General features: G+C 40.3%; 1 long non-coding RNA gene across 1 annotated transcript; it reads right to left on the bottom strand.

The window, feature by feature from the left end:
• Positions 1-16,516: 16,516 nt before the first annotated feature.
• LOC142740385 (uncharacterized) lies at positions 16,517-67,357 on the bottom strand. The gene is made up of 5 exons (XR_012880635.1): positions 67,276-67,357; positions 56,733-56,780; positions 47,672-47,853; positions 41,410-41,691; positions 16,517-16,663 (listed from the first exon to the last, which is right to left on the bottom strand). It is a non-coding gene; the product is annotated as an uncharacterized LOC142740385 (long non-coding RNA).
• Between the last annotated feature and the right edge of the window lie 4,732 nt (positions 67,358-72,089).

The following is a 72,089-nucleotide window of genomic DNA, read 5'->3' as shown; positions in this document are numbered from 1 at the left end:
TAGTCATTTAGCACATTAACAATGTATAGAGTGTATTTCTGATTAATTTAATGTTATCTTCATTGAAAAAAACTGTGCTTTTCTTGCAAAAATAAGGAAATTTCTAAGTGACCCTAACTTTTGAACGGTAGTGTATATATATATATATATATATATATATATATATATATATATATATATATGAATGTCTATCAGTGTGTTTGGTGCAACTTTTTAATTCGTTTTAATTAAAAATAATTTGTACTTTTTGAGATACAGTTGCTTTGTATCGTGTATACAGAGCAGCTGTATCTTGCGCTGATACCTGTATCCGTCAGGTTAGCGGGACTGACGGTTTCAGTATCAGCGGGTCCTGCATGTCTCTGACAGCTCATAACTTATATGTGATAGATTACAGGTGGATCGCAGGAGCCGCTGTCACTGAACCCGTCAGTCCCGCTTACCTGATGGATACAGGTCTCAGTGCAAGATACAGCTGCTCTGTATACAGGATACAAAGCACATGTATCTCAAAAAGTAAAAATTATTTTTAATAAAAACTAATTAGAAAGTTGCACCAAACACACTGATAGACATGTAAATATATTTCAAAGGTGTACATAGCATGCTGTTCCAGGGCAACGCCTGGCATCAGAGAAAGCGATCAGGATGCAACAAGCCAGAGGATGAAATGGAATCGTAGTCAGGAGTCGAGACCAGGAGAACCAAAAGGGGCGACAAATCCAAAGGGCGAGACAGGAGCGTAATCCGGGATTAAGATCGAGGTCAAGGGCAGGGTCAGGAGTTAAAAAAGCAAAAGGAAGAAAAGCAAAACACAGGATCTACCTTGCTTTGCAGGCAAAAGGATCCATGGAAGTCTCTCATTTAAACAGGCCACTGGTGACGTCATCGGTGGTCGTCTGTCCCCAGGGTGCAGGAAGCAAAGGAGGAGGCGTCCGGTTGGGCCATCGGAAGGGGCAAACTAAAAATTGGCCTACAAGTAGGCTTGTCCTCTACTGAACCTCAAGGGCCCTGGTGTGTAGATCTCATTACTATGGCAGAACATGGTTCCATAGCAGGATCATCTGGACCTCTGGTGGGCCAGTCAGGAACATCTTAATGATCCTCATATCCCTATGTATCCATTATTTCATCCATACAACATCCATACAATTGTATATTACCTATAAAGTAAATGAAGGACAAGACATCAGCCTATAATGGGGCAGATGAGGACAACCTAAAAAACATTTATTCGATGTTTCCTCCACCTCTTCCCCCGCCCAAAAAAAAACTATACAATTGCCCATTTCAGGAAGGGCGAAGAATAAACAGGGTGTCGATAAAATGTAGAACTTCATCTACCCTCAATTAAACCGAAATGAAGACATCCGGAGCAGTCCCATGTTGTGTTTACGGGACCTCCTAATCTTCTTCAGATGTTCGAGGAGACTCAACACACGGAGCTCGTGCCGGGGTCAGAGGACACCTATAATACCTCAACTTATTGTATTAATTGCAGCTGAGGAATCCTCTGCACTTCCTGACACCCGAGAACTTTTTGGAGTGGAATAATTATCTAATGGAGATCAGAGGAAGCGGCTCATGATGTCCGCCGTGTAGTCATGGAGGGTCAATCAGCGTCATTAACTGCAATTAGCGTGTGTGTGTATACGAGGGAAACGTGTGTGTGTGTGTGTGTGTGTGTGTGTGTAACAGGTTCCCTATAGATGTTATACCTCTGGAATGGCGCTGGACGGACAACAACACGACGAAGGGAAGAGAAGTGATCGACATTGTATCAACCATACAACCCTCTTAAAGGGCCACAGTCGAATTACTATATTTTCCAAGGTTCTCCAACTTTGCTGTTGTAAAACTACTACTCCCAGCATACTCTTGTCTAGCATTCTCTAATGGATAGTTATGCCAAATTTCATTAATCCTGGTAGTTCGGAAGATCCCATAACCCAGCATGCATCAGAAATAGTCCCATGTAAGAATATGGGAAATTATTTTGATAGCCTGGAACTGATGAACAACAGGTCTCATGGGCTTTAGGACATAGAATAAACTATATACATACATTATATCTCTGTAGACCCCGTACTGGGCTTACGTTACTCTATAAGTGCATATGTGTGTACGCGATTTGACTGCACCGCGTGAATAGTATAATAACCGTGAATTCATATAATAACTGCACACAGATAAGACTTGTATAAGGTGCCAGTCACAGGGCTACGTGTAGTGCACCATGCCAGTTTACAGCCCAATAGTTACCCCAAACTATTAGAACAGGCGGTCAGCCCAGCGCCTTCTAAGTGTACCACACACAGGACTGACACCCCATTCTCCCCCAACATGGCAAGGCCAGACTGCACCCTGCAAAAATATACATGATAAACATGAGACATTCAGAGAGCCCTTCAACTCGTAATACTCCAGCAGCGGGTCGCGGCATACCAGACCCCTATATTAATATCAAAGCCCAGACCCCTAGCTTAATATCAAACCCCAGACCCCTTAAATATATTTAGAACCCCGGACCAGACCCCAGACCAGACCTCCGAAATATATGCAGACCTTTATATTGATATCAGTCCTCGGACCAGACCCCTAAATATATTCCCACTCCCTATATTATCAAACCCCAGGTCACCTATATTAATATAATATCCCAGAGCTTCTAAAGATATTCAGACCCCATATATTAACATCAGACCTCAAACCAGACCCCTAAATATATTCAGACTATATTAATATGAGACCCCCGACCAGACCCCTATATTAATATCAGAACCCCAATCAGACCCCTATATTAATATCAGACCACTGACCAGACCCCTATATTAATATCAGACCCCCGACCAGACCCCTATATTAATATCAGAACCCCAATCAGACCCCTATATTAATATCAGACCACTGACCAGACCCCTATATTAATATCAGACCCCCGACCAGACCCCTATATTAATATCAGAACCCCAACCAGACCCCTATATTAATATCAGAACCCCGACCAGACCCCTATATTAATATCAGAACCCCAACCAGACCCCTATATTAATATCAGAACCCCGACCAGACCCCTATATTAATATCAGAACCCCGACCAGACCCCTATATTAATATCAGACCCCCGAACAGACCCCTATATTAATATCAGAACACCGACCAGACCCCTATATTCATATCAGAACCCCTAAATATATTCAGAATCCAAACCAGACTATATACTTACCCTCCTCACCTAACCCGCTGGGAGCAAGGTGAGTATACGTACAATTTTTTATTATTTTCTGCCCCTGCGCCAATCTTCAGCCGCCCTCCCCGAGAACACTATATATCACTGGGTGACAAGGAGTGTGAGGCAAAAATTAGGGTGAGTCCTGGTAAAATCTGAAGAGTTGACATGTTTGGGTATTAGTTGATATTTGGGCCAAACTACACAGCTCGCACCGCGCATTGTGGTGTGGATTTTTGGCTGGAATTTCCACTGCGGTAAGCAGCGTAGAAATAAAATTAAAAACCACCCATACTTACCTAGGCCGTTTTCATGGTGATGCGTCCCTCCGTGGCTGTCGTAATCGCAGTAATTCCGGAAAAAAACAAACATACTTACCCAGAACTTCCTGAAGTCCGGCCTCTTGGGATGAAGTTTCATCCCATGCGACCACTGCAGCCAATCACAGGCTGCAGCAGTCACATGGGTTTTAGCGTCATCCAGGGAGACCGGACTTCAGGGAGTTCTGGGTAAGTATGTTTGTTTTTTTCCGGAATTGCTGCGATTGCGCCGCAAAAGTTGCAACACGTCTTTTTGTTGCGGCTTTTGCATCTCCATTGGATTTAATGGTGAAAACCCGCAAAAGAAAAACAAACAAAAACGCAGCATAAATTGACATTCTGCAGATTTAAATTGCGCAACGCGGGTCAGTTTATTAACGTATACGCTGAGGTTTTTTCCGCACAGAATTCCGTTGCGGAAATTCTGCAGCGTTTACACTAGGTGGGAAGCCGGCTTAATACTAAGCAGCCCTCCTCTGTTGAACCTGTGCCCCCTCCCCCATATATCCATGTTCATCAACTGATTGTATCTTTTATGCAAAAAATGATCGCTAGTCGGTAGCACATCTCCCAGTGGCGGCAGGATACCAGGGGGCGCCGCTTATCCCAGTGGACTCAATAAACATAAGGAGAAAAAAAGTTTGTCATCTCTTTTTGAAGAAATATCTGATGTCTCTGGTCATTTTAGGACTAGGCAGCCTGCAATGTCTCAGCAGATGACGAGCCGTCGGTGGTGAAGGAGAGATTTGATCGGATGATGACTGGTTCATGGCACTTTATTCTCTCATTTACAAACTATAAACATGAAATATACAAAAAAAGTTAAAAGCAGCAAAGAGTTTATAAAGAGGCTTTTCTATATACAAGCAGCTGATGTATCCAGTATAAACCATTGCGAGGGAATATTTCATAATACTTCATTAAGACTAATGCCGGGTAAACAATTCATGTTGTTCTTGGATTCTGATATCAGAAGTTTGTTCCAAATTGCAAATTAACCCTCCAGTTTGTTCTCAGAGGTGAAAGACCAGTCGGGTTCAAAGTAAAGTGAAACATCTGGCTCCACAAGAGAAACAAGAGAAATGGATCCTGATGCAGGACATTATAAGAGCGCTGACGTTCATACATATCGTATACCCGTCTTAAAATAAATTTCAACTTTTTATCATTATATCGTCTTTGGGTCGAACATTTTGTGCTGAATCATTTTCCAATTTATCCTTATATTATTTAGAGCTTAGTTTTTCGGATACAGAGCTCCAAATCCCCTGCAGAGACAAAGATTTAAAACAGTCACCACTAGAGGGAGCTTGCTGCAGACTGTCTTATTATTGAGCGCAAGGTACAGCAAGCTCCCTCTAGTGGTGACTGCAGGAAGTTTTAAATCTATTACATGTCTGTGCAGGAGATTTGGAGCTCTGTATCAGAAAAACGGAGCCCCGACCACTGTAAGAAAGAAATACTAAGGGTATGTACACACGGCTTATTTTTGGCTGTTTTTCGGGTCGTAAAAAACAGCCAAAAAATCGGAAGAACACCTCCAAACATCTGCCCATTGATTTCAATGGGAAAAACAGGGTTCTGTTCCGACGGGGCGTTTTTTTACGCCACCATTTTTAAAAAAACGGCACGTAAAAAGAAGTGCATGTCACTTTTTGAGACGTTTTTGGAGCCTTACACTATACTAAGAAATTAATGAGCACAGCATTTTTAATCTAAGGCTTTGTTCACATCTGGGATGCGGCATCCGTTTTAGCGGATCCATTGATATTTAAAAAGAACGGTTTCCGTCATTTTTGACAGAAGCAATAGCGCAGCAGATTACGGTATTGCTTCAGTCAAAAAGACAGAAACCTGACGGTAATTCACAGTTTTTTTGCGGGCAGATAATACTGCCTGGAAAAATCTGCTTCGTTTTTTTTTAAGTGGTTTTGCACCACAGATGTTTTTTGACACGTTTTTTTCAATAGAAGAAAACTAGACATAGTGGCAACAGAAGAAAATCCAACATAGTGCCAAGAGAAGAAAACTAGACATAGTGCCAAGAGAAGAAAACTAGACATAGTGCCAATAGAAGAAAACTAGACATAGTGCCAATAGAAGAAAACTAGGCATAGTGCCAATAGAAGAAAACTAGACATAGTGCCAATAGAAGAAACCCAGACATAGTGCCAATAGAAGAAAACTAGACATAGTGCCAATAGTAGAAAACTAGACATGGTGCCAATAGAAGAAAACTAGACATGGTGCCAATAGAAGAAAACTAGACATGGTGCCAATAGAAGAAAACTAGACATAGTGCCAATAGTAGAAAACTAGACATGGTGCCAATAGAAGAAAACTAGACATAGTGCCAATAGAAGAAAACTAGACATAGTGCCAATAGAAGAAAACTAGACATGGTGCCAATAGAAGAAAACTAGACATAGTGCCAATAGAAGAAAACTAGACATGGTGCCAATAGAAGAAAACTAGACATAGTGCCAATAGAAGAAAACTAGACATGGTGACTGTCAAAAATATTTTAATTAATTATCTTTAGATGTGTGAACATATATTGCTTTTGTGAAGGTGATTAGAATATGTTTAAAAGATAACATTTTGCATGGACTCCATCTTGTATGGTAGGCATCCATTTTGGATCATTGGAATCCATCTTTTGACCTGAAGGAGCCATCTTGAGGTTAATAAGTAAAAAGTAAATATCAGCAGATGTCCTGAAGCAATTCTATGTTATGTGTTCTTGAATTGAATGTTTTATTACTCTTTTAAGGAGCAGATCAAATAACCTTGGTGAATGGACAATGACTGTTTACCATAAGTCAGCCTTGTATTCAGCCCTCTGCTTAATTAATTTAAACTTCTCTGCAGTCTCCATTCTCTAGTGAGATAAGAAGTAGAGACAAATTAACTTGTGTATCTGAAATGTGTGTCCTTCCCATGGGACAAGGTTTAGGCCACCTGGGGCTTGGAGGGTGAAGAATTATTATAATGCATTGATATAATTCTTATTGGCTGAATCAGAGTCATTATCATATTGTAGATGATTGGCTGAAACCAAAGCCTACACCCTTCCTGTCATTATACCATATGTGGAGTTTTGGGATATTACCATATATAGAATGTTTATGTTTGCAAGTATGAGGTTACCACCTACTCTCATTTTCCTATAAATAAAGATGGATCCGCCCCCTGTGGGCAGAGATCGTTTGAACACTGAAGCTGCGTGTCATGGTCTCTCTCCGTCCGGCCTCTCTCAGATCCACCATTGAGAGAGCATTCACTAATTTGGAGCTCATAGACAAATGCAGATAATGTCCAACGTTAACGGACATACTAAATTCTGCAGCGACATGACAATAGAAGAAAACTAGACATAGTGCCAATAGAAGAAAACTAGACATGGTGCCAATAGAAGAAAACTAGACATGGTGCCAATAGAAGAAAACGAGACATAGTGCCAATAGAAGAAAACCAAACATAGTGCCAATAGAAGAAAACTAGGCATAGTGCCAATAGAAGAAAACTAGACATGGTGCCAATAGAGGAAAACTAGACATATTGCCAATAGAAGAAAACTAGACATATTGCCAATAGAAGAAAACTAGACATGGTGCCAATAGAAGAAAATTAGACATAGTGCCAATAGAAGAAAACTAGACATAGTGCCAATAGAAGAAAACCAAACATAGTGCCAATAGAAGAAAACTAGGCATAGTGCCAATAGAAGAAAACTAGACATGGTGCCAATAGAAGAAAACTAGGAATAGTGCCAATAGAAGAAAACTAGACATGGTGCCAATAGAAGAAAATTAGACATAGTGCCAATAGAATAAAACTAGACATAGTGCCAATAGAAGAAAACTAGGCATAGTGCCAATAAAAGAAAACTAGGCATGGTGCCAATAGAAGAAAACTAGACATAGTGCCAATAGAATAAAACTAGACATAGTGCCAATAGAAGAAAACTAGGCATAGTGCCAATAGAAGAAAACGAGACATAGTGGCAACAGAAGAAAACTAGACATAGTGCCAATAAAAGAAAACTAGACATGGTGCCAATTGAAGAAAACTAGACATGGTGCCAATAGAAGAAAACGAGACATAGTGCCAATAGAAGAAAACCAAACATAGTGCCAATAGAAGAAAACTAGGCATAGTGCCAATAGAAGAAAACTAGACATGGTGCCAATAGAGGAAAACTAGACATATTGCCAATAGAAGAAAACTAGACATGGTGCCAATAGAAGAAAACTAGACATATTGCCAATAGAAGAAAACTAGACATGGTGCCAATAGAAGAAAATTAGACATAGTGCCAATAGAAGAAAACTAGACATAGTGCCAATAGAAGAAAACCAAACATAGTGCCAATAGAAGAAAACTAGGCATAGTGCCAATAGAAGAAAACTAGACATGGTGCCAATAGAAGAAAACTAGGAATAGTGCCAATAGAAGAAAACTAGACATGGTGCCAATAGAAGAAAACTAGACATATTGCCAATAGAAGAAAACTAGACATGGTGCCAATAGAAGAAAATTAGACATAGTGCCAATAGAAGAAAACTAGACATAGTGCCAATAGAAGAAAACCAAACATAGTGCCAATAGAAGAAAACTAGGCATAGTGCCAATAGAAGAAAACTAGACATGGTGCCAATAGAAGAAAACTAGGAATAGTGCCAATAGAAGAAAACTAGACATGGTGCCAATAGAAGAAAATTAGACATAGTGCCAATAGAATAAAACTAGACATAGTGCCAATAGAAGAAAACTAGGCATAGTGCCAATAAAATAAAACTAGGCATAGTGCCAATAGAAGAAAACCAAACATAGTGCCAATAGAAGAAAACTAGGCATAGTGCCAATAGAAGAAAACTAGACATGGTGCCAATAGAAGAAAACTAGGAATAGTGCCAATAGAAGAAAACTAGACATGGTGCCAATAGAAGAAAACTAGACATATTGCCAATAGAAGAAAACTAGACATGGTGCCAATAGAAGAAAATTAGACATAGTGCCAATAGAAGAAAACTAGACATAGTGCCAATAGAAGAAAACCAAACATAGTGCCAATAGAAGAAAACTAGGCATAGTGCCAATAGAAGAAAACTAGACATGGTGCCAATAGAAGAAAACTAGGAATAGTGCCAATAGAAGAAAACTAGACATGGTGCCAATAGAAGAAAATTAGACATAGTGCCAATAGAAGAAAACTAGACATAGTGCCAATAGAATAAAACTAGACATAGTGCCAATAGAAGAAAACTAGGCATAGTGCCAATAGAAGAAAACGAGACATAGTGGCAACAGAAGAAAACTAGACATAGTGCCAATAAAAGAAAACTAGACATGGTGCCAATAGAAGAAAACTAGACATGGTGCCAATAGAAGAAAACTAGACATAGTGCCAATAGAAGAAACTAGACATAGTGCCAATAGAAGAAAACCAAACATAGTGCCAATAGAAAAAAAATAGGCATAGTGCCAATAGAAGAAAACCAAACAGAGTACCAATACAAGAAAACTAGACATTAGTGACAATAGAAGAAAACTAGACATGGTGCCAATAGAAGAAAACTAGACATAGTGCCAATAGAATAGGACCAGACATTGCGCTAATAGAATAGGACCAGACATAGTGCCAATAGAATAGGACCACACATAGTGCCAATATAATTGGACAAGTCATAGTGCCAATAGAATAGGACGAGACATAGTGGCAATAGTATAGGACCAGACATAGTGCCAATAGAATAGTACCAGATATAGTGCCAATAGTATAGGACCAGACATAGTGCCAATAGAATAGGACCAGACATAGTGCTAATAGAATAGGACCACACAGAGTGCCAATAGAATAGGCCACACATAGTGCCAATAGAATAGTACCAGATATAGTGTCAATAGAATAGGACCAGACATAGTGCCAATAGAATAGTACCAGATATAGTGTCAATAGAATAGGACCAGACATAGTGCCAATAGAATAGGACCAGACATAGTGCCAATAGAATAGGACCAGACATAGTGCCAATAAAATAGGACCAGACATAGTGCCAATAGAATAGGACCAGACATAGTGCCAATAGAATAGGACCAGACATAAATGTTGACTTCTCAACCATATAGGATGGGGATCCACAGAGGAATTTCTCCTTAAAACATATTGAGGTGTTTACCCAAATTCTGGACTTCAGGGGTCCGATAAATATATCAGTTGAGCGATGGATTGATGATATATGGATTGCAGGATAATTCAGGAGTCCATAAGGGACACTGGAAGCAATTTATTGGTACTTTGTAGGGATGTAGTATGAGGCTGGAGCCATTAGTACAAGAGGGGCTCAGTCTTCATGCTGAGCAGGACAGGAGAAGCTGGCGCCACAAACACTCAGCTCCCAGCAGGGGCCACATATGTCGAGAAGAAGCCAAGTTGTCTGAAGGATCTCCAGAATTGTTCGCTTTGTAACCTGTAACCTCTTTAAAAAGAAAGGGAAAATTTTTTTCATAGATTATAACAGCCTGGCCCGTACCACGTCCATCCCCTACATGGTGGATACTCCAATAATTGTCCTTAAAGGGAACCCGTGAGCCGCACAGGACTCTAGGTATTTTTAGATTTCCTTTTGGTATAGAATGACTATCACTATTTGTATCATTAAACCCCCCTCCAACTTCTGATTAGGTCACCTCAATGTGTAACACCTGCTAGGAAGGGAAGTCCCTATAGCGGACATTCCCCTTTAAGCAGTCATTTTGGCTGGTCCAAGACTACGCAGAGGCTGCTACATTGCAAAGATAAGTTTGAGGGGGAGGGACAATTTTTTTTAATTTCATCTTCAGAGATAAAACCATCATTGACGGAAGACTAAATAAACTCTTGTGCAGTCCCTCTGTTATTCCTCCTGGAAATTATGTAATAAATTGACAACTGGGTGGAACTTTCCAACCCTGTCCAATCAGTGCTCACAGTGACAGTTTAGGAACACGTCCCTTTTACAAGGGGAATGGTAAAACCCAGTTTTCAATTTATTCATAGATTTCTAGGAGGAATAACAGAGGAACACATAATGCAAAGTTCTAAGAAAATATGCTCCAGAATTGTTATGTTATGTCTCTCTCGCAATGAGAACGGTGCAATACTTCATTCGCCCTGTGCAGGCGCTGCAGGGGAATTAACCACTTCAGGTCCTGACTATTTTGAGCCTTCAGGACCAGACACCATTTAGCAATCGTCAGTTTACAGCTATAACTTTTTTATTTGTTGTGCTAGTGACGTGATTTTTGTGCCATTTTTTTGGTGAACCGCGCAAGTTTCTTTTCCTATTGATTTTTATACACCAAAAGAGCTTTTTTTTTTAGACTTATAGTTCGAAAAAAATTGAAAAAACAAAAAAGCTTTTTTACTTTTTTTGCTATTTTTTTTCTGGTAATGATACATTGTTACTCTAAAGTTAACTCTTTATTAGTGTTTGCCATTGTCTCCCATACATTTTGATGTATTACATGTCCATTTTAAGGTAATTGGGTCTCGGCTAGCAGTACAACAGTGGATTAAAAAAACGCAGGTCAATTTCTGAGCATTTTATTCGCTCAGCATTTACGCAGCGTGTGGAGGAGATTTGTTCTATCTCATATACTCTGCTGCTACTGTATTATGCTGCCAATTTTCCACCACAAAATAAGTTGCGGAAAATCTGCAGTAGTTACGCTACGATTGAAATTACCCTAACTGAGTAGATCAGTCCTGTTATAGTGACTATTGTCTTGTTAGACCCAGCAGCAGCCTCCTAATACTGGCATCCCGGCGATCATGTGACAAAGTCACATGATCACCGGGACAATAAAGGCAGTGGCGCTGCAGCTGCCTTTAGGGCCTGTTCACATCAGCGTTGGCTTTCCGTTCCGGGGTTCCATCTGAGGTTTCCGTAGGGTGAACCCCCCGCGACGGAAAGTCAAACTGAAACCACATCTTCTGTTTCAGTCACCATTGATATCAATGGTGACGAAAACATTGCTAATGGTTTCCGTTCGTCACCATTCTGGCAGGTTTCCGTTTTTCCGACAGAATCAATAGCGCAGTCGACTGCATTATTGATTCTGTCGTTAATACGGAAACCTGCCGGAATGGTGACGAACGGACAACATTAGCAATGTTTCCGTCACCATTGATATCAATGGTGACTGAAAGGGAGGCTGTGGTTTCAGTTTGACTTTCCGTTGCGGGGTTCACCCGACGGAAACCTCAGACGGAACCCCGGAATGGAAAGCCAACGTTGATGTGAACAGACCCTTACTCGGCGCTGTTTTTGGAATAAATCAGCTTTTTATTTCTAATCCTATACAGCCCCTTTAATTTCCTCCTGATCCCTTCCATGCAGGACCGGCCTTAGGAGTGTGCGACCTGTGCTATTGCACAGGGCGCATCACTCCGGCAGGTGGAAGGGGGCACTGCGCTGACTTCCTTCCCCTGCTTGTTTCAGTAGCGCCCGAGCCCTGCGACTCAGCAGCTGACTTTTCGCCCAGGCGCTTCTTCTCTCAGTGGCGTGGCTACTGCTGTTGCGGCGACGCCGGGCATGAGTGCGCCCGTGCCACCTGCCGGGTCGGTTTTCTCCATGGCCGGCAGCACCGCTAGCTGCCGCTGTGACTGCTACAGCGGTAGCAACGCCACATTCAATAGTGTCTGCATCCTTAGAACGCAGGTACTATTGAACACTATAGCAGAGCAGGGAGGTATCTTCCTGATCTGCTAGCGCCAGTGTAGCTCCCAGAAGGACCGGAATCCCCCTGTGGCCGGGGATTCGGCTCCTGGATGGAGCGCTTGATGTCTCTGTCCATATATGGACAGTGACATTAGGGGCAACTCTTGAAGCGGAATCCCCGTCCACAGCGATGCTCCTTCAGGGAGCTACAGTGGCACTATCTACATTAAGGGGGCGGTGCTATCAACAAGGGGGCTGTGTGGCACTATCTACAGGGGAAATCTGTGTGCCACTATCTACAGCAGGAATCTGTGAGTGGCGGGATGATGGTCATTTTACTGTGAGTGGCGGGCTGATGGTCATTTTACTGTGAGTGGGGGGCTGATGGTCATTTTACTGTGAGTGGGGGGCTGATGCTCATTTTACTGTGGGTGGGGAGGCTGATGCTCATTTTACTGAGAGTGGGGGCTGATGCTCATTTTACTGTGAGTGGGGGGCTGATGCTCATTTTACTGTGGGTGGGCGGCTGATGCTCATTTTACTGTGAGTGGGGGGCTGATGCTCATTTTACTGTGAGTGGGGGGCTGATGCTCATTTTACTGTGAGTGGGGGGCTCATGCTCATTTTACTGTGAGTGGGGGGCTGATGCTCATTTTACTGTGAGTGGGGGGCTGATGCTCATTTTACTGTGGGTGGGCGGCTGATGCTCATTTTACTGTGAGTGGGGGGCTGATGCTCATTTTACTGTGAGTGGGGGGCTGATGCTCATTTTACTGTGAGTGGGGGGCTCATGCACATTTTACTGTGAGTGGGGGGCTGATGCTCATTTTACTGTGAGTGGGGGGCTCATGCACATTTTACTGTGAGTGGGGGGCTGATGCTCATTTTACTGTGGGTGGGGAGGCTGATGGTCATTTTACTGTGAGTGGGGGGCTGATGCTCATTTTACTGTGAGTGGGGGGCTGATGCTCATTTTACTGTGAGTGGGGGGCTGATGGTCATTTTACTGTGAGTGGGGGACTGATGGTCATTTTACTGTGAGTGGGGGACTGATGGTCATATTACTGTGAGTGGGGGGCTGATGCTCATTTTACTGTGAGTGGGGGGCTGATGCTCATTTTACTGTGAGTGGGGGGCTGATGGTCATTTTACTGTGAGTGGGGGACTGATGGTCATTTTACTGTGAGTGGGGGACTGATGGTCATATTACTGTGAGTGGGGGGCTGATGCTCATTTTACTGTGAGTGGGGGGCTGATGCTCATTTTACTGTGAGTGGGGGGCTGATGGTCATTTTACTGTGAGTGGGGGACTGATGGTCATTTTACTGTGAGTGGGGGACTGATGGTCATATTACTGTGAGTGGGGGGCTGATGGTCATTACTGTGAGTGGGGGGCTGATGGTCATTACTGTGAGTGGGGGCTGATGGTCATTACTGTGAGTGGGGGGCTGATGGTCATTACTGTGAGTGGGGGCTGATGGTCATTACTGTGAGTGGGGGCTGATGGTCATTACTGTGAGTGGGGGCTGATGGTCATTACTGTGAGTGGGGGCTGATGGTCATTACTGTGAGTGGGGGCTGATGGTCATTACTGTGAGTGGGGGGCTGATAGTCTTCAAGTGGTTTCCGCCTCTGAACTCCAATTGAAATTAATAGGAGGCTGTAAATTCCTGCGTCGCTCGTTTGTAGCTTTTTTTCCTGCGTCTTTTGCATTCGCTTCAAAGGCTTAAAAAAACCCACAAAAAAATAGGAATTTTGAGGCAGATTTTTTCTGCCTTAAACGCTGTATGAACATACTTTACGAGTGGAGTGCTTGTTTTTAGCCGTTTTCTGTCTTTCCCGAAACAATTTTTGGTAGGGGCCCTGAGGAAATTGTATTCTTTCAGTGCTGCCTCGAGTCCGAAAATGTTGGGAAACTCTATACTAGGCTACAGGATCACGCCGGCCGACGCAAGGATCTCGCTGTGGAGCAGCTCAGTTCGTCGTGGGAACGAGGCCTTGGTTAGTACAATTCTTTTTTTTTGGGGGCACTGTCTACAAGGAGGTGGTGGGGGGCTGTATGGCATGAGCTACAAGGAGGAGGTGGGGGAATATGGCCCTGTCTACAGGGAGGCTGTATGACACTGTCTACAAGGGGGGCGGTGTGTGGCAGCCAGAGGAGGGGGCATTATACGGTGTGGATGCCATTAAGCGGACATTCTACTGTGTAGGGGCACTACAGGGGGCAATATACTGTGTGTGGCACTTAGGGGGCATAATACTGTGTAGGCACAATTAGAGGACAAAATACTGTGTCCTTGAAGGGGTTAAAATATATTATATTATGAAATATTATTATACTGTATGGGAGGCACTAAAGGGGCATTATACTGTGTGGGGGCACTCTACAGGGCATTATACGGTGTGGGGGCAGTCTACAGGGCATTATACTGTGGGGAACCATCTTCCTAAAGCCAACCCTGCTTTCATGGTTGATTGATGGGTGGAGTTTCTTCAAGAAGGCGGGGCTTAGCATTCCTAGTCTGCTATTACAGATCGAGCAGTGGGGGAGGGCTCCTGTTGCAGCCAGTAGCCTCACAGTCAGACACAGAATTGTGAGTGGGAAGAGGGGGGAAATGTCTGATCTCCAGAGACACATAGATAAAGAATTATTTCTAAATCTCTCACAGTATGAAGTACAACATGAGACGTGCTCAACGTAAAGGATGAGATTAATCGAAAAGTTTACTGGAATTTTTTACATTTTTTATGATGATCCGTGATACTTTCACAATAAAACTGTATGTAAAATGAAAAGATTTATTTTGTATTTGCGCCATTTTAATAAGGACCAGGATGTTATTGACCTTAGAAGAACAAAACCTGGGACACGGCGGTTGAATTATTGTTTGTTTCAGTGGAATCTTTTATTTCTCTTGGCGATGATCATAAAGGATTGTATAAAACACAAGTGAATATTTATATAGAGACACGCTGACTGGTTTCTATTATATGAATAGAATTAACCCGTAAAAGTTCTTGTAGGGTTGATGGGACTTGAATGAAAACTGTGTATCCAGAATAAGAAGATTGATGACGTCTTCTGTAGGTCCAGAGTTATTTGCATATAAATGTGTATAAAATTATGATTATTTATGGCCTCTTTTCTTTTTCCGCTTTCATAATATGAAAAATGTATCACTAACCATAATAATCATAAAAATAATAATAATGAAATAATGTAAAAATAATAAGAATAATAATGAAATAATAATAATAATAATAATCATAATAACAATAATGTAAAAATAATAATGAAATAATGTAAAAATAATAATAATAATGAAATAATAATAATGAAATAATGTAAAAATAATAATAATAATGAAATAATAATAATAATGAAATAATGTAAAAATAATAATAATAATGAAATAATAATAATAATGAAATAATGTAAAAATAATAATAATAATAATGAAATAATAATAATAAGAATAATAATAATGATGATATAATATTAATAATTACAATAACGATAATGTAAAAATAATAGCATAAAAATAACAAAATAACAATTAGGCTAAGTTTACATTTGCGATCGTGGCGGCGGATAGCCAGATCCGTCGTATGACAAATTTTATCGGCACACGGATACCACGCAAAGGACCCCATTGACAATGTAAGGAGAGCCAAATGCGCTAATAATAATAAAAATAATAATAGTAATAAAAGAAAAATGACCATTATAAAATAATCTAATAATAGAAGTAAAAACAATATTAATAATAATAACAATAATACAAAATAATAATATAACAATATAAAAATAACTATAATATAATGATAATAATAATATTAATAACAATAAAAATAATATTATTATTATTACATAAATCCTAACATAATAAAGTAGTTCTAACAACATAATAGAAATGATAATAATAATAATAATAATAGTAATAATAATAATAACAATTATTATATATTATTAAACATTTTTACCTGTAATTTTACGACATTTATTTTGTAACACGAATATATTACAAAACTATTATTAATATTTATTTATAAAACATATAACTAATATTGAACAATGTATGTGTGTTCCATAATATCGATATTATTATTATTATTATTATTATTATTATTATTATATTTATATTAATCTTATAGTTTTGGTAAATATCCCAATTAAAACAAATGATTTATATGCATTTAAAATCCTATATTTAAACAAATAAAATAATAAAAACCAAAAAACAATAAAATAAATGCTTTTATGTAAAAAATAGATAAATATTATTTTTTTCAATTCTTGAACACTTGTCTTAAAAAAAGAATCTTTGCAAATGTTTGCCAGATGACGGAACAGACATGGCCCTGGTAGAAGCAGATGGAGCCCTCAGGGTGTCCACCACCTGTAGACCCTGTATAAGATGAGAGCACTGGTCATACACCGAGATCACAGATCTGACCACTAGACAATGACTTATTCATGTGCTGCTAAACTGAATCAAGAAATGTTACCGCACACACGACACATCCATCCATCCACGTACCAAACGGGTCGCCCCGAGACAGAACAAAATCTGCTCCACATTCTGCTGTGATTAGTGGAGGGCGAGAGTCTAAACCTCTCACTGTGAATGAATCTCCAGGACTTCACATTAAGGCCATGTTCACACGCTTAGTAAGAAATGTCTGAAAATACGGAACTGTTTTCAAGGGAAAACAGCTCCTTATTTTCAGCCGTTTTTTAAGCAAATCCGCGTTTTTCGTGGCGTTTTTTACGTGCGTTTTCGGTGTTTTTTTCTTTAGAGTCATGCACTTTTTACGCGCCATTTTTTCAAAACGCCCCGTCGGAATAGAACGCCGTTTTTTCCCATTGAAATCAATGGGCAGATGTTTGGAGGCGTTCTGCTTCCGATTTTTCCGCCATTTACGGCCCAAAAAACGGCCCAAAATAAGCCGTGTGAACGTACCCTAACACAATGTTTTATCAGATTAAGACGTAATCGAGGTCTCAAAAATTCTGCAAAAAACTAAAGGGGTTTTCCCATAAGAGACATTTATGACATATCCACATATGTCATAAATGTCAGATAGATTCGGGTCCCACCTCTGGGACCCCCACCTCTAGGACCCCCACCTCTGGGACCCGCACCTATCTCTATAACAGGGCCCCCTAAACCCCTGTTCTGCCGCTTTGTGTTGCGGCAGAAGCAGGTGAATTCCGACCATGACTTAGGAAACAGCTTAGCTCGCTGAGCTGAGCTGTCTCCGAAAGTCCCATATAATCGAAGGGTAGTTACGGAAGCAGCGTAGTTTGCATGCTTCCATAACTGCCATGCACTACTATGGGAGTTACGGAAACAGCTCAGCTCAGTGAGCTACGCTGTTTTCGTAACTACCGACCATTAAGTCCGGAAGTGGCCGGGAAGCAGCGAGAGCAGAAGAAGGTAGAACGGGGTTTAGGGGGCCCTGTTCTAGAGATAGGTGGCGGTCCCAGAGGTGGGATCCGCATCTATCTGACATTTATGACATATTCTGTGGGTGTCCTAAATGTCCCTGATGGGAAAACCCCTTTAACATAATTGTAAATGTATATTTTTGAAGTTGGACCTTAAGGTGCCCATAAACATCAGATGACAGTCTGCTGAACACTCCGATTTTGCCGGAATCGGCCCGGCCTACTATCTAATGTGTATGAGGACTGGCCATCTGGTAGTTCTGGAAAATGGCAGCTGGGCTGATGCACGGTGGACTGGTCTGCTGCCATCCACGCAGTTCTTAGTAGTTACAGCTATAGACTGAAGCCTATTCTCTTTGGGTGTCTGATCAAGCGTATCTTTAAGCGGCCACTGATTAGATTCTCAGAAAGATGGCGAGGGGGAGAAGAGCCATGAGGTCGGCTTCCTCTGTACTGTATAATCAAGGAACAATCAAGTGTCAGAGAGGAAGCAGTGAGTGGCACATGTGCAGCATAGGTTCCACTTCATTTACGTGTATGGTATATATGGCAGCATTATTCATATGAACTGTATATAGTGGCGGTATTCATGTATATAGTATATATAGCGTCATTATTCATATGTACAGTATATATAGCATCATTAGTCATGTGTACTGTATATATGGCTGCATTATGTATATGCACAGTATATGGTGGAATTATTCATGAGTATAATATATATAGCATCTTTATTCACGTGTATACTGCAGTCAGGGGCGTAACTAGGAAAGCCTGGGCCCCATAGCAAACTTTTGACTGGGGCCCCCCCTCTGCTGGGTATCACACAACCCCCTCCCCCTTGTAGATAGTGCCTCCCTATAGATTCCACCACACAGCACCCCCCTATAGATAGCACCATACACAGCCCCCTGTAGATAACGCCATACAGACCTCCTCTGTAGATAACGCCATACAGCCCCCCCCCCTGTAGATAACACCATACAGCCCCCTCTGTAGATAACACCATACAGAACCCCTCTGTAGATAACGCCATATAGCCCCCCCCCCCAAAAAAAAACGGCCTATAGTTTGTCCTACAAAAGACATGCATCCCCTCTCCACAGGATCTCCACAGGACAGGGGATACATGTGTGATCGCTGGCACTGATAAGGAGAACGGGGGACCGAAAGTCCCCCGAAGTTCTCCATGACTAACCTCTGACTTCCGGTGTCTGCGCAGTTCAATAAAAATGAAAGGAGCGCTGGTCACGCATGCGCATAAGCGCGACCGGCGCTCCATTCATTTCTACGGAGCTGCCGACACAGACCCCGGAAGTCCGAGGTTTGTCATGGAGAACTTAGGGGGGACTTTCGGTCCCCTTGTTCTCCTCATCGCTGGGCGTCCCAGCTATCCCACATGTATCCCCTATCCTGTGGATAGGGGATGCATGTCTTTTGTAGGAACAACCCCTTCAGTGGCGTCGCGCTGTAGCAGCCATAGCGGCTGCTAGCGGAGCCTGCGGCCATGGGAGGGGGCCGTGCCGGCGGGTGCCACGGGCCCCCTCATGCTGCAGGCCCTGTAGAAGTCGCTACGGCTGCTATAGCGGTAGTTACGCCACTGCGTATAGGTTTGTACGGCGTAAAACTACAGCTCCCAGCATGGCCGGAACAATGGTAAGGATATGCTGGGAGATGCGGTTTCACAAAAAAAATCCTATCACCATCATCTCGCTGCAGATCATACAGTGACTACAGTGATGATTAGAGGCAGAATAAACATTTACATTAAGTGACTCACCGGTGACGTCTCAGATTCTAGTTCTTTTCTTCTCCCTCCGGTTCAGACATCTATGATGGATTTCTCCCGGCCATGACCCATTTCTGCAGTTTTCCGTTTAGATGTCTTCAGCTTCTCATTTCTGCACCTATAAACAAAGTTAAAATTCTCAACACATCTAAATATAACTGACACACACACACACACACACACACACACACACACACACACACCGTGCCCCCTATAGATAGTGACCTACATAGAAGCCCCTGTAGATAGTGCCCACATATGGACTCCAGAGCTGCAAGGCAATAGGGCTAACCACTGAGCCACCGTGCTTCCCTACATATAGCTTCCCCTATAGTTAGTGCTCCACGTATAGCCCACCTCTGTAGATAGTGTCTCACATATAGCTCCCCCTGTATAGTGTCCCACATATAGCCCACCCCTTTAGACTGTGCACTACATATAGCCACCCTGTTGCTAGTGCCCCACAGGTAACCCACCCCTGTATATAGTGTCCCACACATAGCCCACCCCTATAGAAAGTACTCAAAAAAAAAAATAGCTCCCCTATAGATAGTGCTCTACATATAGCCCACCCCTGTATATAGTGGCCCACATATAGACCTCCCTGTATATAGTGGCCCACATATAGACCCCCCTGTATATCATGGCCCACATATAGATCCCCCTGTATATAATGGCCCACATATAGAGCCCCCTGTATATAATGGCCCACACCCGCACATATAGACCCCCCTGTAGCTACTGCCCCACATATAGACCCCCCTGTAGCTACTGCCCCACATATAGACCCCCTATATATAATAGCCCACATAAAGACGACCCCCCCCCTGTAGATAGACCCCCCCCATTATAGATAATGCCATTCACATTTTTATGAGGGAAAAAATATATAAAGTTGACATACTCACATTCTCCGGTTCCCACGCTGTTCACTGGCGATGCAGACATGCTCTCTTCTGAGCATGTCTGCAGGAGCTGAACGAGCATCCTCCAATGACGCTGATTGGCGGGGCAGAATGACTGTGTAAGGCTCGGCGTCGCGGGCCCCACAGTAGCGGCGCTACCGCTGTAGCAGCCATAACGGCTGCTAGCGGCGCCACCGGGCATTTGGGTGGGCGTGTCGGCTGGCGGCACGGGCCCCCTCAAGCCCCGGGCCCCGTAGCAGCCGCTACTGCTGCTACCGCGGTAGTTACGCCACTGACTGCAGTATATATAGCATCATTATTCATGTGTATAATATATATAGCATCATAATTCATGTGCATACTGTAGTATATATAGCATCATTATTCACTTGTATACTGCAGTATATATAGCATCATTATTCATGTGTATAATATATATAGCATCATTATTCATGTGCATACTGTAGTATATATAGCATCATTATTCACTTGTATACTGCAGTATATATAGCATCATTATTCATGTGTATAATATATATAGCATCATTATTCATGTGCATACTGTAGTATATATAGCATCATTATTCACTTGTATACTGCAGTATATATAGCATCATTATTCATGTGTATGATATATATAGCATCATTATTCATGTGTATGATATATATAGCATCATTATTCATGTGTATACTGTAGTATATATAGCATCATTATTCATGTGTATGATATATATAGCATCATTATTCATGTGTATGATATATATAGCATCATTATTCATGTGTATACTGTAGTATATATGGCATCATTATTCATTTGTATACTGCAGTATATATAGCATCATTATTCATGTGTATGATATATATAGCATCATTATTCATGTGTATACTGTAGTATATATGGCATCATTATTCATTTGTATACTGTAGTATATATAGCGTCATTATTCATGTGTATACTGTAGTATATATAGCGTCATTATTCAAGTGTAAAGAATATAGTGAATGGAACCACTGTCAGATGGCAGCTGTTCCATTCTTATGCGCTGACCTTTGAGCATACATGGTGGCCTCCTCCTTAAGGGCATGGCCAGACGTGGCGGAATTGCTCTGGAATTCCTCTGCGGACAGTCCGCAGCGGAAATCCGCAGCGTACATGTTTCTCCATTGCTTTTTAGTTAGGTTCATGCACATGTTGCAGAAAACTCTGCTGCGGAGCATAGGCTGTGGTGCGGAATTTGGTGTCCGCAGCATACACTGGCTGTTGCGGACGTGTGGTGGACTTGTTGCGGACTCATTGCGGAATTTCTCCATTGACTTCAATGGAGTGTCAAAGTTCTACAATGAAGTCCGCAGATGTTATGTAGATGTTATTCTGGCTGGGCCTATGTATTTCTAGGTCTACAGCCAGACTGAGGCCCCATACACACTAACATAAAAACGCCCGTAATCCCCGGGATGACGTTTCAGTCCAAGTGACGGCTGCAGCCAATCACAGGCCAATCACAGGCTGCAGCAGTCACATGGACAGCCGCGTCATCCAGGGAGGTCGGGCTGGATGTCGAAAGAGGGACGCGTCACCAAGACAACGGCCGGTAAGTATGAAATTCTTTAACTTTAATGGCATGCCCAGACGTGGCGGAATTCTTCCGCCACTGTCTGCATCAATGCTGCACATAATCTGCGCTGCAGATTCTGTTGCGGCTCTGCCCAAAATGGGCATTAAATTGATGCGGACTAGCCGCTGCGTATTGAGGGGAAGAGGGCTTCCCTTCTCTCTATCAGTGCAGGATAGAGAGAAGGGACAGCCCTTTCCCTAGTGAAAGTAAAAGAAATTCATACCTAACGGCCGTTGTCTTGGTGACGCGTCCCCCTTTCGGCATCCAGCCCGACCTCCCTGGATGACGCCACAGTCCATGTGACCGCTGCAGCCTGTAATTGGCCTGTGATTCGCTGCAGCCTGTGATTGGCCTGTGATTGGCTGCAGACTGTGATTGGCCTGTGATTGGCTGCAGCCGTCACTTAGACTGAAACGTCATCCTTGGAAGCCGGACTGGAGGAAGAAGCAGGGAGTTCTCGGTAAGTATGAACTTCTATTTTTTTTACAGGTTGATGTATATTGTGATCGGTAGTCACTGTCCAGGGTGCAGAAACAGTTACTGCCGATCGCTTAACTCTTTCAACACCCTGGACAGTGACTATTTACTGACGTCGCCTAGCAACGCTCCCGTAATTACGGGTGCACACACGTAGCCACCCGTAATTACGGGAGCCCCATTGACATCCTCAGTCTGGCTGTAGACCTAGAAATACACATAGGTCCAGCCAGAATGAAGAAATGTCATGTTATAAAACCAATACGCTCCGCAGCACACATAACATGTACATAACATCTGCGGACTTCATTGCGGAAATTTGACTCTCCAGTGAAGTCAATGGAGAAATTCCGCAATTAGTCCGCAAAAAGTCCGCTACACGTCCGCAACAACCAGTGTATGCTGCGGACACCAAATTCCGCACCGCAGCCTATGCTCCGCAGCGGAATTGTCCGCAACGTGTAAACGAACCCAACCACAAAGCTGCGGAAGGCAATGGAGAAACGTGTACGCTGCGGATTTCCAGAGCAATTCCGCTAAGTGTGGTCATGCCCTTACTAGGGAAAGAGCTGTACCTTCTCTATATCCTGCACTGATAGAGAGAAGGGAAGTACTTTCACCTCAATACGCAACGGCAACGGCAATTTACTGCACATTTTAGGAAGATCCGCAACAGAATCTGCAACACAGATTATGTGCGGCATTGATGCGCACAGTGTATGCAGAACTCCGCCACGTCTGGTCATGCCCTTATAGTAGTTATATTCTTGTATATAGGAGCAGTATTATAGTAGTTATATTCTTGTATATAGGGGGCAGTATTATAGTAGTTATATTCTTGTATATAGGGAGCAGTATTATAGTAGTTATATTCTTGCATATAGGGGCAGTATTATAGTAGTTATATTCTTGTATATAGGATCAGTATTATAATAGTTATAGTCTTGTATATAGGGGACAGTATTATAGTCGTTATATTCTTGTATATAGGGGCAGTATTACAGTAGTTATATTCTTGTATATAGGGGGCAGTATTATAGTAGTTATATTCTTGTATATAGGAGCAGTATTATAGTAGTTATATTCTTGTATATAGGAGCAGTATTATAGTAGTTATATTCTTGTATATAGGGGCAGTATTATAGTAGTTATATTCTTGTATATAGGAGCAGTATTATAGTAGTTATATTCTTGTATATAGGGGCAGTATTATAGTAGTTATATTCTTGTATATAGAGGCAGTGTTATAGTAGTTATATTCTTGTATATAGGAGCAGTATTATAGTAGTTATATTCTTGTATATAGGGGCAATATTATAGTAGTTATATTCTTGTATATAGGGGCAGTATTATAGTAGCTATATTCTTGTATATAGGGGCAGTATTATAGTAGTTATATTCTTGTATATAGGGGCAGTATTATAGTAGTTATATTCTTGTATATAGGAGGCAGTATTATAGTAGTTATATTATTGTATATAGGGGCAGTATATAGTAGTTATATTCTTGTATATAGGAGGCAGTATTATAGTAGTTATATTCTTGTATACAGGAGCAGTATTATAGTAGATATAGTCTTGTATATAGGAGCAGTATTATAGTAGTTATATTCTTGTATATAGGGGGCAGTATTCTAGTACTTATATTCTTGTACAGAGGAGGCAGTGTTATAGTAGTTATATTCTTGTATATAGGAGCAGTATTATAGTAGTTATATTCTTGTATATAGGATCAGTATTATAGTAGTTATATTCTTGTATATAGGGGCAGTATTATATTAGTTATATTCTTGTATATAGGGGCAGTATTATAGTAGCTATATTCTTGTATATAGGGGCAGTATTATAGTAGTTATATTCTTGTATATAGGGGCAGTATTATAGTAGTTATATTCTTGTATATAGGAGGCAGTATTATAGTAGTTATATTATTGTATATAGGGGCAGTATATAGTAGTTATATTCTTGTATATAGGAGGCAGTATTATAGTAGTTATATTATTGTATATGGGGTCAGTATATAGTAGTTATATTCTTGTATATAGGGGCAATATTATAGTAGTTATATCCTTGTCTATGGGGCAGTATTATAGTAGGTATATTCTTGTATATAGGGGCCGTATTATTGTAGCTATATTCTTGTATATAGGGGCAGTATTATAGTAGTTATATTCTTGTATATAGGGGGCAGTATTATAGTAGTTATATTCTTGTATATAGGGTGCAGTATTATAGTAGTTATATTCTTGTATATAGGGGCAGTATTATAGTAATTATATTTTTGAACATAGGGGGCAGTATTCTATTAGTTATATGCTTGTATATAGAGGGCAGTATTATAGTAGTGATATTCTTGTATACAAGGGGCAGTATTATAGTAGTTATATTCTTGTATATAGGGGCAGTATTATAGTAGTTATATTCTTGTATACAGGAGCAGTATTATAGTAGATATAGTCTTGTATATAGGAGCAGTATTATAGTAGTTATATTCTTGTATATAGGGGGCAGTATTCTAGTACTTATATTCTTGTACAGAGGAGGCAGTATTATAGTAGTTATATTCTTGTATATAGGGGGCAGTATTATAGTAGTTATATTCTTGTATATAGGGGGCAGTATTATAGTAGTTATATTCTTGTATATAGGGGCAGTATTATAGTAATTATATTTTTGAACATAGGGGGCAGTATTATAGTAGTTATATTCTTGTATATAGGAGCAGTATTATAGTAGTTATATTCTTGTATATAGGATCAGTATTATAGTAGTTATATTCTTGTATATAGGGGCAGTATTATAGTAGCTATATTCTTGTATATAGGGGTAGTATATAGTAGTTATATTCTTGTATATAGGGGCAGTATTATAGTAGTTATATTATTGTATATGGGGTCAGTATATAGTAGTTATATTCTTGTATATAGGAGGCAGTATTATAGTAGTTATATTATTGTATATAGGGGCAGTATATAGTAGTTATATTCTTGTATATAGGAGGCAGTATTATAGTAGTTATATTATTGTATATGGGGTCAGTATATAGTAGTTATATTCTTGTATATAGGGGCAATATTATAGTAGTTATATCCTTGTCTATGGGGCAGTATTATAGTAGGTATATTCTTGTATATAGGGGCAGTATTATAGTAGTTATATTCTTGTATATAGGGGCAATATTATAGTCGTTATATTCTTGTATATAGGGGCAGTATTATAGTAGCTATAATCTTGTATATAGGGGCAGTATTATAGTAGTTATATTCTTGTATATAGGGGCAGTATTATAGTAGTTATATTCTTGTATATAGGAGGCACTATTATAGTAGTTATATTATTGTATATAGGGTCAGTATATAGTAGTTATATTCTTGTATATAGGAGGCAGTATTATAGTAGTTATATTCTTGTATACAGGAGCAGTATTATAGTAGATATAGTCTTGTATATAGGAGCATTATTATAGTAGTTATATTCTTGTATATAGGAGCAGTATTATAGTAGTTATATTCTTGCATATAGGGGGCAGTATTCTAGTAGTTATATTCTTGTACAGAGGAGGCAGTATTATAGTAGTTATATTCTTGTATATAAGAGCAGTATTATAGTAGTTATATTCTTGTATATAGGATCAGTATTATAGTAGTTATATTCTTGTATATAGGGGCAGTATTATATTAGTTATATTCTTGTATATAGGAGCACTATTATAGTAGTTATATTCTTGTATATAGGAGGCAGTATTATAGTAGTTATATTCTTGTATATAGGGGCAGTATTATAGTAGTTATATTTTTGAATATAGGGGCAGTATTATAGTAGTTATATTCTTGTATATAGGGGCAGTATTATAGTAGTTATATTCTTGTATATAGGGGCCGTATTATTGTAGCTATATTCTTGTATATAGGGGCAGTATTATAGTAGTTATATTCTTGTATATAGGGGGCAGTATTATAGTAGTTATATTCTTGTATATAGGGGGCAGTATTATAGTAGTTATATTCTTGTATATAGGAGCAGTGTTATAGTAGTTATATTCTTGTATATAGGAGCAGTATTATAGTAGTTATAGTCTTGTATATAGGGGCAGTATTATAGTAGTTATAGTCTTGTATATAGGGGGCAGTATTATAGTAGTTATATTCTTGTATATAGGAGCAGTATTATAGTAGTTATATTCTTGTATATAGGGGCAGTATTATATTAGTTATATTCTTGTATATAGGAGCACTATTATAGTAGTTATATTCTTGTATATAGGGGCAGTATTATAGTAGTTATATTTTTGAATATAGGGGCAGTATTATAGTAGTTATATTCTTGTATATAGGGGCAGTATTATAGTAGTTATATTCTTGTATATAGGGGCCGTATTATTGTAGCTATATTCTTGTATATAGGGGCAGTATTATAGTAGTTATATTCTTGTATATAGGGGGCAGTATTATAGTAGTTATATTCTTGTATATAGGATCAGTATTATAGTAGTTATATTCTTGTATATAGGGGCAGTATTATAGTAGCTATATTCTTGTATATAGGGGCAGTATATAGTAGTTATATTCTTGTATATAGGGGCAGTATTATAGTAGTTATATTATTGTATATGGGGTCAGTATATAGTAGTTATATTCTTGTATATAGGAGGCAGTATTATAGTAGTTATATTATTGTATATAGGGGCAGTATATAGTAGTTATATTCTTGTATATAGGAGGCAGTATTATAGTAGTTATATTATTGTATATGGGGTCAGTATATAGTAGTTATATTCTTGTATATAGGGGCAATATTATAGTAGTTATATCCTTGTCTATGGGGCAGTATTATAGTAGGTATATTCTTGTATATAGGGGCAGTATTATAGTAGTTATATTCTTGTATATAGGGGCAATATTATAGTCGTTATATTCTTGTATATAGGGGCAGTATTATAGTAGCTATAATCTTGTATATAGGGGCAGTATTATAGTAGTTATATTCTTGTATATAGGGGCAGTATTATAGTAGTTATATTCTTGTATATAGGAGGCACTATTATAGTAGTTATATTATTGTATATAGGGTCAGTATATAGTAGTTATATTCTTGTATATAGGAGGCAGTATTATAGTAGTTATATTCTTGTATACAGGAGCAGTATTATAGTAGATATAGTCTTGTATATAGGAGCATTATTATAGTAGTTATATTCTTGTATATAGGAGCAGTATTATAGTAGTTATATTCTTGCATATAGGGGGCAGTATTCTAGTAGTTATATTCTTGTACAGAGGAGGCAGTATTATAGTAGTTATATTCTTGTATATAAGAGCAGTATTATAGTAGTTATATTCTTGTATATAGGATCAGTATTATAGTAGTTATATTCTTGTATATAGGGGCAGTATTATATTAGTTATATTCTTGTATATAGGAGCACTATTATAGTAGTTATATTCTTGTATATAGGAGGCAGTATTATAGTAGTTATATTCTTGTATATAGGGGCAGTATTATAGTAGTTATATTTTTGAATATAGGGGCAGTATTATAGTAGTTATATTCTTGTATATAGGGGCAGTATTATAGTAGTTATATTCTTGTATATAGGGGCCGTATTATTGTAGCTATATTCTTGTATATAGGGGCAGTATTATAGTAGTTATATTCTTGTATATAGGGGGCAGTATTATAGTAGTTATATTCTTGTATATAGGGGGCAGTATTATAGTAGTTATATTCTTGTATATAGGAGCAGTGTTATAGTAGTTATATTCTTGTATATAGGAGCAGTATTATAGTAGTTATAGTCTTGTATATAGGGGCAGTATTATAGTAGTTATAGTCTTGTATATAGGGGGCAGTATTATAGTAGTTATATTCTTGTATATAGGAGCAGTATTATAGTAGTTATATTCTTGTATATAGGGGCAGTATTATATTAGTTATATTCTTGTATATAGGAGCACTATTATAGTAGTTATATTCTTGTATATAGGGGCAGTATTATAGTAGTTATATTTTTGAATATAGGGGCAGTATTATAGTAGTTATATTCTTGTATATAGGGGCAGTATTATAGTAGTTATATTCTTGTATATAGGGGCCGTATTATTGTAGCTATATTCTTGTATATAGGGGCAGTATTATAGTAGTTATATTCTTGTATATAGGGGGCAGTATTATAGTAGTTATATTCTTGTATATAGGGGGCAGTATTATAGTAGTTATATTCTTGTATATAGGAGCAGTGTTATAGTAGTTATATTCTTGTATATAGGAGCAGTATTATAGTAGTTATAGTCTTGTATATAGGGGCAGTATTATAGTAGTTATAGTCTTGTATATAGGGGCAGTATTATAGTAGTTATATTCTTGTATATAGGAGCAGTATTATAGTAGTTATATTCTTGTATATAGGGGGGCCGTATTATAGTAGTTATATTCTTGTATATAGGGGCAGTATTATAGTAATTATATTTTTGAACATAGGGGGCAGTATTCTATTAGTTATATGCTTGTATATAGAGGGCAGTATTATAGTAGTGATATTCTTGTATACAAGGGGCAGTATTATAGTAGTTATATTCTTGTATATAGGGGCAGTATATAGTAGTTATATTCTTGTATATAGGGGCAGTATTATAGTAGTTATATTATTGTATATGGGGTCAGTATATAGTAGTTATATTCTTGTATATAGGAGGCAGTATTATAGTAGTTATATTATTGTATATAGGGGCAGTATATAGTAGTTATATTCTTGTATATAGGAGGCAGTATTATAGTAGTTATATTATTGTATATGGGGTCAGTATATAGTAGTTATATTCTTGTATATAGGGGCAATATTATAGTAGTTATATCCTTGTCTATGGGGCAGTATTATAGTAGGTATATTCTTGTATATAGGGGCAGTATTATAGTAGTTATATTCTTGTATATAGGGGCAATATTATAGTCGTTATATTCTTGTATATAGGGGCAGTATTATAGTAGCTATAATCTTGTATATAGGGGCAGTATTATAGTAGTTATATTCTTGTATATAGGGGCAGTATTATAGTAGTTATATTCTTGTATATAGGAGGCACTATTATAGTAGTTATATTATTGTATATAGGGTCAGTATATAGTAGTTATATTCTTGTATATAGGAGGCAGTATTATAGTAGTTATATTCTTGTATACAGGAGCAGTATTATAGTAGATATAGTCTTGTATATAGGAGCATTATTATAGTAGTTATATTCTTGTATATAGGAGCAGTATTATAGTAGTTATATTCTTGCATATAGGGGGCAGTATTCTAGTAGTTATATTCTTGTACAGAGGAGGCAGTATTATAGTAGTTATATTCTTGTATATAAGAGCAGTATTATAGTAGTTATATTCTTGTATATAGGATCAGTATTATAGTAGTTATATTCTTGTATATAGGGGCAGTATTATATTAGTTATATTCTTGTATATAGGAGCACTATTATAGTAGTTATATTCTTGTATATAGGAGGCAGTATTATAGTAGTTATATTCTTGTATATAGGGGCAGTATTATAGTAGTTATATTTTTGAATATAGGGGCAGTATTATAGTAGTTATATTCTTGTATATAGGGGCAGTATTATAGTAGTTATATTCTTGTATATAGGGGCCGTATTATTGTAGCTATATTCTTGTATATAGGGGCAGTATTATAGTAGTTATATTCTTGTATATAGGGGGCAGTATTATAGTAGTTATATTCTTGTATATAGGGGGCAGTATTATAGTAGTTATATTCTTGTATATAGGAGCAGTGTTATAGTAGTTATATTCTTGTATATAGGAGCAGTATTATAGTAGTTATAGTCTTGTATATAGGGGCAGTATTATAGTAGTTATAGTCTTGTATATAGGGGGCAGTATTATAGTAGTTATATTCTTGTATATAGGAGCAGTATTATAGTAGTTATATTCTTGTATATAGGGGCAGTATTATATTAGTTATATTCTTGTATATAGGAGCACTATTATAGTAGTTATATTCTTGTATATAGGAGGCAGTATTATAGTAGTTATATTCTTGTATATAGGGGCAGTATTATAGTAGTTATATTTTTGAATATAGGGGCAGTATTATAGTAGTTATATTCTTGTATATAGGGGCAGTATTATAGTAGTTATATTCTTGTATATAGGGGCCGTATTATTGTAGCTATATTCTTGTATATAGGGGCAGTATTATAGTAGTTATATTCTTGTATATAGGGGGCAGTATTATAGTAGTTATATTCTTGTATATAGGGGGCAGTATTATAGTAGTTATATTCTTGTATATAGGAGCAGTGTTATAGTAGTTATATTCTTGTATATAGGAGCAGTATTATAGTAGTTATAGTCTTGTATATAGGGGCAGTATTATAGTAGTTATAGTCTTGTATATAGGGGGCAGTATTATAGTAGTTATATTCTTGTATATAGGAGCAGTATTATAGTAGTTATATTCTTGTATATAGGGGGGCAGTATTATAGTAGTTATATTCTTGTATATAGGGGCAGTATTATAGTAATTATATTTTTGAACATAGGGGGCAGTATTCTATTAGTTATATGCTTGTATATAGAGGGCAGTATTATAGTAGTGATATTCTTGTATACAAGGGGCAGTATTATAGTAGTTATATTCTTGTATATAGGGGCAGTATTATAGTAGTTATATTCTTGTCCATAGGAGAGGATAGACGTGTGCTTGTGAGCTCCCTGTTAGGATTATGCATGGCTTCTGACCCAGGTGGAGGGGAGGGGTCCTGGGCTGATGATCCTGGGAAATCCCAGAGTCTGGAGTTTGGCCTGCAGCATGGAGATGGTGGAGGTGATGATCTGGAAATGGTGGCTGGTGAGTCAACTGAATCTCACGATGTTGGTGAATTGTGCACAAAAATGACAAAGAAAAATATCTTTAAAATGGAAATGCAAGTTCGCAAATTGAGAACTGAAATTAACCAAGAGACTGATCCAAAGGCAAAGCTGATGAAATGTGAGTATCTGGATGTTTGCACACGTGAGCTGGTTATATTGAAGGAGAGATTGCAGAAAGAATCATGCATAGTACCCAAAATAAAGAACCGGGCAATTGAGAACAGAAGGGAGACCAGAGCCCAAACTGTGAAGAGAAAAAATATCATTGCAAAAAAAGACACTGACTATAAGACTGTGTATAATATTGTGGCACAGGGAAACCCTGGAAGATATGAGTGTGCAGTGGCTGGAGGATCACATCTCTCATCATGTGTGGGGTCTGTGCAATCAGCCAACACAAATGCTGCTAAAGCTGCAGAGAAATGTGTGCCAGCTGACGAGGGGTTAACTGCAGTAGGCTCTATGTGCAGTACTGATGAAGTGAATGCGAGTGGCACTCCTGGGAGTGAGCAAGAAAGTGCCTCATGTCCGGATATTATAAGTGAGACTTCGCTCAGCGCGGTGATTGACAGTCTGATATCTGATGAACCAGCGGCACAGGCTGAGGTGGACATTGCAGACCCTGTTCTGGAGGTTCAGCCGTCCGCAGTGTCAGTGAATGGAGTGCAGGTTACACAGCGATCAGGAGCAGACACAGGAGGATCTGCAGTACAATCAGCTGAGGAGAGGTCCAGTCCTGACCCACCTGCTGACAGACCTCAGTACAGGAGACTGTTCTCCAGCGTCACAAGACCGACTAACCCCCCACCTCAGAGGAGGAACGCGGTCAGAATCCGGTACTCAGGACCAGAGGAAAACCTCCCCTCCAGACTCTATATTGGGAAAGTTTTGTTGAAGGAGTTTATGAAGTTTAAAGCTTCTGAGGTGTTCGCTCTGATCCACGTTCCCTCCAGCAGGAATTATGACATCAGTTTCAAGCTGCAATATAGTCTAGACTTATTCTGGAGTATTTATAATGATACAAAGGAGCACGCGATGTGGGAGCATCTACATGTCATCCAGCTGACTAAACCCCAGGTAGTCACCGCCACCGTCCTGTTCCAGTCTGAGGTGGTGGCTCTGGCAGATTTGCAGCACTGGTTGAGCAGATATTGTGAGGTGAAGAGACTGCCAACAAAGATCTATGATGAGGAGGAGATCTGGAATGGAGGATATTCTGTAAAGATCCAGCTGGTTCAGGAGAATGGAGTGACCAGACATCTGCCGCACTCCTTCTACCTGGGCTCGGAGAGAGGCGTATGTTACTACCCTGGTCAACCGCGACTGTGCCATAGATGTGGGGGCAGACACCTGGCATTCAACTGTTCCCGTATTAAGTGCTCACTATGTGGTCAGTTTGGGCATGTGAAAGATGATTGTACAGGACCTGTCATCTGTAACCTGTGCTTGGGACCTGGACATACATTCCGGGAGTGTCCACATGCAGAACATAATAAAGAGGAGACCTTTAAAGGAGCCATGGAGGAAGAGCAGGAGGATGTCTCCATATGTGTAGATACAACCCCAGAACCTGGAAGCCCCAGCGATGATGTGAGCCGAAGTACCAGAAACTGTGCTCCAGAGACTAATGTCCCATCTGTGGATGCTGCACAAGTGTCACCAGCCACTGAAAATAGAGGTCATGCTAAAAGTAAAATATCCAGTCACTCTGTCACCAAAACATCTAAACATCTGCCCAACACCAGTAAGGAACCAGCTGATCCAGCCGCAGCGACCAGTAAAAAACCAGCTGATCCAGCCGCAGCTATCAGTAAAAAACCAGCTGATCCAGCCGCAGCGACCAGTATCGATGAGGAGGGATTTCAGACGGTTAAAAGGAGAAGTAAAACAGATGATTCTTCTAGGAAAAAAATCACTGCTGCAAAGAAATCACCGGAGTCTCCAGTGCTGGCGATAACTGGGGGACGTTACTGTGCGCTGGGGGAAGATGACCAGGAAGAAGAAGCAGAGATAGAGCAAGTCTCCTCACACATCCCAGACAACGAACCTCAGGATGAAGACGCTGACCCCCCAATGTCCACCAAAAGATGGGGTGTTACAGGACATAGCAGTGGAAGAAGGAAAAAAAGTAGGAAAGACATGTAACCAGGATGAGGCTGAAAATCACCTCTATTAACGTGAACAGTGTGAAGAATAGGAGCAGGCGGCGGGCGATATTCCAGCGTCTGTCTGACGACAAAACCAATGTCATCTTTATACAAGAGACTTATCTACAGAGTAATGTCCCTGCTGTGTCCCTGTCCCTGCAGTCACCACATCTAGTGGGACAGTGAAACTCTCAGCTGCTGTATGGAGACTTCTAGCCCGAACTCCGTTTATATCATAGAGGTTCACTATATGTCATAAATGTGGTGACCATGTACCCTCTGTGGTGTGCCCGATGCTGCCCGGTCACCAATAAAGAAGAACTCTCCTGTAATACTGTCTAGAATAATATCATGAAAAATAGTTGAAACAATCTATACTGGCGCAATATTCATATATTATGGTTTGTTTAATGATTGTGATGTTATTAAGAGACAAATGTTTATTTTCTTTATCTGTTATGAGTGTATTGCAAAGGTATTGTAATAATTTGTTGCAAGTTTTCAAATAAAAAAGATAATTATAGTAGCTATAATCTTGTATATAGGGGCAGTATTATAGTAGTTATATTCTTGTATATAGGGGCAGTATTATAGTAGTTATATTCTTGTATATAGGAGGCACTATTATAGTAGTTATATTATTGTATATAGGGTCAGTATATAGTAGTTATATTCTTGTATATAGGAGGCAGTATTATAGTAGTTATATTCTTGTATACAGGAGCAGTATTATAGTAGATATAGTCTTGTATATAGGAGCATTATTATAGTAGTTATATTCTTGTATATAGGAGCAGTATTATAGTAGTTATATTCTTGCATATAGGGGGCAGTATTCTAGTAGTTATATTCTTGTACAGAGGAGGCAGTATTATAGTAGTTATATTCTTGTATATAAGAGCAGTATTATAGTAGTTATATTCTTGTATATAGGATCAGTATTATAGTAGTTATATTCTTGTATATAGGGGCAGTATTATATTAGTTATATTCTTGTATATAGGAGCACTATTATAGTAGTTATATTCTTGTATATAGGAGGCAGTATTATAGTAGTTATATTCTTGTATATAGGGGCAGTATTATAGTAGTTATATTTTTGAATATAGGGGCAGTATTATAGTAGTTATATTCTTGTATATAGGGGCAGTATTATAGTAGTTATATTCTTGTATATAGGGGCCGTATTATTGTAGCTATATTCTTGTATATAGGGGCAGTATTATAGTAGTTATATTCTTGTATATAGGGGGCAGTATTATAGTAGTTATATTCTTGTATATAGGGGGCAGTATTATAGTAGTTATATTCTTGTATATAGGAGCAGTGTTATAGTAGTTATATTCTTGTATATAGGAGCAGTATTATAGTAGTTATAGTCTTGTATATAGGGGCAGTATTATAGTAGTTATAGTCTTGTATATAGGGGGCAGTATTATAGTAGTTATATTCTTGTATATAGGAGCAGTATTATAGTAGTTATATTCTTGTATATAGGGGCAGTATTATATTAGTTATATTCTTGTATATAGGAGCACTATTATAGTAGTTATATTCTTGTATATAGGAGGCAGTATTATAGTAGTTATATTCTTGTATATAGGGGCAGTATTATAGTAGTTATATTTTTGAATATAGGGGCAGTATTATAGTAGTTATATTCTTGTATATAGGGGCAGTATTATAGTAGTTATATTCTTGTATATAGGGGCCGTATTATTGTAGCTATATTCTTGTATATAGGGGCAGTATTATAGTAGTTATATTCTTGTATATAGGGGGCAGTATTATAGTAGTTATATTCTTGTATATAGGGGGCAGTATTATAGTAGTTATATTCTTGTATATAGGAGCAGTGTTATAGTAGTTATATTCTTGTATATAGGAGCAGTATTATAGTAGTTATAGTCTTGTATATAGGGGCAGTATTATAGTAGTTATAGTCTTGTATATAGGGGGCAGTATTATAGTAGTTATATTCTTGTATATAGGAGCAGTATTATAGTAGTTATATTCTTGTATATAGGGGGGCAGTATTATAGTAGTTATATTCTTGTATATAGGGGCAGTATTATAGTAATTATATTTTTGAACATAGGGGGCAGTATTCTATTAGTTATATGCTTGTATATAGAGGGCAGTATTATAGTAGTGATATTCTTGTATACAAGGGGCAGTATTATAGTAGTTATATTCTTGTATATAGGGGCAGTATTATAGTAGTTATATTCTTGTCCATAGGAGAGGATAGACGTGTGCTTGTGAGCTCCCTGTTAGGATTATGCATGGCTTCTGACCCAGGTGGAGGGGAGGGGTCCTGGGCTGATGATCCTGGGAAATCCCAGAATCTGGAGTTTGGCCTGCAGCATGGAGATGGTGGAGGTGATGATCTGGAAATGGTGGCTGGTGAGTCAACTGAATCTCATGATGTTGGTGAATTGTGCACAAAAATGACAAAGAAAAATATCTTTAAAATGGAAATGCAAGTTCGCAAATTGAGAACTGAAATTAACCAAGAGACTGATCCAAAGGCAAAGCTGATGAAATGTGAGTGTCTGGATGTTTGCACACGTGAGCTGGTGATATTGAAGGAGAGATTGCAGAAAGAATCATGCACAGTACCCAAAATAAAGAACCGGGCAATTGAGAACAAAAGGGAGACCAGAGCCCAAACTGTGAAGAGAAAAAAAATCATTGCAAAAAAAGACACTGACTATAATATTGTGGCACAGGGAAACCCTGGAAGATATGAGTGTGCAGTGGCTGGAGGATCACATCTCTCATCATGTGTGGGGTCTGTGCAATCAGCCAACACAAATGCTGCTAAAGCTGCAGAGAAATGTGTGCCAGCTGACGAGGGGTTAACTGCAGTAGACTATGTGCAGTACTGATGAAGTGAATGCGAGTGGCACTCCTGGGACTGAGCAAGAAAGTGCCGCATATACTGACATTGTAAGTGAGACCTCGCTCACCGCGGTGATTGACAGTCTATCTGATGAACCAGCGGCACAGGCTGAGGCGGACATTGCAGGCCCTGTTCTGGAGGTTCAGCCGTCCGCAGTGTCAGTGAATGGAGTGCAGGTTACACAGCGATCAGGAGCAGACACAGGAGGATCTGCAGTACAATCAGCTGAGGAGAGGTCCAGTCCTGACCCACCTGCTGACAGACTACAGTACAGGAGACTGTTCTCCAGCGTCACAAGACCGACTAACCCCACACCTCAGAGGAGGAACGCGGTCAGAATCAGGTACTCAGGACCAGAGGAAAACCTCCCCTCCAGACTCTACATTGGGAAAGTTTTGTTGAAGGAGTTTATGAAGTTTAAAGCTTCTGAGGTGTTCGCTCTGATCCACGTTCCCTCCAGCAGGAATTATGACATCAGTTTCAAGCTGCAATATAGTCTAGATTTATTCTGGAGTATTTATAATGATACAAAGGAGCACGCGATGTGGGAGCATCTACATGTCATCCAGCTGACTAAACCCCAGGTAGTCACCACCACCGTCCTGTTCCAGTCTGAGGTGGTGGCTCTGGCAGATTTGCAGCACTGGTTGAGCAGATATTGTGAGGTGAAGAGACTGCCAACAAAGATCTATGATGAGGAGGAGATCTGGAATGGAGGATATTCTGTAAAGATCCAGCTGGTTCAGGAGAATGGAGTGACCAGACATCTGCCGCACTCCTTCTACCTGGGCTCGGAGAGAGGCGTATGTTACTACCCTGGTCAACCGCGACTGTGCCATAGATGTGGGGGCAGACACCTGGCATTCAACTGTTCCCGTATTAAGTGCTCACTATGTGGTCAGTTTGGGCATGTGAAGGATGATTGTACAGGACCTGTCATCTGTAACCTGTGCTTAGGACCTGGACATACATTCCGGGAGTGTCCACATGCAGAACATAATAAGGAGGAGACCTTTAAAGAAGCCATGGAGGAAGACCAGGAGGATGTCTCCATATGTGTAGATACAACCCCAGAACCTGGAAGTCCCAGCGATGATGTGAGCCGAAGTACCAGAGATCGTGCTCCAGAGACGAATGTCCCATCTGTGGATGCTGCACAAGTGTCACCAGCCACTGAAAATAGAGGTCATGCTAAAAGTAAAATATCCAGTCACTCTGTCACCAAACATCTGCCCGACACCAGTAAGGAACCAGCTGATCCAGCGGCAGCGACCAGTAAAAAACCAGCTGGGCCAGCCGCAGCGACCAGTAAAAAAACAGCTGATCCAGCCGCAGCAACCAGTATCGATGAGGAGGGATTTCAGACGGTTAAAAGGAGAAGTAAAACAGATGATTCTTCTAGGAAAAAAATCACTGCTGCAAAGAAATCACCGGAGTCTCCAGTGCTGGCGATAACTGGGGGACGTTACTGTGCGCTGGGGGAAGATGACCAGGAAGAAGAAGCAGAGATGGAGCAAGTCTCCTCACACAACCCAGATGACGAACCTCAGGAGGAAGACGCTGACCCCCCAATGTCCACCAAAAGATGGGGTGTAACGGGACATAGCAGTGGAAGAAGGAAAAAAAGTAGGAAAGACATGTAACCAGGATGAGGCTGAAAATCACCTCCATCAATGTGAACAGTGTGAAGAATAGGAGCAGGCGGCAGGCGATATTCCAGCGTCTGTCTGACGACAAAACCAATGTCATCTTTATACAAGAGACTTATCTACAGAGTAATGTCCCTGCTGTGTCCCTGCAGTCACCACATCTAGTAGGACAGTGAAGCTCTTTGCTGCTGTATGGAGACTTCTACCCCGAACTCCGTTTATATCATAGAGGTTCACTATATGTCATAAATGTGGTGACCATGTACCCTCTGTGGTGTGCGCGATGCTGCCCGGTCACCAATAAAGAACACTCCTGTAATACTGTCTAGAATAATATCATGAAAAATAGTTGAAACAATCTATACTGGAGTAATATTCATATATTATGGTTTGTTTAATGATTGTGATGTTATTAAGAGACAAATGTTTATTTTCTTTATCCGTTATGAGTGTATTGCAAAGGTATTGTAATAATTTGTTGCAAGTTTTCAAATAAAAAAGATAATTATAGTAGTTATATTCTTGTATATAGGGGATAGTATTATAGTAGTTATATTCTTGTATATAGGGGCAGTATTATAGTAGTTATATTCTTGTATATAGGGGCAGTATTATAGTAGTTATATTCTTGTATATAGGGAGCAGTATTATAGTAGTTATATTCTTGTATATAGGAGGCAGTATTATAGTAGTTATATTCTTGTATATAGGAGCAGTATTATAGTAGTTATATTCTTGTATATAGGGGCAGTATTATAATTGTTATATTCTTGTATATAGGGGCAGTATTATAGTAGTTATATTCTTGTATATAGGAGGCAGTATTATAGTAGTTATATTCTTGTATATAGGGGCAGTATTATAGTAGTTATATTCTTGTATATAGGGGGCAGTGTTATAGTAGTTATATTCTTGTATATAGGAGCAGTATAATAGTAGTTATATTCTTGTATATAGGAGCAGTATTATAGCAGTTATGTTCTTGTATATAGGGGGCAGTATTATAGTAGTTATATTCCTGTATATAGGAGGCAGTATTATAGTAAATATATTCTTGTATATAGGAGCAGTATTATAGTAGTTATATTCTTGTATATAGGGGGCAGTATTATAGTAGTTATATTCTTGTATATAGGAGTAGTATTATAGTAGTTATATTCTTGTATATAGGGGCAGTATTACAGTAGTTATATTCTTTTATATAGAAGCCGTATTATAGTAGTTCTATTCTTGTATATAGGAGCAGTATTATAGTAGTTATATTCTTGTATATAGGGGGCAGTATTATAGTAGTTATATTCTTGTATATAGGGGCAGTATTACAGTAGTTATATTCTTTTATATAGAAGCCGTATTATAGTAGTTCTATTCTTGTATATAGGAGCAGTATTATAGTAGTTATATTCTTGTATATAGGAGCAGTATTATAGTAGTTATATTCTTGTATATAGGGGGCAGTATTATAGTAGTTATATTCTTGTATATAGGAGGCAGTATTATAGTAGTTATATTCTTGTATATAGGAGGCAGTATTATAGTAGTTATATTCTTGTATATAGGAGCAGTATTATAGTAGTTATATTCTTGTATATAGGGGGCAGTATTATAGTAGTTATACTCTTGTATATAGGGGGCAGTATTATAGTAGTTATATTATTGTATATAGGGGTGAGTATTATCGTAGTTATATTCTTGTATATAGGAACAGTATTATAGTAGTTATATTATTGTATATAGGGGTCAGTATTATAGTAGTTATATTCTTGTATATAGGGGCAGTATTACAGTAGTTCTATTCTTTTATATAGAAGCCGTATTATAGTAGTTCTATTCTTGTATATAGGAGCAGTATTATAGTAGTTATATTCTTGTATATAGGAGGCAGTATTATAGTAGTTATATTCTTGTATATAGGAGCAGTATTATAGTAGTTATATTCTTGTATATAGGGGCAGTATTATAGTAGTTATACTCTTGTATATAGGGGGCAGTATTATAGTAGTTATATTATTGTATATAGGGGTGAGTATTATCGTAGTTATATTCTTGTATATAGGAACAGTATTATAGTAGTTATATTATTGTATATAGGGGCAGTATTATAGTAGTTATATTCTTGTATATAGGAGCAGTATTATAATAGTTATATTCTTTTATATAGGGGGCAGTATTATAGTAGTTATATTCTTGTATATAGGGGGCAGTATTATAGTAGTTATATTCTTGTATATAGGGAGCAGTATTATAGTAGTTATATTCTTGTATATAGGGGCAGTATTATAGTAGTTATATTCTTGTATATAGGGGGCAGTATTATAGTAGTTATATTCTTGTATATAGGAGCAGTATTATAGTAGTTATATTCTTGTATATAGGGGCATTATAATAGTAGTTATATTCTTGTATATAGGGGCATTATAATAGTAGTTATATTCTTGTATATAGGGGGCAGTATTATAGTAGTGATATTCTTGTATATAGGAGCAGTATTATAGTAGTTATATTCTTGTATATAGGGGGCAGTATTATAGTAGTTATATTCTTGTATATAGGAGCAGTATTATAGTAGTTATATTCTTGTATATAGGGGGCAGTATTATAGTAGTTATATTCTTGTATATAGGAGCAGTATTATAGTAGTTATATTCTTGTATATAGGAGGCAGTATTATAGTAGTTATATTCTTGTATATAGGGGGCAGTATTATAGTAGTTATATTCTTGTATATAGGAGGCAGTATTATAGTAGTTATATTCTTGTATATAGGGAGCAGTATTGTAGTAGTTATATTCTTGTATATAGGGGGCAGTATTATAGTAGTTATATTCTTGTATATAGGGGGCAGTATTATAGTAGTTATATTCTTGTATACAGGGGCAGTATTATAGTAGTTATATTCTTGTATATAGGGGGCAGTATTATAGTAGTTATATTCTTGTATATAGGGGGCAGTATTATAGTAGTTATATTCTTGTATATAGGAGCAGTATTATAGTAGTTATATTCTTGTATATAGGGGCAGTATTATAGTCATTGGTTAGAAAAAATGCCAAGACAATTATGTATAGGTCAAACATTGCACAATATTCTGCAGATTCAGTACAGCCTTTTAGCTAGACACAGGCCTCTGCTCTTCTGGTTAGTGTTCTGTATAGGTTTAATCATCCCTTTCCCTTAAATATGGCAGAGCTCGGGGACTACTAAATATTTCTTTTGTTAATCAGGGAACCTGCTTTGTGTCTCCCCCTTACGAGCGCTGTAGACTCATCCATTCCATTTGTCGCACATAATATAAATGGCTGCAGCCTCCATCAGATCTGTTTTATATACCTGTCAAGCGTGAGTCAAAACCATCAGGGAAAATCCATCATAAACACGGTCTCCGCTGCCATATATTTTCCTGTCGCGCTCCAAGTCTCAGCCGGGAAGGTGGTTTTTCTGCTTTAATGTCATTCATTTATTCCACAGATTTATTGTTATTTGAGCTGAAGTGACAAAACTTTGACACATACGTAACTCGTGGAACCGGTGGGGCTTGTACATTCTGTATAGGATGAGGTTCACTTTATAGGGTTCGGCCTGGCTCCTGGTAGTCTGTAAGTTATTCCGTCACTGTGGGAAGTGAACAACGTTTAGGGCGTCTTTACTTATGCAACTGAGTTCACTTCTTGGGGTCATCTGCCCAGTTGTAAAAACTGACGCAAATAAGTGTCATGTTTAGGGGCATGCTTCAGTTTAATAAAAATAATGTTTTTCATTGTATAATAAACTTTCTAATATACTTTGTTTCAATTCCTCGCTATTTTTTAAGATCTCTGCTTACTGTCAGTGAAAGGCAACATTTTTGTTCACATCCAGATGCTAAAAACCTATAAAGACCGAAAACTTCTCTCAGCTAAAGGGTTGTTACAATTCTATCCAGTCTTGACAATCGTCTGTGAGCTAAAAAGCCTGCACTGTAAACTGATACATTTTACCTGCACTGATACATTGTAACAAACGCTGTAATAGGACAGGAGATAAATAGGAGATGTGCTGTTTAGGCTTCATTCACATCTGCGTCAGAGCTCTGGTCATGGGCTCTGTCGGAGCTTTCTGTCAGGGGAACCCATGGACGGAATCCAAATGGAAAACAAAGGTTTCTGTTTGCATCACCATTGATTTCAATGGTGACGGATACGGTGCAAATGGTTTCCATTTATCACCGTTGTGCAAGGGTTCCGTCGTTTTGACGGAATGAATAGCGCAGTCGACTACAGTATTGCTTCCGTCAAAATAACAATATGTTTACTTAACTGGGGATTGTAAAGACAGAATAACCTCAACCATGTGAATTATCAGAACTTGGCAAGTTTTATTTTAGCTTCTCAGTGTAAATATGAATGTTTTCATTCACTGACTGTAAGCAGAGATCTTAAAAAAGGTAAATAACGTAATCACTAAATATATTAGAAAGTTGCTGAACTTCATTATACAATGAACTGGAGAGAGATTTGTGCTGCTGATGTATTTTTCTCACAGAGAATTGTCTAGACTGAATATTATTGTAACAAACTGTTTTACTGCCCATATAACCACACAGCCCTATATAGTAGCCACAGGCATCAGGCGTTTATCTATCTATCTATCTATCTATCTATCTATCTATCTATCTATCTATCTATCTATCTATCTATCTATCTCATATCTATCTATCTATCTCATATCTATCTATCTATCTATCTATCTCATATCTATCTATCTGTCTGTCTATCTATCCTATCTCATATCTATCTATCTATCTGTCTGTCTGTCTGTCTGTCTGTCTGTCTGTCTGTCTGTCTGTCTATCTCATATCTATCTATCTATCTATCTCATATCTATCTATCTATCTCTCTCATATCTATCTATCTGTCTGTCTATCTATCTATCTATCTATCTATCTATCTATCTCATATCTATCTATCTATCTATCTCATATCTATCTATCTATCTATCTATCTCATATCTATCTATCTGTCTGTCTATCTATCCTATCTCATATCTATCTATCTGTCTGTCTGTCTGTCTGTCTGTCTGTCTGTCTGTCTGTCTGTCTGTCTGTCTGTCTGTCTGTCTGTCTGTCTATCTCATATCTATCTATCTATCTCATATCTATCTATCTATCTATCTCTCTCATATCTATCTATCTGTCTGTCTATCTACCTATCTATCTATCTATCTATCTATCTATCTATCTATCTATCTATCTATCTATCTATCTATCTCATATCTATCTATCTATCTCATATCTATCTATCTATCTATCTATCTCATATCTATCTATCTGTCTGTCTATCTATCCTATCTCATATCTATCTGTCTGTCTGTCTGTCTGTCTGTCTGTCTATCTCATATCTATCTATCTATCTATCTATCTCATATCTATCTATCTATCTCTCTCATATCTATCTATCTGTCTGTCTATCTACCTATCTATCTATCTATCTGTCTGTCTGTCTGTCTGTCTGTCTGTCTGTCTGTCTGCCTGCCTGCCTGTCTGTCTATCTATCTCATATCTATCTATCTATCTCATATCTATCTATCTATCTATCTATCTATCTCATATCTATCTATCTATCTCATATCTATCTATCTATCTATCTATCTCATATCTATCTATCTATCTATCTATCTATCTATCCATCTCATATCTATCTATCTCATCTATCTATCTATCTATCTATCTATCTATCTATCTATCTATCTATCTATCTATCTATCTATCTATCTATCTCATATCTATCTATCTATCTGTCTCATATCTATCTATCTATCTATCTATCTATCTATCTGTCCGTCTGTCTGTCTGTCTATCTATCTATCTATCATGAAAATAATTCAGGTTGTCACAAATCCACCCCCATTTTTTCATACCTTTTTTTTTATTGTAATATTTTTTTCTGTATTAGTTTTATTCGGGATAAACAAAAAGTTTTTAAAAAAGTATCGTTTTTTATTTTTCAAATTTGCAAATTCTCACTATAATAAAGTGTGAGAATTGGTTCCCTATTTTGTTTTGGTCATTTTGATATAAAATATTTGTAGTCTCAGGTTAACGGTTGGTGACATTTTGGGTTGGTGCGGCAGCGTTTGTGTTTTATTTATATTTTAATATATATTATTTGTTTACATAATAAATCCCCTAAGAGGTCATATTTTATATAAATTTTTTAATTTCTGCAGTTTTCCAGTGTTCCATTGGAGTCCCAGTAAAAAGGGGAATCATCCCCACTGGTCACATCAGTCACTGGCAGGGCCGATGTAAAGGTCCTTTTACACTGGCCAATTATCGGGCAAACGAGCGTTCACAGATATATACAGATATGATAGATTAGATAGTAAAGGCCCTTTCACCGTTCCCAATCATTGCCCTGTGGAAACAGGGCAACGATCAGCCGATGAGCAGACAAAGGCTCGATCATCATCTGATTGTATGGTCTTAAATGCAGAAACTATTGTCATTGTCAGGAGCTCAGGGAGACGCACCGCCGACATGCTAGAAATGTATGGGAACGAGCGATCGGAGTAACGAGCCCCCGTCCCCATACATAGCGCCTTATGAAAAGCGCAAACGAGCGCCGATCAATGAGCTGTCTCGTTGATCGCCGCTCGTTTACACGGCCCACGTCGAGACGTGTAAAAGTACCTACAAGGGCAACTAAATGTTCAACAAACTTCTGACATGTCATAGTGACATGTCAGAAGTTTTGATTTGGGGGGGTCCGAGCACTGAGACCCCCACCAATCGCTAATACGAAGAGTGAGCACACAGCCGCTTTGTTTCTGTTCGACTGTTTCCGGATGTACGGACTTAATAGAAAGTCTATGGAACTGTACACCGCTACATCGGCTTTCCGGAAAAAGCCGAACAGAAACGAAGCGGCTCGGCACTCACACAAGCGCTACTGCCGCTTCGTTTTAGCGATTGGTGGGGGTCTCGCTGCTCGGACCCCCACCAATCCAAACTTCCGTCACTGCCTTTATCCACTGTACATCACTCATTGAGTGCCTTGTAAGCTGAAATAGAGAAGACCAAAGCGGATTTATATTCCAGGACCATGCAGCACACAGTTACAGCGCCCGATCCTTACCAGGTCAATAGGACTTGACCGGGGATGGATTGCCAAATGTTCTGGATTATTGGACACCCATGGGAAAATATATTGAATTGATAAGTAAATGTAACAAGCCTTGAAGCGCCTCCGTTTAGTCTTCTGTCTCTGGTCCTGTAAGATTCCAACATTTCTCTTTACAGCGCCAAACTTTCAGAATTTCTAGATCTAGCGGATGTCGATTAAAGGAATTTTACTGTAACAGTTTTTCCATTCTTTTCCTTTTTCCTCGACACCCTCCTGCTTCATGTAAGATTAGGCAGAATTTACCGGCAGCGTGGCTTAGCTCCGTCTCTAATCACACATTTTTTCCAAAAGTACAATGGAAACTGAAGCCCGAGTTAATCAAATTGACTAAGATAAGCAATGGCGGTATATAATTACATGTCATAAAGCGGGGGAGTGGGGACTGTAAAGTGTGTGAAATACTGGACTGCTGAGAGTTGGTTCAGGGTCCTTTATATTCCTGCTTCACCAAGAAACATTTAAGAGAGTGAGGTGTGAATTTGATACATTTGCTGAATGTGAACACAATGGTGCCGGGGGGGAAAGCGCCGCCGGATAAATAACATACTTTGCTGTAACACGTACGTCAGGATAATTCCATGTACTTTGTGCACTGTGAACCATTAACACTCATTTAGTCTCTCTAAAACGACCCAGGCCCACATTTATTGTTTTTTAATTTTTATTTTTTTATATTTTTTTATTTCATTTACTGTTCTGTTATCTATTAATTTATTATACATTTTATTTTATATGATTTTATGTTATTTTATTTGTTTATTATGTTATATTGTATCATTATTTAATTTAGGTTATTTTATTAAACATTTTATTTTATGATTTTTGTGTAATTTTATTTGTTTATTATGCTATATTTTATCATTATTTATTTTATTATAAATTTTTGTTTATATTATTGTATCATTATTTTAGGTTATTTTATTTGTTTATTTTACATGATATTTTATCATTATTTATTTTATGTTCTGTTATTTTATTAGTTTATTATATTTTGTATCATTATTAATTTCTATATGTTATTTACCCCTTCATTATTCATCAGTGATAAAGGCGAGTTAAAAAAAATTCAGTGGCATACATTTCATAGAGGCCGGATACACACTGCAATGGTTCCTGGTAAGAGAGGGAGTCAAAGAGGCTCTGTCACCACATTATAAGTGGCCTATCTCCTACATAAGGAGATCGGCGCTATAATGTAGGTGACAGTAATGTTTTTTATTTAGAAAAACGATCAATTTTAAACCATTTTATGAGCGATTTTTAGCTTTATGCAAATGAGTTTCTTAATGCCCAAGTGGGCGTGTTTTTACTTTAGACCAAGTGGGCGTTGTACAGAGGAGTGTATGACGCTGACCAATCAGCGTCATGCACTCCTCTCCATTCATTTACACAGCAGCATCGCGTTCTTACTAGAAAACGATGTGCAGCCACATACACAGACATTAACGTTAATCAAGTGTCTTGACAATGAATATACATCACCTCCAGCTTGGACGTCATGTGTATTCAGAATCCTGATCCTTCTGAATCTTTTCTGTGAGATTTCCAGCAAGCCACGCGTAATCTCGCGAGATTACGATGTAAGCTGTCATTTCAAACGAGATTACTCTTGCCTTGCTGTAATCTCACAGAAAAGATTCAGACGTGTCAGGATTCTGAATACACATGACGTCCAGGCTGGAGGTGATGTATATTCATTATCAGGACACTTGATTAACGTTAATGTGTGTGTATGTGGCTGCACATAGTGTTCTAGTAAAATGTGTAAATGCTGATGTGTAAATTAATGGAGAGAAGTGTATGACGCTGATTGGTCGCTGATTGGTCAGTGTCATACACTCCTCTGTACAACGCCCACTTGGTCTAAAGTAAAAACACGCCCACTTGGGCATTAAGAAACTCATTAGCATAAAGCTAAAAATCGCTCATAAAGTGGTAAAAATAGATCGTTTTTCTAAATAAAAAGCACTGCTGTCACCTACATTACAGCGCCGATTCCCTTATGTAGGAGACAGGGAAATTATAATGTGGTGACAGAGCCTCTTTAAGGTCCTGCATCAAACTGTTCTTCCTTCAAGCACTGAACGGGTTGGGGAGGGAGATTTTAAGGCATGGCAGAATTTTTCCGCTGCAGATGTTGCGGCAATTGTGCAACAAATCTGCAGCAACATTTGCATATTAGACAGGTAATTCAGACGTTGCGGTTTGCATTGCAAAGGCTGAAATCTGCAGTGAAAATCCGCCTCTTCTCCGCAACAGTGCATGCTGCAGTGTGACATTTCTGCACCGCAGCCTAATTCTGCACATTTATTTTCCGCAACGTCTGACCTAATGTCACAATGCGGGGTGTGGACCCACTGGACCATACCGCGTAGTGGGACGGCAGCTGACCAAACAGGTATAGTCAAGAGACTATAGTCCAAAAAGGGTACCTGTGGCAACACTGACAGCAGTAGGGCAGGCTCGGCTGGGACCAGGCGGCAGGTAGACGTCAGGCGTGGAGTTGCGGAACAGGCGTGGAATGCAGCACAACACGACAACAGCTCAGCACAGCAATAGATCTGGATAGCACGGGAAACAGGATACAGGAACAGGAACAGGGAACACTTGGAAACTGGAAGACAATAGGAGACCATTAGCAAGACAAACTTTGGGTAACGAACAATGCTCAGGCAAAGAACAAGAGGACAGAGCCCCTTATATAGTCCAGTAGCATTCTGGGCTTGATTGCAGACTTCCTGCAATTATGCACGCACTGGCCCTTTAAGAACGTGCACACGCGGGCGCACGCGCCCTCCGGGAGACAGTCTTGATACCAGGAAGTGAATGACGGCGCCTCACTCGGGGACGACGCAGCAGAGAACACACATGTCCATGGCCACGGCCGTCGAGGGGTAAGTCAGAACGACGGGCCGTGGCCATAGACGTTACACCCAAGTTACCTAAAAATGTATAGAAATCAATAGAAAAAATGGCTGCTGTGGATCCCCACTGTGGTGATCAAGGCCAGTAACTGTATGGTTATGTTCACAAAGGGCTGATATGTTGCATAAAATTACACTGCGTATCTGCCCTTGTCCCCACAGTCAATTCTGGCAGAAAAACTGCACCACATAGTGGTATTATTTTTTGGGCAGAATATCCGCTGTGGAAAAAAGCAGGTAAATAAAGTCCATACTTACGCGTAGCCTGCAGGGATGATGTTCATCCTATGTGACTGCTGCAGCCTGTGATTGGCTGCAGCAGTCACATGGGATGAAACGTCATTCCAGGAGGCCGAGCTGGACGCAGAAGCAGAGAGATTAATCTGAGTTGCAATTTTTGCGGCAGAATCGCAGCTTTTCCACCGCAAAAATTGCAACATTTGCTATTTGTTGCAGGTTTTACCTCCCATGGAATTCAATGTGTAAAACCCGCAACACAAAATCAACGATTCTGAAGCATAAATTGACATACTGCGGATTAAAAAAAACGCACCGCAGGTCAATTTATGAACAGTTTTTCTGCATATTTTTTACGCAGCGTGCGGATGAGATTTCTTCAAATCTCATCCACTTTGCTGCTAATGTATTATGCTGCAGATTTTTTGCAATGAAATCCGTTGCGGAAAATCTGCAGTGTTTACGCTATGTGTGGACATACCCTATGGAAGAATTGGTGCAGGAGGGAACCCCATCATTATTAAGAGTAGGGTTCGAGTGCTCTCATTGGCTGATAATGATGCAGGGGGGGACAGTGCTCAGATGTTTTTGCACATGCTTGGCCAATTCTATGTTCCTCTTCCAACTTACCCCTAGACCCGTAGGGAATATGATACCTGTCAAATGTCTTTTGTTGCTTCTGACTCTCTACAAGAAGCCGCCCGGGGGAAGGGCGATTTATTTTGTCCAACAATCAACACATTAGTTGGGCCATTTAGTGGGTTTAGACTTATTCAGTGGCCAAATAGTGGATCATCATGACCTACTGACCGACTTTTCCACGTGGACTGGTAGATCTCGATGTTGGACCACCAGGCTGTTTTAATGCAGAAGTGGAGAAACTGCCCCATCACAGGTTCCTATCTCAGTCTGCCTGTCACACATAGTCAAAAAGTTTGGCCGCTCCAGTATGCGACCAACTCTGAAATGTCCAAAAAAAAAATCCTGGGGTCTACCTTTTTTTTTAATTTTTTTATTTATGTTTATTCAATAGAATATAAAATTCCATACAAGTAAGGAATAAAGAAAATACAACTATACACATATTTTTACATTTTCCTCCTACTCCCACCCACCACCCCCCCCCCCCCACCCTCTCGAGCCCGATCTTGGTTAAAGAGAAAAACAAAAAGAACAAAAATTCTTACCACTCCACCCAATAGGTTTTACATTGTTTGCCTTGATTATAGATTTTCTCATGTTTTATTATAATTTTCACATTATTTACCCAAGCATTTACCTCCGGTGGTGAGCTAGATATCCACTTTCTAACTATTAGTAATTTTGAAATAAATAATAGTTTTATTAATCCACATTTTTTTTCCATAGAAATATTTAATTCCGAATCCCTGGTGTCTACCTTTAATACAGTGATGTACTTAACATAGATACGGCTGTGGCAAAGAAAAAGGGCATTTTGGTGCCAGACCCCTACCGGTTTCAGGATCAAATATGGCTAGGCAAAGGTTGTGTGTACTTTGGCCAATGCAGACTTGCACGGAGAAAGTGGCTGGTGTTAGGGAGGCTTATTGATTTTGCCTGGGGCCTATTTCCATATTTCCCACCCCTGCTTGAATTGGAATATTTTTATCATTATCTTCTTTTCAGAAATCATACGGCCCCATAGCAGAACTTAGGATGGGCCCTTCCCCCACACGCTCTGACAAACGTTCTACTTTTAGCAAAGTTAAAGAGGTCGTCCCAAAATCAACATTGATCACCTATCCACACAATAGGTGATGAATGTCTAATTGCTAGGGCCCCGCCACTGGGACCCCCACTGATCACTACAGCGGGGGTCCTGAGCAGTCCCATAGCAGTTACATGATCTGCCTTCAACGCTGATCATTTCATCATGTTATTTAGTTAGTGAAGGTGGAGATTTTTCGCCATCATTTAGCTGTCATTATCGGACCCCTCAGAGATGCCATATGTGAGCACCTTCTCTCCTGACCATAGCATCATGTGATGTAAATGTGTGAACCGGGAAAAACCGACACAAAATACGTTTCTGGAATCCTTTCATCTGTTCAAAGATGCCAGAATTGTCTTACTTTGGAGTTTTTTTTCATCTCTGACAGAGCTACCATATAAATCTCTGGGGCTGTAATGCCCTCTTAGCATTTAGGACCAGGTTCATGGAAATTCACTTACTCAATGATGTCAGAAGATGTATAAAGAGGCACATACCCATTAAAGGGAATCTCGCCTTTTTAAATTTAGTGACGATAAGTCTATAGTGATGTCACGTTACATGTGGTTGCAATGTTCAATGGCTACCATGGGACATTATATCTCAATCAGTGGCGTCACAAGGCCCGGGCACCAGAGGCATGTGCCCCAAGTCTTTTTCCGGATGCCTCGGTTGTCCCGGGTAGTGATAGCCCCTTTCAGTTGTATTCTTGTCTTAGGATGTGGATACAATTGAAATCCAGCATAAGAGACCATAGCGGCCATTAGCTGTTTTTAAGTAACTAACGTCGAAGCCAATATCAGTTACTGCATCTCATGTGGGAAGGTGAGCGCCGAATGTCAGACATAGAGAGAAGTCCGTTCACAGGAGTTAAGTGGGGTCTGGGCTTAAGCAAAGGAAGGGACATTGTAGCTGTCATGGAGGCGTAGTGGCTGACACGGAATTGTAGCTGGCATAGCGGGCATTGTGGATGGCAGCGGAGGACATTGTGGCTGTCATGGGGGCATACTGGCTGGCATGGAGGACGTAGTGGCTGTTATGGAGGAACAGTGGCTGTCATGGGGGCATTGTAGCTGGCATAGGGGGCATTGTGGCTGGCATGGAGGGATTTGTGGCTGTATTGGGGCATTGTGACTGGCACGAAGGGCATTGTGACTTCATGGAGGGTACCGTGGTTTGAAAGGAGGGAGTTCTGGCTGTCATGGGACATTGTGCCTGTCATCACCAGGCAATGTGGCTAACATGGAGGGCAGTGTGGATGGCATAAAGGCCATTGTGGCTGGCAATACAAGGCAATATGGCTGGCATGGAGGGCATTGTGGCTGGCATAGGGGCATTGAATATATTGTGGGCTTTGTGTATGGTATGGGGCATTGTGGCTGTCATGGGGCATTATGGCTGTCATGGGGGCATAGTGGCTGGCATGGAAGATGTAGTGGCCGTCATGGAGGCATAGTGGCTGTCATGGGGGCATAGTGGCTGGCATGGAAGATGTAGTGGCTGCCAAGGAGGCATAGTGGCTCTCATGGAGGATGTAGTGGCTGTCATTGGCGCATTGTAGCTGTTAAAGGGGACATTGTGGCTGGCATGGAGGGAATTGTGGCTGTATTGGGGCATTGTGACTGGCACGAAAGGAATTGTGGCTGTATTGGGGCATTGTGATTGTCATGGAGGGTGCTGTGGTTTGAAAGGAGAGCATTTTGGCTGTCATGGGGCATTGTACCTGTCATCGCCAGGCAATGTGGCTAGTATGGAGGGCATTGTGACTGGCAATACAAGGCAATATGGCTGGCAAGGAGAGCATTGATGGCTGGAATGGGCAGCATTGAGGATTTTGTGGGTGGCTCAGAGGGCATTGTGGCTATCATGGGAGGCTACGTCATTGGATGTAATTTTTGTTTATTCTGTGATTGCAAAGGTAGGAGAAGCAGTTCAGGGCCCCCTCTCACCATGTGCCCAATAGCAGTCACATAGTCTGCCTCGACGGTCGGTACGCCACTGCTTCAATTTGCTTAAATCTTCCCCTTCTGGGTGGAGTTTCATTGGCCGATGGATGGATGCACCTACCACCTAAAGCTAGAAACACAACACAAGGGATGGAGACTGACGCGGGAGACTGTTATGTCCATTACACTAGTGGGTGAATATATGTGTCCTTTATATAACAGCCACGTGTTGCTACAATGTGGAAACCATACTGTGACAGTGACTGCAAGGATCGCCAAGCCTTTACAATGTGCAGGTGAGGAGCACAGGGAAAAACTACAGGAGGGTTGAGATTGAGTTTCGACTGGAGTTTTGTTCCCTCTAATAAATCTAATATCAAGCAGATCTTCCTCCTGATACATTGCAGCAAATAACACAAGATTATCATCTGTTACACATAGAGCTGTCGCAGCAGCCCTGGTATCTACCACATGATTACATCTTGTAAAAACAAAGGTTCACAAACTTTCTGTCAGCAGCTGACAAGCCCAATGTCAACGCCCGGCGCTGAGCGTTTCATCATGTGATTTAGTTAGTGGCGGTGGAGATTTCTTGCCATCATTTAGCTGTCATTATCAGACCACTCAGAGATGCCATATGTGACCACCTTCCTTCCTATAGTATCATGTGATGTGAGAGTAAACCAGGAAGACCCTCAAAATATGTTTCTGGAATCCTTTCATCTGTTCAAAGAGACCAAAATTGTCTTACTTTGGAGATTTCCATATTTTTGACATAGCTGCCTTTGAAATCTAGATCCATGGAAATGTTACCACTTAATGACGTCAGAAGATGTTTAAAGGGTAACTGAACTTTTAAAAAACGTTTGACATGTCAGAAGTTTTGATCGGTGGGGGTTAGAGGACTGAGATACACCGATCGCTAAAACAGTGGTAGAAACGCTTCGGTAAGCCCTGTGCCGCTTTGTTTCTAAATCGGCTTTCCTCAGAAAGCCGAGCGAGCGGTGTATGGACTCATAGACTTTCTATTGATCCCGAGGAAAAGCCGATCAGAAACGAAGCGGCACAGCGATCACCCGAGCACTTGTGCCACTTTGTTTTAGTGATCGGTGGGGGTCTCAGTGCTCGAACCCCCACCGATCAAAACTTCTGGCATGTCAAACATTTTTAAAAAATGTACTTACCCTTTAAACATTTTCATTAAAGGGGCACTTACCCATTAAAAACTGAATCTCACCTTTTTAGAAATGGCATCTATTGCACCAGCAGAAGGGTGCCTCCATTTTTTCATCTCGGTCCGATGTCAAAAAGGGTCACGGGCTCTTCAATATCCATTACACAAGTGTTTTGTTTGATTTTTAACTTTATTTACAAAATAAAATATCTTTTTTTTTTCTGGCTTCGTTTTTTTTATACAGTGACGACGCGTCTAGTGATGTCATGTCACATGGTTGCAATGTTCAATAGCAACTGTGGAACAATACATCCCAAACAGTGGCGTCACTCAGCCCGGCACATGCCCCAAGTCTTTTGCCGTCTTCCCCGGTTGTCCCGGGTGGCGATAGTCCCTTTCAATTGTATTCTTGTCCTTAGGATTTGGATACAATTAAAGTCCAGCATAAGAGACCACAGTGGCCATTAGCTTATGCCGCAACCAATATCACTTACTGCATCTCACGTGTGAAGGTGAGCGCCGAATGTCAGATATAGAGAGATGTCGTTCGTAGCAGGTAAGTATGGGCTGGGCTTATGCCAGGAAATGGAAATTGTGGCTGTCATGGGGGCACAAAGGCTTGTATGGAGTGCAAAGTGACTGTCATAAGGGCGTTGTAGCTGGCATAGAGGGCATTGTCGATAGCATCAGAGACATTGTGGTAAGTATGGAGGGCTTTTGGGTTGGCATTGGGGTTAGTATGAAGGGCATTGAGGTTGGCATTGGGGTTGGCATGGGGGGCCTTATGGCTGTCATGGGGTATTGTGGCTATCACCGCCAAGCATTGTAGCTGGCATGAGGGCATAGTGGCTGTCATATAAGACATTGAGGGTATTGCGGCTGGAATGGAGGGCAGCATTGACAACATTGTGGCTTCAATGTGTTATGGCAGGAAGGAGGTGAAGGGAACAAGTGAGCCCTAATCTACCCACCGCCCTGTCCCTGCCTACTTGCAACGACCCGCCCTAGGCGACGGGGTACAACTTGGCGGCGGTCCCTACGCTGACTAAGTGCAAGGGGATACAAACAGGGAACAAGCAAGGGAAGGGGCAGTAGCCCACGGAACACCGTGAGGAAACGGAGTGGTGAACGAACCAGTCAGGATCAGGATGTAGTGGAGTATACAAACGCAGAGCACGGAGCAGGAAGCAAGCCAGGAGCAGAGCGAAGCAGGATAAGCGGGAACTGAAGCAAGGCAGAAGCACGGCAGAAGCAGGCTGGAGCAAGGCAGCAGTGGGGCCAGGAATCCAAGAAGAATAACAAGCAATGAGGAAGAGAAAACGGCAGGTATAAATGGACAGGGGGCGGAGCTAACTCCGACTGACCAGGCCGCGATAGGCTCTCCCACTCCTGAGCCTGCCACCCTGATTGGTAGGAGCCGGTGTCAGTCTAAGAGGTCTGGCCTCAGGTGTCGACTGATTAAACCTGGGAGTATCCACAGACGTAGTGCCTGGCAGAACCTTTACACAATGGAAGGATGATCAGTGCTGTATTCTCCGGTATATGGGGGTAATAGTTAATTACGTTACGGTAGTATTATTTATATTTAGAGATATGCTATACATAAAATTATGTTTTTTCTGAGAAAAATGTTGCATTTAGCATGGCGCTGCTCAGTATTAGGACCTTACTTGAGCAACATTTCTACCACTCCCCATACTAACCCTATTACATGGAGATAAGCAGCGCCAGATGTATCTGGCAGCCGCTTATCTCAATATTTCTAAGTTAAAATATCTTTTTTAACTGGCTTCGCTTTTTTATACAGTGACGACGCGTCTTGTGATGTTACGTCACATGGTTGCAATGTTCAATAGCAACTGTGGAACAATACATCCCAAACAGTGGCGTCACTCAGCCCGGCACATGCCCCAAGTGTTTTGCTGGCTTCCCCGGTTGTCCCGGGTGTCGATAGTCCCTTTCAATTGTATTCTTGTCCTTAGGATTTGGATACAATTGAAGTCCAGCATAAGAGACCACAGCGGTCATTAGCTGTTTTTAAGCAATTGATGCTTACTGCGTCTCATGTGTGAAGGTGAGCGCCGAATGTCAGACATAGAGAGATGTCATTCGTAGCAGGTAAGTATGGGCTGGGCTTATGCCAGGGAATGGAAATTATGGCTGTCATGGGGGCACAAAGGCTTGTATGGAGTGCAAAGCGACTGTCATGGAGGCCTAGTGGCTGTCATAAGGGCATTGTAGCTGGCATAGAGGGCATTGTCGATAATATCAGAGACATTGTGGTTAGTATGGAGGGCTTTTGGGTTGGCATTGGGGTTAGTATGGAGGGCATTGAGGCTGGCATTGGGGTTAGCATGGGGGGCCTTGTGGCTGTCATGGAGTATTGTGGCTATCACCGCCAAGCATTGTGGCTGGCATGAGGGCATAGTGGCTGGCATATAAGACATTGAGGGTATTGCGGCTGGAATGGAGGGCAGCATTGACAACATTGTGGCTTCAATGGAAGGATGTTCAGTGCTGTATTCTCCGGTATATGGGGGTAATAGTTAATTACGTTACGGTAGTATTATTTATATTTAGAGATATGCTACATATAAAATTATGTTTTTTCGGAGAAAAATTTTTCATTTAGCATGGCGCTGCTCAGTATTAGGACCTTACTTGAGCAACATTTCTACCACTCCCCAGGCTAACTTGATTACATGGAGATAACCAGCGCCAGATGTATCTGGCAGCCGCTTATCTCAATATTTCTAAGTTAAAGTGGGGTACAGGGAAGTAAACTGCTGGAAAAGTTATCATTCTATTGACGCCTTTCGTACGTCTATGGCCATGGATGACAATCTTGATGGGGCCGGGCTCTCTTATGTATGGGGTTTCTATACTTTACTGTAGCATGTTGAGCATGGTATAATATGTAAATATGTAAAGTGAAGATATATTCTTAATGTGCATATCAGTCATTGCACCTCGACATGCCGGGAACATGTTCTTAATCTGTATGCTCATTACTTCGCGTTTTGCCCGATCATTCCCCGTTCCTGCGGAACCACTAAGCATTTTAATGCAATCTCCTCTTCGCATTGCTATGACTTAAATTAAATCAGTTGAAAAAGGTTTGTGAACCTAATTTGACCCATAAACACTATTTACATCACGGCTGATAAATGTATGCTCTAAATTCTGGATGTAATGACAAACATATGTTGAAAGATTTACACCGCACCTCAATTACCCTCTGGACAGGACTGGGCCATTGCATCTTAAAGCCCCGACTCCATCTCTGGGGAAGTCACATAATTTTATCGACATTTTCTTCTTGCACACCAGGCCCACAGATTTGTCACAATTTAAAATAACTCATCTGAAAATGTCCAGAGATATATATCTCCAAAATTGTATCCACCAATTTCCCATAAATAACTATGTGTATTACAAGGATACATCCCGAGGGGAAACTATGTTAATAGCATGACTTACAGCATTGGGCTTCCTGTAGAGATATGTGTAGAGTCGTGTTCATCAAATCTGAAAAATAAATAATATAATACATAATTTAAAAAAAGTGTGTGTGTGTGTGTGTATATATATATATATATATATATATATATATATATATATACACGAGTATTAAAAATGTTTTAGAACTTAAAAAATAAATAATACAATATATAATAAAAAAGTGTGTATGTATATATATATATATATATACATATACACACACATATATTAATATTTTTGTAAAACTTGAAAAATAAATAGTCTAATATATAATAAAACAACATACATTTACATTATTTTAGAACTTAAATAATAAAGAATATATAACAAAAAATAATATCTATTTCAATTTCTATAGAACCTAAAAAAATAATATAGTATACAATAACAAAAAAATTACCTTTTCATAGAACTTACTTTCTAAATTTACTTTAATTTTAATATATTTTATTTATTTGCATGTCATTTTTAATTATTTACCTAATTTTTACATATTAATATTTTTTATAATAATTTAATAAAATAAATATATTTATAAAAATATATTTAACTTCCATAAGCAGTACAAAAATATATTTCCCTAAAAATGTAACATTTTAAAAATGTAATTTATAAATAAAGTTGATTAAAACTTTATAAATTTATATCATAAAGTGCACACCCTTTACCCTATATTTTAAAATTATTTTAAAAATAATTCACAGTTTATTGTAATAGTTCTTTTTTTTATAAAAATTTTACTGAATATTGACATCGGATTCATGCAAATAAAAAAATTATAATTTAAATAAATATATATAATTTAAAAAATTTAAATGTATATTTAATAACTTGACCTTTAAATTGTATTTCATAGCCCAAAAGAAGTAAAAAAAAAAATTGGGCATAAAAAGTGTTTTTAATTAAAAAGTTTATATTATTACTAAAATCAATTAATTTGGATAAGTTACATTCCAGACCACCCCCTCCCCCTACAAATGTTGAATTATTGGATTGAAAAATGTAGAATTTTTTTATTTTATTTTTTAAAGGGCACTTTTGCCTTGATTTTTATTACATAAGAAAATAACTTTATATATGTTCCAGAAATTCCCCCAAATTCTTTACTTTCTCCCCAGGATTTCCCAGCTGCTTGCTTTTTTCTCGCTTTCAGACCAATAATTGCTTTTCAACTGGTCCCTGGTCACGTTTGAAGGGTTGTTGCTACCAGTCATTTCCACCAGCTAATCATACGTTTATTTATCCAGCATTTTTTGGAGACATTCAGTGGAAGTCATCTGCAGAATATGTACACAAATCTTTCAGTGCAATCATTTCCAATTCAGGAGAATATTTTCTGTAATTCACCACGCTGCATTGATGCCTGTGTCAAGAGAAGTCCTATTGTTGGATTATTTTCCCAATGACAGATTGATGTGACCCACAAAGGACGACGTGTTGTGTCTGACAACCCCGGGAGGCAGACACTGAATACAGAACGTGAGGTTTACTGTGTGATTATTGGAGACAAAGACGTTGCGGTCTAATAAAATGTTTAGATTTTTTGCCCAGAAAATGGCCAGAGTTTTTATTAGCGGTTCCTAAAATTTCATCTTGATCCAGCATTGATCGAATAGAACGCAATCAGAATCACATTGTGAAACGCGTCGGTCCCGCAATATTCTGTATAAACCGGACTTTCTGTTGCATTAAAACCATTGATAATTAGACTGTCTGTAGAATTAACTCCTTCGTGTCTGATCCAGTAGCGTAACATGAAGTTCCTGGGCTCTGATGCAAAATCTGTCATGGGCCCCCTGACTATAATAAGGATTTAATAGTATTGGTGTAATAACCAGCGGGTTGTGGACCCTTTGTACTATTCAACCGGTTTGGCTTTGGGCCACCTCTAAGGGCGTTGTCTATGTAGCCTCCCCAGTATTTACTCTTTACCACCTGTACGGAGATCTGGACTTCACTGAGGGGAGGCTACCAGCTCGCTACCTCTTGAGGTGTTCCGGTGTGAGCAGCAGCTAGTCCAAAAGACTAGGAGGCAATGGGGAAGAACACCGTGGGAACAGGCACTGGCAAATTATATCGTAGCAGGCTTGGTACAGTTCAGAGGTCTCGGGTATATAGCAGGTAGCAGAACTCCAGCTTGCAGTAGGAAATGAGATGGCAATAGGTAGTAGGACACGGACAGGTAGCAAATACAGACTGAAAGCAAGCAGCTGGATACACACTGGTAGCCGGCAGCTGGATATGGACCGGTAGCAAGTAACTGGATATGGACTGGAACCGATAGAGGAACAAACTAAAGTTGCACCAATGTTGCTCAGGTGTCAAGTGACCAGTGAGGATGCTTTAAGTAGGCACTGGGCATCTGGGATTGGTTGAGGAAGATTGAGTGTGTGCGCTGGACCTTTAAACACAGACAAGGGAGCGTGCGCATGCCCTATGGGACCTTGTGCAGAGGAGGAGAGCGGCGATGAATAGAGGTGCATAGGCATCCATGCCTGCCGGGCGAGGCAGTATGCCAGTGAGTAGGGAACATGCTCACTGAACCAAGGCACCTGCGACAAAGGTGAGCAACTCGGCGGTGAGGCCCGCCAGCAGGAGTGACACCCGCTATTGGTGTTACAACTGTTCTCATATAGGGCAGAGGGACCTTTTGAGTCCCCTCAAGCTCCAGGGAATGTAATCTCTGCACCTCCGCCACTTATGCCCCTGTGGCTATCCATTGTCGCACTGCAGACCCCAACCACAGGCAAAAGCGGGATTCATCTAATAGCGATAGATTCTCCTATAATTATTTTATATTAAAAGAGCATTTTTTTCACCCACAATAAAATTGTAAAGATGTAATTCACCCTATTGACATTGACAGGATAAAATAAACTGTCTTTACTGGGTAATGGGTGATAAAGCAGATGGTAAAAGTCGATCTCTCCCCAAAGTAACATATGCACTTTTTTTGGCATTGAGCAATTTGGCCGGCTAAAGTGGATTAGCTTTAATATTAAGACTGGATTCACACGAGCACATTACGTCCGTAATGGACGGAACGTATTTAGGCCGCTAATCCCGGATCGAACACGCTGCATGGAGCCGGGCTCCTAGCATCATAGTTATCTACGATGCTAGGAGTCCCCGTCTCGCTGCAGGACAACTGTCCCGTACTGTAATCATGTTTTCAGTTCGTGGCCTAAAAATAAAGGAAGGACCTTGAATTTCCTCTTTTTTTGTTAAAAATTCTATTCATCTGTTTCTCATTAATATCTGTGGCACCTTTGCCATTCAGGAGTTTGGGAAAGTCGGATGTCCGGAGCCATATTGCCCCTTCCTTAGCTTTCCCAAAAATGGATGAAGAGAAAAAGAGGACAACTCAAAGATTTATTTTTACCAGTGTTTTTGCTTTTGATTTAGGGGAATTATTTTTTTTATATATACTTTTTAATATCCCTCATTTCAGGACATCTGGTGGTTACTGGCTTGTATTAGGTGCCGTTCTATATGAAATACACCTCCTAATGTATGGGAGAAGTCATGCGCATTCTTAGACAACCTGTTGAATATTAGGCTGACCACAAAGTGGAGATAAGGTGAGCCCGAGGCAACAAGTGTCTGATCGGGGGCTGGAAACAATTTTCTAGTCATTTACTAATCTGGGCAATTGAACAAGTCTTTCCTCTTGCCAGCACCGTGACACCATTGTAATGCCGAGAACCCGGATCGTAGCCCGCCACATGTCTAATTGTTGTAGGTGGTTGTCTGATTGTTGTGAATGGCCGTCTCAAGGAACACATTCATAGCTCGCAGTTTTTGATCTCCAACCATTACCTTGCAGTAAAATAAAAAGATACATACATCATCATTACTGGATGTCAGGGGTGGGGAATATAATGTAAATTACGGTCCCTGGATAGTTATAAATTCCTGTAATGATTTAGAGGAACCATTCACTGAGGACTTTGCAGCTGTTGGAGTTCTGCTCAGGACCTGCGTGAATTATTTCAAGTAATTGGCTGAAGGTGTTCGGTAGGGTTTTCGAGAAGAACTGTTTATTGGATGGAGTAATCCTGATAGTAGGGGCTTCATTACGCTTGGACTTTAGCCATCAGTTCCAACTTTTTGAAATAGAGAGCTGGTAAAAATACAAAAAGTTGACGAGTGTAGATTTCATCCAAAGGGTTGTCCCTTTATCCTTTCCATTTCGTTCCTTCGACATTGAGTTAATCACCGGTGGTACGGCAGCTGCAATGAATTGGGGTGGCTAATGGCTCCTCCACCATTGACATGGGATCCATTGAAGTCAATAGGTATTAGTCCTTCAGTGCAAGACCTGCTTTTTTCAGAGGGTCTCCATTATAAATGATCCCACTCTTGGGCGTCCATATGGCTTAGCATAGCATATGGACAGGTCTTGTCCTGAATGGCAACCCCTTTACCTAACATCCACAAAAGTGGGGTTACAGCTCTCACCCATGCCTGGTTGCCGTTTTGGACTGCACATTTTTCAATCAACTTTTTGTATTTATTTCTCTCTCAATAAAGTTGACTAAAAACGCCTGGTACATTAACAAAACATCGGTGCTATAAGTGACATATAATATATAATGAAATCTTGCTCGGTGGACCCATCTCACTTTACTTATGGTGGTCTATAGTCTGTGAATGGCATACCTGCTATAAACTGTATTCTGCTGATAGGTCTTCAGTAGAGTATCAATTCTATGATCTTCATGAGTCAATTCAATTCTGTCTAAAAGTCCAAGGGGAGTAGAGTAAGGCTATGTTCACACGCTAGACTAAGAACGGCTGTAAAATACGGAGCAGTTTTCAAGGGAAAACAGCCTGTGATTTTCAGCCGTTTTTTATGCATCAGGCATTTTTTTACGTCCGTTTTTGGAGCTGTTTTTCTATAGATCCAATGAAGAACGGCTCCAAAAACGGCTCAAGAAGTGACATGCACTTCTTTTTTACGGGGCGTTCTTTTTTACGCGCCATTTTTACAAACGGCGTGTAAAAAAAAGGCCCAGTGGGAATAAAACGCTGTTTTCCCATTGAAATCAATGGACAGATGTTTGGAGGCGTTCAGCCCCCGTATTTTCAGCAATTTTCCGGGGCGTTTATGGCCCGAAAAACAGCTGAAAATTAGCCGTGTGAACATACCCTAAAGGAGGTCGGCGAGAACAGGGACTATGCAGTCATGCAAAGCTTGGTTGACTCTGTGACTAAATGGTATCTCCAAAGCTGCTAAAAATGTCTGCTGTACCTTAATGTAGTTACTTTCTGGACAGAAATGGTTTTGGTTTTGAGCATGCCAATGATAGGGCTTGGAAATTGTAGAGTGAAATTTAAAAAACATCTTCTCCTTTGGGCATGCCAAAAAATAGTCTGTGTGGGGGATGGGAAATGACAACTACTTGGAGCATATGTCAGGATTAAGAAAAAATTAATTGCTTCTTTACTAAACTATATAACCATTAGCCTATAAATAAATCAAATATATTGGGGGTCATGTATTTACAGTGTTGTTAGGGCTCCTTGATGTGATAGTTACGTAAGAAAAGGAGGTAGTTTACACACGTTGATGTTATAAAAAGGCTTATCTTTAGGATAGGCCATCAATATCTGATCATGGTGATCTGACTCCCGGTACCCCTGCCGATCAGCTCCATGAAGAAGCCGTTTCATCCCCCTCATTGTTTAACCAGTGAATGGGAGAATGCTGCAGTACCAGTTACAGCCACAACAAAATGTATGGCACTGTGCCTGGATAAAAAAAACGGAGGCGACGCAACTTTCTTTTTGAATTTTTTTGAAAGAATTTACATTTTGTTTTTCCCAGTGTCCTTAGGGCCAAACATTTTTATGGACTAGTTGTCCTGAACTTGTGTGTGCCTCAGTATAAACATATTATATATTGTCTCACACTCCAAGATAAAGTGACCAGACTTCAGCTGCCCCCCTCCATTTTTCAGCCTTTGGACTGCGTAATACAACTCGATTTGATCCTTGCCACCACATACCAGATTCGCAACGCTTGGCTTCAGAGCAGAAACTTTGTGTAACGACAATATCCAGGGTTACGACCGCGTCCGTCAGGAGGTGCCGTCACTTATTATACCGCTCTGTTGTTTGCTTTTATCAACCCCTGTTGAAACTTGTGAGCTCGGGGGAAATATTTAAAATCTTTCTGATATTTCAAAAACTAAATTTTTTTTTTAGGGGGTTCTGCATGACCTGAAAATTATAATTAGCCACCAAATTCCCAACATGCTGAGATTGACAGGCCAGTGACCCCCTTCTCTCCGGTGTAGTGTGGACCTGTCACAGAATCGCTTCGGTACATTACTGTTTCATATATTTTGTGCCGCCATTGTTCCGGGTCTAGAAACATCTGCATCACTGACTACGAGTCAATTAAAAGGTGTCGACACAGTTCAGCAGAAAAGTTCTATATCAGTTGAAATGCTTAATCCATCAACATGGGGGCGACCGCTTGACAAATGGTGGGAACAGTTATTACTTGTCAACTCTTCCGAAATATCAGGGACAACCCCGGAAAAAGGGGAAACCTCCTGGACTCCGGGTAGAGCCAGCAAATCTCCGAGGTGCAGCGTCCTCCTTATAATATACTCACCTCAGCCCCCACTGTAGATAGTGCCATACAGCCCCTCTGTAGATAGCACCATATGCTCCTCTGTAGATAGCGCCATACAGCCCCCTGTAGATATCACCATATAGCCCCCCTGTAGATAGCGCCATATAGTGACCCCCAAACAAATAAAGTCATACTCACCTAGGCCCCGTTCCCACGACAAACGGAGCGAATCAAGGCCGACGGGATCCTTGCGCAGACCGGCGTGATCCAGTGACGTCATCACGCCGGCCTGCGCAGGGATTCCCTCCCTTTGCATGGTAGGCTGATAGGCCGTGGTCTGTAGCCTAGTAAATGGCAGAGCAGGGAGATATCTCCCTCCTCTGCCATAGTGTTCAATAGAATCTGCGTCCTAAGGACACAGATACTATCAAATGTGAGGCTGCTAGCGGTGCCACCAAGCATGGGTGGGCCGTTACGGTGGGCCCTGTAGTAGCCGTCATGGCTGTTACAGTGGTAGTTACACCACATCCTAGACAGGGGCTCCCCCTAGAAGCAGAATCCCTGGAAGAGCCATGATGGCAGTGTCAGCACACAGCGGCCGAGCGGTGCCCGGGTTCACCGGGTGCTGACGCCGGCTCTGATCACAGGTGCCGCAGGCAGAAAAAATCCTGACAGCCGAGAGAGAAACGGACTGCAGGAACGGGGAGAGATGAGTGCCTGCACATCTGAGCTGAGGTCTGCATTTATTTAGGGGTCTGGTTTCTGTATTTATTTAGAGGGTCTTGTCTGGGGTCTGTATCTATTTAGAGGGTCTTGACTGGGGTCTGTATTTATTTAGAGGGTATTGTCTGGGGCCTGTATTTATTTAGGAGTTTTGTCTTTGTATTTAGGGGTCTAGTATCTTTTTTTTTTTTTTAAATGCTTTTTATTGAAGGGTTTTCAAACACATTTTTTCTAGTGTCTATATTTGTTTACGGGGTCTGTATTCATTTTGAGGGTCATGAAGGGGGTCAAATGTAGTAGTTTGGGCGTGTCCTAGACAAATGGGTGGAGCATAAGGAAAAAGAATATTGAATCTCCCCGATGTCCCTTCCTACAAGTTACAATTATGTTGTACAATTTGATACAAAAAAAGGGAAATTTTCCACAAAATATAAAAAATATTTTTGAGTTTTCAGGTAGTTACAAATTCCATTCAGCGGTCTCTTTCTGGGTGATACTCCATTTGGCCGCCATTATAGTTTGCGTGGGTATAACTCTAGGAACATTCACCCTTCAGTTGCCTGGTAAAGCTCGGACAAACTGTATGAGGGTCTGGGGCATAACTGTGGGGGTGTAGAGGTCGCACCGGAGGTTGAAGAGAAGCTCCTTCTACATCAACATCGTGGCTTCTGTTCTTAGCGGGGACACGATTGGATGACGGATCCCGATGGATCCCATAGACTATTATCTATCTTTGGTGGTCAGTAAGAACTATAAATCTCAGCATACCTTGCTGGACCATAGAGAAGGATGAGAGTTGTAGTCAGGTTGCCTACCTGTGGTTTATAGTCTGAGGTGTCCTCATTCTCTGATCTACAAAAGACTGATTGAGGTCAGAGACCTGGAGCAACACAATGATGGATCAACGGCGGCACGTATCACCTCACAATGATGGATCATCGGCGCCACGTATCACCTCACAATGATGGATCATCGGCGCCACGTATCACCTCACAATGATGGATCATCGGCGCCACGTATCACCTCACAATGATGGATCAGCGGTGACACATATCACCTCACAATGATGGATCAGCGGTGCCACATATCACCTCACAATGATGCCACATATCACCTCACAATGATGGATCAGCGGTGCCACATATCACCTCACAAGGATGGATCATCGGTGTCACGTATCACCTCACAAGTATGGAGCAGCGGCGCCATGTATCACATCACAAGGATGGATCAGCGGCATCACGTATTACCTCACAAGGATGGATCAGCGACGTCACGTATCACCTCACAAGGATGGATCAGCGGTGTCACACATCACCTCACACAATAATGGATCAGCGGCGTCACATATGACCTCATGCAGGTGTACAATGAACAATTCCCTGCTTGACGTAGGTTTTGTAAAATATTCACAAATATAATCATAGACAAGATAATATTATACCGAGCAGAATCCTCTGTGCTAGTATCACACATACTAGGATTAGATACACAGCTCAGCAGACAGTATCACACATGATAGGATTAGATACACAGCTCAGCAGACAGTATCACACATGTTAGGATTAGATACACAGCTCAGCAGACAGTATCACACATGATAGGATTAGATACACAGCTCAGCAGACAGTATCACACATGATAGGATTAGATACACAGCTCTGCAGACAGTATCACACATGATAGGATTAGATACACAGCTCAGCAGACAGTATCACACATGATAGGATTAGATACACAGCTCTGCACAGAGTATCACACATGATAGGATTAGATACACAGCTCAGCAGACAGTATCACACATGACAGGATTAGATACAGTGGCTCAGCAGACAGTATCACACATGATAGGATTAGATACACAGCTCTGCACACAGTATCACACATGATAGGATTAGATACACAGCTCAGCAGACAGTATCACACATGATAGGATTAGATACACAGCTCAGCAGACAGTATCCCACATGATAGGATTAGATACAGTGGCTCTGCAGACAGTATCACACATGATAGGATTAGATACACAGCTCAGCAGACAGTATCACACATGATAGGATTAGATACAGTGGCTCTGCAGACAGTATCACACATGATAGGATTAGATACACAGCTCAGCAGACAGTATCACACATGATAGGATTAGATACACAGCTCAGTAGACAGTATCACACATGATAGGATTAGATACACAGCTCAGCAGACAGTATCACACAGGATAGGATTAGATACAGTAGCTCAGCAGACAGTATCACACATGATAGGATTAGATACACAGCTCAGCAGACAGTATCACACATGATAGGATTAGATACACAGCTCAACAGACAGTATCACACATGATAGGATTAGATACATAGCTCAGCAGACAGTATCACACATGATAGGATTATATACACAGCTCAGCAGACAATATCACACATGATAGGATTAGATACACAGCTCAGCAGACAGTATCACACATGATAGGATTAGATACACAGCTCAGTAGACAGTATCACACATGATAGGATTAGATACACAGCTCAGCAGACAGTATCACACATGATAGGATTAGATACACAGCTCAGCAGACAGTATCACACATGATAGGATTAGATACACAGCTCAACAGACAGTATCACACATGATAGGATTAGATACATAGCTCAGCAGACAGTATCACACATGATAGGATTATATACACAGCTCAGCAGACAGTATCCCACATGATAGGATTAGATACAGTGGCTCAGCAGACAGTATCACACATGATAGGATTAGATACAGTGGCTCAGCAGACAGTATCACACATGATATGATTAGATACACAGCTCAGCAGACAGTATCACACATGATATGATTAGATACACAGCTCAGCAGACAGTATCACACATGATAGGATTAGATACATAGCTCAGCAGACAGTATCACACATGATAGGATTAGATACAGTGGCTCAGCAGACAGTATCACACATGATAGGATTAGATACAGTGGCTCAGCAGACAGTATCACACATGATAGGATTAGATACACGGCTCAGCAGACAGTATCACACATGATAGGATTAGATACAGTGGCTCAGCAGACGCTATCACACATGATAGGATTAGATACACGGCCTAATACAGTCTGTTTGGATTCACATTCCGTCGTTCTGGTGGTTCCTCAATAATGAAGCGTTATAGAAAATGAAATGATTTTCTTGCCTCTCGCTGTGGGAGCGAATACCTTGGAATGGAAACTTTTGCCATATGTAGTTCCTTCAAACACAGAGACGGAGCTTCAAGTGGTAGCAATTACACAATATTCCTGTGGGCCAAAATATGTTTTACTTAGTGATTGAATCAGAATTTATGACTTTTGAATGAATAAAGGGCAAATTCTTCAGTCAGAGAAAATGAAAATCAGAGGCTTGTAACCTCACATATTAATAGAACGCGCACACCCTCCTCACCGTCACCGCTTTCAAGGTTTTATTAAAATTCACTGCAAATTAATTTTTAGAGAAAAATACTCACAGAAGATCCTAATAATTCTAATAATAATAAGAATGAATAATAATAATAATATTAATAATATAATACAAATATAATAAATAATATTAAAAATAACTAATACAAAATAATATAATAAAATATAAATTCTAATACAATTAATGAAAATAATAAAAATCTAAAAATAATCATATCAATAATATAATAAACATATATACTAAACAATAATAAAAATAACAAATATAATACCATTGTAATAATAATATCAATAACAACATAAAAAAATAATATAAATGTATAATATCAGATAATATTATAAAAATAATAAAATATTTTTGATTATAATATAAAATATTGATTTAATAATATTAATACTAATAAAATAAATATAAAAACTTAACACTTTGCATACTGGTATTATAATTATACAAATAAATGTAATAATTGATAGTATTACTTTTTTTCGCTTTAAAAATAAGTAAACAAATGGGCAAGTAGCTGGAACAGGAAAAAAAACAAAAAGAAGGGGTGAGATTAATCAAACATCGACTATGGATAGAACAAGGCAAGCGCCGCTCTATCTGGGCATAAACTGTAACACCAAACACCAAAAATGTATCAAAGAATTAGGAGAATGACAAGAAATAGTCAGGAAAGGGAAAAAAACAAGAGAGATAGAAAAAAAGAGAGAGTAGTAGAAGTAAAAAGGAAGGAGGAGAAGAGGGATGAGGGGGTGGCATCTATGAGAAATCCTCAAAACTATCCAAAGAAGAGGCTAGTAAGCGATAGATGGGGATAAGCATAAAGATTTTTTTTTAAATCAAATTTTTAATTATATAGCAAAAACACACCAGCCAATGCATTATAAACTGATAAGAGAGAATAAATAGCGCAGCACATTTTGTAAATTATAGTTTTTTTTATCATTTTAAAAAATACATTTCCATAAATTATTAAAGTCTTCAGGAAGTGATGGAGTACAGCCCCTCCCCCAGAAACCAGGACGTGATGGAGTAAAGCCCCTCCCCAGAGACCAGGAAGTGATAGTGTTCAGCCCCTCCCCTAGAGACCAGGAAGTGATGGAGTACAGCCCCTCCCCCAGAGACCAGGAAGTGATTGTGTTCCGCCCCTTCCCCAGAGACCAGGAAGTGATGGAGTACAGTCCCTCCCACACAGACCAGGAAGTAATGGAGTACAGCCCCTCCCCCAGAAACCATGGAGTAAAGCCCCTCCCCCAGAGACCAGGAAGTGATAGTGTTCTGCCCCTCCCCTAGAGACCAGGAAGTGATGGAGTACAGCCCCTCCCCCAGAGACCAGGAAGTGATTGTGTTCAGCCCCTCCCCCAGAGACCAGGAAGTGATGGAGTACAGCCCCTCCCACACAGACCAGGAAGTAATGGAGTACAGCCCCTCCCCCCAGAGGAAGTGATGGATTACAGCCCCTCCCCCAGAGACCAGGAAGTGACAGGGGAGCTGCATACAAAGCCCTATCTGTGTGTATAGTGTTACTATATTACCTTAAGGCAATTTCCATAAAATTAAGGAAATTCATAATCAGAAAATCACCTTTTATTTAAATAAGCATTTTATTGTAAAGTTTTGTTTTTTTAGTTGTTTTTAAAAAAAAATCTTTTTTAATGTTTTTCTGTTTATCCGCATTAAAAACATTCTGAAATATTTCAGTTCTCACATTTGCCCCTGGAGCAGTCATTATAGGCTAATGCTTCCTGGTTTCTGCAGCTCACTTTTCAGCTTTGCTGTATAGACTGAGAGAGAATGAGCAGAGTCATCTCATTATTATTAAAGGGGGAGGTGTAAAGGATTTGCCAGGCACAGCTTCTGTGTCGACGCCCGTGGGCAATCAGTCTGCATCTGCTCCTATGTCTGTGAGACTGACTCCATCTTCCACCACTCAGGATGGCAGGCTTAGATGTGGGAGAGCCTATCACAGCCTGGCCAGACGGAGCTAGCTCCCTCCCACTGTCTATTTATACCTGCCTTTCCTGTTCCTCCTTTGCCTGTGATTCTTCTATGCTTGTTTCCTGGCTTGCTGCTGCTGCTGCTTGTACTACTCATCCTCTGCTTGTTATTGACCTTGGCTTTCCGACCATTCTCCTGCTCAGCGTTTTGTACCTCGTTCTCTCCTGGTTTGACTCGGCTCGTTCACTACTCTTGTTGCTCACGGTGTCTCTGTGGGCAGCTGCACGGTTTCCCTAGCTTCTGTGTACCCTTGTCTGTCTGTCTTGCACTTACTGAGCATAGGGACCATCGCCCACTTGTACCCTGTCGCTTAGGACGGGTCGTTGCAAGTAGGCAGGGACTGAGTGGCGGGTAGATTGGTCCTCCCACATTGAGCATGTCAGGAAGGTGCTCCAGGTCCTTCGGGAAAACAAACTGTTTGCTAAGACCGAAAAATGTGTGTTTGGGGTGCAAGAGATACAATTTTTGGGTCAAATCCTCACTCCTCATGAATTCCGCATGGACCCCGCCAAGGTCCAGGCTGTGGCGGAATGGGTGCAACCTGCCTCACTGAAGGCGTTACAGTGCTTCCTGGGATTCGCTAATTATTGCAGGAGATTTATTGATAACTTCTCGGTCATCGCTAAGCCTCTTACGGATCTCACTCGCAAAGGTGCTGATCTCCTCCACTGGCCTCCTGAGGCTGTCCAGGCTTTTGAGGTCCTTAAGAAGTGCTTTATCTCGGCCCCAGTGCTGGTTCAGCCCAACCAAATGGAGCCATTCATCGTGGAGGTTGACGCCTCCGAGGTGGGAGTGGGTGCTGTCTTGTCCCAGGGTACCAGGTACCTCACCCATCTCCGTCCCTGTGCCTACTTCTCCAGGAAGTTTTCGCCCACTGAGAGTAACTATGATATTGGCAACCGCGAACTCTTAGCCATTAAATGGGCATTTGAAGAGTGGCGCCACTTCCTGGAGGGGGCTAGGCACCAGGTAACGGTCCTTACCGACCACAAGAATCTGGTTTCTTAGAATCTGCCCGGAGGCTAAACCCGAGACAAGCTCGATGGGCGTTATTTTTTACCAGATTCAACTTTTTGGTCACCTATAGGGCTGGGTCTAAAAATATTAAGGCTGACGCACTGTCACATAGTTTCAAGGCCAGCCCTCCTTCGGAGAAGGATCCTGCTTGTATTTTGCCTCCAGGTATAATCATTTCCTCTATTGATTCTGAATTAGTCTCCGAAATTGCGGCTGATCAAGGTTCAGCTCCCGGGAACCTTCCTGAGAACAAGCTGTTTGTTCCCCTGCAACTCCGGCTAAGGGTACTTAGGGAAAATCATGACTCTGCACTATCTGGCCATCCAGGCATCCTGGGTACCAAGCACCTCATTGCCAGAAACTACTGGTGGCCTGGGTTGCTTAAAGACGTTAAGGCCTACGTCGCCGCTTGTGAGGTTTGTGCTAGGTCCAAGACTCCCAGGTCCCGACCAGCGGGCTTACTATGTTCTTTGCCCATTCCCCAGAGACCTTGGACCCATATATCCATGGATTTTATCACCGATTTGCCTCCATCTCAAGGCAAGTCGGTGGTGTGGGTTGTAGTAGACTGCTTCAGTAAGATGTGCCACTTTGTGCCCCTCAAGAAACTACCCAATGATAAGACGTTAGCTACCTTGTTTGTCAAACACATCCTGCGTCTCCATGGGGTTCCTGTCAATATTGTTTCTGACAGAGGGGTACAATTTGTTTCATTGTTTTGGAGAGCCTTCTGTAAAAAGTTGGAGATTGATCTGTCCTTCTCCTCGGCTTTCCATCCTGAAACTAATGGCCAAACAGAGAGGACTAATCAGTCTCTAGAACAATATTTAAGGTGTTTTATCTCTGAATGTCAACATGATTGGGTCTCATTCATTCCCCTCGCCGAATTTTCCCTTAATAACCGGGTCAGTAACTCGTCAGGGGTCTCCCCCTTTTTCTGTAATTTTGGGTTTAATCCATGGTTCTCCTCCGTTTCACCTGGTAGTTCCAACAATCCCGAGAAAGATGTCGTTCATCAGGAACTGTGCACAGTCTGGGCCCAGGTTCAGAAGAACCTAGAGGTGTCCCAGAGCATACAAAAGACTCAGGCAGATAGAAGACGTTCTGCTAACCCCTTGTTTGTGGTCGGGGATCTGGTGTGGCTATCTTCTAAAAATTTGTGCCTTAAAGTCCCGTCCAAGAAGTTTGCTCCCCGGTTTATAGGGCCGTACAAGGTCATTGAAGTCCTTAACCCTGTCTCCTTCCGACTGGAGTTGCCCCCGTCTTTTCGAGTGCACGACGTCTTTCATGCCTCCCTCCTTAAACGCTGCTCCCCGTCCTTGGCTCCCTCGAGGAAACCCCCGGTCCCTGTTCTCACCCCTGAGGGGGTAGAATTCGAGGTGGCCAAGATTGTGGACAGCAGGATGGTCAAAGGCTCACTCCAGTACCTGGTCCATTGGAGAGGATACGGGCCTGAGGAGAGGACTTGGATACCCGCCCGGAATGTTCACGCTGGGGTATTGCTCAGGAGGTTCCATCTTCGTTTCCCCAAAAAACCAGGTCCACCTAGAAA

This window comes from Rhinoderma darwinii, chromosome 2, assembly GCF_050947455.1.
Source record: "Rhinoderma darwinii isolate aRhiDar2 chromosome 2, aRhiDar2.hap1, whole genome shotgun sequence".
Taxonomy (NCBI): Eukaryota; Metazoa; Chordata; class Amphibia; order Anura; family Rhinodermatidae; genus Rhinoderma; species Rhinoderma darwinii.
The sequence above is the reverse complement of the archived record's forward strand: the minus strand, read 5'-3'. Positions and strand labels throughout refer to the sequence as shown.